A 72,089-nucleotide genomic window follows, 5' to 3' on the forward strand; every position below is an offset into this window, starting at 1 on the left:
TAATGAACAAACCTGAACATTAATGAAAAATACAAGACAGGCACACTGTAGCGCAATAGTGGAGAAAAAAAACAAACACACTTAAAATACATTAAAAGCCCTACATATCTTTTTATAAATGTATTTTTTCTAAATACATACCTTCATTATCTCAATAAAATCACTCAGTATTAGCTCTGTTCAACTTTACACAGAAAACAGAATTTTTTTCTTGTGAAGAATTTTATCCCAGAAAAACAATTTTGGAAATGACAGGTTTTGGGCATCTGCAACCTCCCTGGGGAACCTGTTCCAGAATCTTACCACCCCTACAGGAATTTCTTCCATATTCCTAATCAAAATCTCCTCTCTTTTGATTTTTATGCCTTACTCTTTGTCCCATCACAGTTCCTGGTGAAGAATTATTCTCTGGCTCCCCTGCAGGCTCCCTTCAGATATTGGAGGATTGCTGTGATGTCTCCATGAAACCTGCTCCTGGATGTCTCTGTCCTCCAAACTACCCAAAATTCACATGAAGAATGGAAGTACTGTTCTTCCTATGAGCTGACTGGAAAATCCATTCCTAATTAGTGCTGCTAGTCCTGTCTGAGCAGGACTCAAATTGGTGTGGATATTGTCAGCATGGCACCATGCTCAGGGCAATTAATGCTTCCTCAGTAGTGTAGAGCCACCCAGGCTCAGTGCCAGGCTTATCAAACCATGCATCTTTTGTTCTTCTGGTACTGCTGTACCTTTATTGTTACAAGTCTAAAACAATTTTAAAATAAATAAAAAATGCGTGTTCTGGGATTGTTGGCAAATCTCTAAGAATTTGACAGTACATAAAAGTCATATTAAACAGTAAATAAAGTACTAGTGATATGGAGAAAAAAGCTCCAAAAATATCTGAATTCCATTGAATCAATATTTCTATAGAATGTGCAAATCCATAGATTTTTTTTTTCAAGATAGCCACTTTTTATGAAAATAATCCAATATCCTTATAGTCTAGAAGAAAAACAAGAAATATGCATATTGAGCTGTGTTAAGTGATGTTCAAACCAGTGACAGCAGTAGCTTCCTACTATCTTTCTTCACAGGATGTTTCAGTTTTCATTAAAATACAGTATTATCTGACTTAGATGAGTAAAATAAACAACTTATTTTCTCATAATTTTAGATTAAAAAAAGCAAACACATTAAAAAACAAATAATTTGGTCTGGGTTTCCTCTACAAATCTTATTTATTTTAGGTACTTGATTTTAGATAATTTTTTCAAACATGGTTTTACAGAATCAGCACTTGCCCTGGAAATTGTACTCTTTCAAAATGGTGCAAATAGGATGCTGAAAACCACCACCAGTGTTGAAAATCTTAATTTTATACATATTTCAAAATATTAAAGAAGACAAACACCTTTCTATTTTTTTCCTATCCCATTGATTTACAATAGAATTATATTTTTCTTCTTAAATATTTTATCAAACCTGCTTAATAAATAGGGTCTAGAATTTATATAGGACATAATATAAAGTTTATCCACTCCTGATTTTTATCTAACTTCAGGCTAAACCAATCCTTAAACAAATTTTAGGTAATGTACTTGTGCCTAAATAAATTATTAACTCTAAAAAGAATGGATTAAAAAAAAAAAAGTTTCAAGAAATTAAGAACTGTTTTTAAACTCCATTGAAAATGACGGACATAATCTTTAGCTTGTGCCTATCAGTGGAATAATAAAACACATATTTGAACAAAAATACAACAAAAAAATATATATAAAGCCCCCAAGACAGGAAATTCTCTCCCTCCTTCAATAACAAATTGACAAATGTCAACACAAACAACTTTTACAATATTTATCAAATATAAACGTTTAAAGAAGCTCTGACTCCTTCCCTAGGTCATACATGGTTGTCCTGCAAAGATGTAATGATTTCCAAAAATTGCATTACAGAGCACAGACCCCAGTCACTTTAGGTGGAAGAGTACCCGGAAATCACATTAATAGCAAGAGTAAAATCATTCTATATAGTACATCCACTTCATTTATCTTTGTGTGTAGATACATATGTGCACAATATTGATTAACCATTACAAATGGTCTGGAAGATCAGAATGAGTCTACATAAATATATGTACATATATGTGTGTGTATATCTATTCCATTCATTTAATCTATATAAATAATTCACATAGGTATATGTGTGCTAATGTATGTATTGCATGTAAATAAACTATGAGTGTACGAATTCAAATTAAATACTGTACTGACTTTTTGATAAATGTTAACTTGCCTGAAAGCAATATGAAAAAATTCTTGACTGAAAACAGAGAGATAGTATAGATAGAATAGATAGTATTTAGAAACTTAAAGCTCATATCTTGGTACTGTATTTCTTTTAGCATTCCACATTTCACATTCCAAAGATATTGACTTTTTCCTCCTCATAGTTTCAGAGTGAGGGTAGATGAATGTCATTTGAGCAAGGCTGTGTATTTACTCAGAATACACATTTTTTCTTTAAAGCTGAACATTAATAATTTACCCTCTAAGATATTAGAATAGCATCAAATTCCACTTACATTTTTACAAGATTTGTGTGTGACAGCTATTCGTCCAGGTTCTTTTTGTGAGCAAAGTTCTTTGAATGTGGTCTATACATAGAAAACTGTGCTTGCTAAAGTTATTAATAATAAGTGATTTTAATACTATATTTGAGTTTCCAGTAACATTTTTATTTATGAAAATTAGTACCTGACAAAGACCTATGAATGGGAATTCACACCAAAAGTCAAACATTAAAAAAAAAAAAGAGAGAGAGATGTTGAGAGAATGTGATGTGACTGCTTGATTACCTTTAATTTTTTTTCCCCTACGCTTATGATCTATTCTGCAGTCTCCATTTTAAAGTCAAGATGAAATTCAATTCAGACTGAAGTCAGGAAGATAAAAAGGCAGCTTTTTATCAGAGGACTGATTCTGATCTTGTGTAGGACCAACTTCACAGAGGCATAATTCTCCAGCTTTCCCATAAGACACTGTGTCTTCTCCAGGAACAGCTGGCAGAAGTTGAAGTCCCACTGATCTATAATGGTCAGTCATAGTCTTAAGGTAGTTTTCCCTGTATAAATTTATTGTCTTTCTAATTTAGAGTCATGTTTTTGTAATACCAAGTGCAAGAGATCTAGTTTTTCCCATTTGCCCTAGATAACGTGCATCAGCATATGTTTTCCTTAGCAAGGCAGCCATTGGAGGCATAAATGTCAGACATGAAGAAGGTGCTAGGTCATACCTTCTCTTTAACAGCAATGTGCACACCCATCTGTCCCTTAAATCTCTCTGTCAACCTGTTACTGTGCTTTTGAGAAGGAAACTGGACTGCTTTGATATTGAAGTACTGCTGTACTGGGCTGTGAAGTTCCATATGTCTATATGTTTAATGAAAAATGTATAGATTGGAAGCATATGAAGAATTTTGGTGCATGTGTAAACTTTCATATAAACCTTTCAAAAAATGTCTTTGGTTTGGGAGCAGAGATTCCACTGATGTCTAAGGAGATGTTCTTCTATGCCATGTGTGCTCTGCAATATACACATCTTCAACTAATTACTAAATGGAGATTAAATTTGAATGCTGACCACGGTACTTGATCTTTCAAAAAGATTTTCTTCTATGTGAATAATTCAAATAGCAAATTTTAAAATCTTTTTTTAAAATATCTGTAGGAGCAAGAAAACATAAGTAAATGCTTACCTCCTTATCCATGAGAGTCAGAAAGCACAGCTGCCTCCAGCCACACTAATTCAGATAAAAGCAAGCAGATTTTAGTGAACAACGGCCTTTACTGACAATTCTAACTTTTCACTGGAAGTGTATGTGTGTGTTTAGATGGGGTAGATTCTCCTGACCCAACATAATTTCTAAAAGTTGGATGAGATCACAACCCCAGGCTTTAAGTAATTCAATATGCTAGAGTTAAAATCACTAGATCTGTGTCTGCCTTGACCATACTTATTCTTTAACTTTGTTTCTCAGTTTTTTTCCATACTCTTTAATCTAATAGGCATCTTCATTTCAAAAAAAAAAAAAAAATCCAAAAATATTTAACCAGAGACTCTTCTTAAAAAAGCATGAAAACTTGTTCTTAGAACAGAAATATGGAAGTCCTGGTTTTGGGACTTATGGTATGAAGCCCATCAAACCTATTACCACAGTCCAAAAACCAGCAGTAGAATATTTAATACATTGAGAATTTCACATATTAGGAAGGGTCAGCTTGGCATATTATTGTAACCTGAGCTGCATCACTGCAATGCAAACAAAAGGTAATTTCATATTCAACATCATTTCTGCACTCAAACAGCTCCAAATATGCCCAGCACCAAAGGATGCCCATAGTGTGTTATATAATTGCTGGGCATTTTAGATCTTTATACAGCAAAATATTTTTGTGGACTTCCTTTTGTTTAAACAAGACAGCATTCCCATTGTCTTCAATGGGTGAGAGGAGTATCAATAGGAAGCATAACTGAGCTGGTGTAAATAGTTCTGGGTCAGAGGAAAGAGGCAGCTACAGGATAGTTAGTGAGGTGCTAATTGGATAATGTAGTGAGAAACAGCTAAGGACAGAGGAAGGGCAGGAGGCTTAGATAACTAGAGCCAATGTAAGTGTTGAGCTCTAGGAACAGATATGAGAGGGGAAAAAAAAATGGACTCAAACTTTGTTTGATGTAGTAAATCATTACACAGGAAGAATCAAAGGAAACAGAAAAGACTGAGTGCTGCAGACTAGTACAGAAACTGCCAGGCTGGACCCAGCTGATGACTCCTTTGCTAAAACACAGAGAAAAACAACTACATGATCTTTCAGAAAACAAGCCAAGAAAAGCAATGGTAAGTTTTTTGTTGCCTAAATGCACATGAGTTGTACATGAACTGCTTGATGCTTCTTGCTAAGTAATGCCCTCTTGTGGGGTCACTGATACTGATAATTGCTGTTATAAAGGTGGCAGAGACGTTGCAGCCCCTGCTGTTTAAACAAGATGCTTTGCTCCCTGGTTGGGCTTCAGGTTCCCCTTGATCAGGGACCTGGGCAGTCAGGGTGCTGCCAATGCAGAGTATAAAGCCATTCCTTGTGAGCCCATGGCACACAGCACAGCAGGTGGGAGTAAATTGGGGTAAAATTTTCAGAAATGGTTCGTGGTGTGGCTCGAACTCCCACTCATGCAGACATTTCTTTATTTTATCCTTAAAACACAAATCCAAATCACGGTCAAAAGACTTAAAATATATATCTATTTATTTATTTATTTATTTATTTATATAATGTAAATGCTTGCTTTCTATTATTTCCTGAGAGTTGAGCAAGAACTTTGGGAAAATGATGAATCTTAATGATGTTTTCCAATTTTTATGATTCTGTGATTTTAAAACTGGATTGTGTCAAGAGAGCAAACATGGGGACTTCACCAGTCTGAGACACTTCAAACAGGGCTGGTAAGGCATCACCAGGAGTGTTCCCTTAGCCCCAGGACAAGCACTGGATGAATAAGTAGGTACTGCTAATCTCTAGTTCCTGTAATTTTATTAGAAAATATCTGTTCACAGAGATTTATACCCTGTTGCTAAGCAGCAAATCTGTGCGTTCCTGATTCACTCTGGTCTTAGAAAAGACTGGAGTGATGTCTGCCATCCAGGAACTCCAGAGATCAATTAGCTTTCTGGGCTGCCCTAGGTATAGCTTTACAATACTCAGATTTACAAGCACATTCATGAAATCAGACACTTGTCCCTGTTTGTTTCTACTTGGCAGATAGAGCTCAGGAGAAAGGACGGAAAATCTAATTAGAGACATGTTGACAGAAGAGGGTTCTTATTCTTAAGAATGTCACTGTATCTGTCCCTCAGACTATTTTTTCCCCTGTGAACTGCAAGGGGATGTTGTTGAAAGCTGTCTTCTGCATTTGAATAAGTCTGCTGTTGGATACACTATGTAATAGGAGTACAGGCAGTGTAATGTTGAAAATTTCTTTCTGGCAAGGAGGTAGAAGGAGCAGCCAGGATCCTATCCCATTTCCACAGCAAACAGAAAATAAATGCCAGCTCTGCCCAGGCTCTCATGTTTCAGGTCCTTAACATTCCACCTCAGATCAAAACTGCTTTTCCAAGGTAGAAGTTTCAAGACTTTTACTAAAAAACTGCATAGAAAATCTACAGTGCTTTGTCATATTTTTCCAGAGGCATGGTCAAAAGATGCATCCTTCTGCTTTCTATTTTATGTTTGTCTTTTGCTGAGAAATATTGTAAAGAAATGCAAGCATACCCCACAAGTAAGTATTTGTGACTCATTTCAAATTCATCTCTATATCATCAGGATTCATTGCCTGCATGGCATTTCATAAAAATGAAAGAAAGGTTTTTAAAGGTCTTCTGCTAACAATAAAAAGCACCAACAAGAGCTCACTGCATTTGTCCAAGAAAAAAAAAAAAAAAAAAAAAAAAAGACAGAAATATGAAAACAAGGAGAATTTCAGAAGAAAATAACCCCATAAATTTCCTAACGTTGCCAGTATGGTCTGAAAATCCCAGAAAATACTCTCAGGTCAGTGATCACAAACAGCAGCATTTGCATCCATAAAAACTGACATCAAGAAAGAGAAATATAACTTCAGTTTGGTTTGTTTTTTCCATAACAATGGGAACTAATGAATTCTGATTTTCCACAACTTGTAGACACAAGTGATCAATTTCTGGACCTGAATGGATGGTATTTTCCAGAGCTGGTAATTTACAGAGGTTCTTGCTCATTTTGATATCTGCTGTTTGATATCATACGAGCTGATGTCTTCCCTCACATCAGTGTGTATTGGGAGCATTTGTAAGATTTCTGTTCTCTACTCACATACCCATCTTTAAAGAACTTGTAATGTCATCACTATCTTTGAATCTTTGACCTCTTCTAAACTATTATCAAATATGACTAAAAATTAATCAAAGAATTTACAAATCACAACAAACACAGATATCTGTACATGTGCACTAGGTAAAGAATAACTAAATTTTAAGGGAACATAAAAAAGAGGAGACATTAAGAAGAGGAAGTGACAAAGACTGTATGTCCTCATTTACCCATGAAATCGAAGATCAGATCTGAGACTGATCACCTGAAAGGCTAAAGATTCATCAGACTATTCACAACAGAAGATACTAATTTCAGAAATAGTGGTGGAAATAATTATATGATCCTATGCTTCTATGATTTGTGTTTATATGATTCCATGGTTCACCATTTATATGATTCTGTGGTTCTATGATTCCATGTTTCTATAATTCTATGATGCTGTTGCAAAGTACAACAGTTTCCATCAAATGAGACAGATATGAGGTGTATGTGTCCATAATTTTGGAAAATAAAAAGTAAATATTTTAAACACACACATAAATTTCATAGTATCTACTTCAGGAGATGTAGAGTTCCTATTTGTCTTATAACAAAGTATGTGTATGATGATTTCAAAGTCTTTTTTCATTTTTCTTCTAGAAAACAGCCTCCAAATAATAAAAAATCCTGTGCTTGAGCCAGTGGAAACTTAGCACCCAAGATACCAGTCAGATCTGAGAAAACTATGCAGCCATGCACTCCAAGGATTCTGGGTCATTGCTAATTGCTGCTTATCTCTGAGCCAAAAGTACTGGGAGAAGGGGAAAACAGGCAATCTCCCAGACAGAAGTATAAATCCAATAAGCAGGGTTTGCCTTGGTGGACTCCAAATGTAGGAAGGAACATGAAGTAATGTAAGAGTTTCCACACTGGGAAAGGCAGAAGCCCTCCTTGGGCCTGAAAATGATGTAATAAAAACAATATTGGACAAGAAGGAGATGTGTTACACTCAGATTACTAGGAATTAAAATTTGACTGCTTTACTCTGAGAAGAATGCACAGCAAATGCTGTATATCACAGTGCCCTGCCTGTCTGCAGTTATGTGCAGGGCTGAGGTTCTGACTGATCATTGGAGCAGGCTGCCCAGGGAAGCAGTGAAGTCACCATCCATGGAAGTGTTCAGAAAAGGAGCTGATATTGCCCTTCATGATATGGTTTAGTAATTGTGGTTGTATTCAGCTGAGGGTTAGACTTGAATCTTCACGATTCTATGACACCAAGTCCTTCAAGCCCATGTTTGCCTGGCTATGCAGGGAGATTATTTACTATAGAAGACCTTGAAAATATGGTTCATTGAAAGCATAGCTTATCTTGGGAGGAACGAGAATTGTCCATCTATATCCTGCATTGTAGCACCATTTCCTTCTTACACAGGATTTGTTACACTCTGATGCCAGTGCCAGATCTGGCACTCCCTACAGCTGGTTACCTGGAGCCCTGTACGTTTCCACAGCATCTCTATTTGTGTTGCCACATCCTTTCTGACACACACAGGTAATTGGCACCCTGCTGAGTGGAAACCATTCCTGGACTCCCCTCTTGAGCAGATGGGAGGGAAATTGCACCTTCCTGTTTGCCCTGCTGTGAGAACTGCCATGCAAACCTGCATGCTCACACCACCCTGACTGATGCTCCTGAGTATGGGAATCCCCTGTACAGCCTGAGCTGAAACCCACCCTGGACTTACCTCAAATGTGGGTGCTGCCACCTCACTGAGCAACCATTCACAGTCAATAACCCACATGTTCGTCAGGACCTTAGGTGGAGTGCTCTGAATCCTTCCCTGATACAAAAGAAGCTTCTGAAAATTTGGAGTCCTGTCAGAAGACATGGGGAAGGACTCAAAATGCCACTGCCTGGCTGAGATGGTTGGATAAAAAAAATAAAAAAACCTCCCAAAATACATAAAAGAAAATAAAGGGAAAAAAAAACTAACAAAAACTGCCCCCAGAAAACACTTTCCACAAGCACAGAATTTCAATGGCAAATATCATACCATTTCTTCTCAACCCCCTAAATGTTTTCACTCCAAACAGACATATTCAGTTCCAAAATATATATTTGAAGTGTCTTGTGGTGGTTCAGGCACTTCACATCCCTAATTTCATTTTTGGGATTAATTCCCTGACATAATGCATCAAAGTTCTCAGTCATGATAGGAGGAGGTAATGCATCAAATATGAGCTGAACATCTGTCATGCATTAGGGGAGATGAAGTCCTGGAGATCTCCCTTGCTGTTTGTCTTTGCCATGGTTTCACCACAGCCATCACCCAAGCACCAGGCTGCTCACTCACTCTCCTGCCAGAAGGGTCAGGGAGAGAACTAGAAGGGCAAAAACTGGAAAACATGTGGATTGAGATACAAAAGAAAAACAATTCATGGATTCTCATGACCAGGCAGGTGTTCAGCCATCTCTAGGAGAGCAGGACCCCATCACTCATAACAGTTATTTGTGAAGACATACACCAAATATCACTCCAAATATCCTTCCTCTTCCTCCTTTTCTCCCCTGCTTTATACACTGAGCATGACGTCACACAGTTTGGGATATCCCTTTGGTCAGTTTGGGTCACCTGTGCTGTCTGTGTCTCCTCCCAGCCTCCCGTGCACCCCCAAGTTCCTCACCAGTGTGGCAGTATGAAAAACAGAGAAAGCCTTGGCTCTGTGTGAGCCCTGCTCAGCAATAGCACAAACATCTCATATTATCAGCCCTGTGTTCAGCACAAATCCAAACCATCCTCAGACCAGCCCCTGTGAAGAGAATTAACTGTATCCCAGCCTAAATCAGCTCACTGTTTACTAGAAAGAGAGCAAAAGTCACAGGAGCTAATGTTCCCAGGGCAGCCAGGGCTGGACTCATTTAACCTGATTTGAGAGATCTGCATTGTAGATGGCCACATTTGAACCAGGCAGCTAGGCTTTATTTGTAGCCAAAGGAACAGAAATGAGCACTTTTAGAGAGAGATCCATTTCATTGTAAACCTCTATGACATGGTTCCTCTGATTCTTATTGATTCTGGGGAAAGGCTAGAGCAGACTAAATTCCTGTACTAAATGGCTGTATCCCTAAAGGCAGGGATATATTTAGGTGAGGAGAACCTCATTCATTGGGACAACATTCACAGGGAAATACTTATTTTTCAGAATTTTTTCGTCTGGGAGTAATTTTGTACAGGAAAACCAAAAACTTTATCTCAAAATAGCGCTCCTTTCATTAATAAAATATCGCATTAAAGATCAATTTTTCTATCAGAAAGTTTTAAAAAAAATTACAGCAAGTCCTTTTTCTTAGTTTTAGACAACTACAACTAAAAAAAAAAAAAATTAAAAAAAGTAAAAAACTCCCTAACTACCAATCATACAGACATATCCTTGGATATGAAAGTCATGCTATTTTCTTTCCAGACTGTACATTATGATCAAGAGGTAAGTGGGAGTCTATCTATTTTGTAATTTTATAGATACCTTTACCTTTAATAATATTGCATAGTATGTCAACTATTCTTAAAGTAGGACTGAACTATCTGATCTGTGCTAGTTGTTTTGCCAATTCACTTACGTCTATTTATCCCCAAACCATGGAAAGGACAATTGGAAAGGTCCTTTTCCATCATATAGGTAACCACCCCCACATGGCTATTCTTAATATGTCCCTAATTTCTGGGATAGCAGGTACTTGGCAAGTCATTAAGAGATTCTGTGTACCTAAATACACCATTCATTTTCATTGTAGTGTGTCTGAAGAGAACTAGCTGTTTGAAGGCAAATTTGAGGATAAATCTAGCAATATTTATTCTACAATTTTTTAGATCTATACTTGAAGAAAGACCCTGGATTTTATAAGAAAATGTTTCCTATATCATAATACTAATCCAAAATAAAATTTCCCCAGATTTAGTGCCATTTTTTTCTCAGAAATATTAAATTTCTAAATTCTCCATATTAAATGTCCTCTTAAAATTCCAGGTTATGTGAATTCAAATGAAACAAGTTCTGCAGAGATGTTCATTGCAATTCAAGAGAAGAGGTCTCTGTCCTACATACTTTTGTTGTTTCTTGCATCTATATTTATCTGATTTCAATAGTCCAGGCCCTTTTCAGGGAAAATTAATTTCTTCTGCATCAGGGCAAATACAATCTATTATTGCAGCTTTTCCTAAGACTTTTAGAGTTCCCTAAGGAATTTTAGAGTTCTAGCATGTGATGAAAAACAGAAGGAAAAATTATCTCTGGAACTTGAGTGACAAGGTGTGATCCCCTCAACCTTTGGTATCAGATGTAGTTCCCTTTTAAAAATAATTACAAATTCATATAGTCACATTTATACCGATCTGATTTGCAGTCCTCAAGCCAAACATCTCATGACACCCAACCTCTCTGCCTCGGCAGTGTTTTTTTCCAAACATTGATTTTACTTTAAAGCACTAAACTAATCCTGAAAGAATCAGTAAACAAAACTGACGCTAGACTTTTCTTTATTAATATATAAATCAATAAGCATAGAGGAACACATTCATTAAGGACTGGAAAAGCTGTTATAAAGCAGATATTTTAATTACAACCTCAATTAAAATTATCCTTCAGCTCTGGATGACCTCTTGCATGTAAATCACTAGGTAAACTCTATCCTTCTATGACCCAGAAGAGTGTAAGTTCCTATAATTACCCATAATGAAACTGGTATTGCCCATAATCTCTCTGGCATACTATATAGGAGGGAAGGGCATGCAACTGGAAGGGACATCCCAGCCATTAAATTCAGCATCATGATATTGCAGAAAAGACTCTACAAACCTTTCAGTAAGCTGTTAAGATGAGCCATAAAACTAGCTAGATTTTACCTACATTAAAAAGCTTTTCAGGCTCTAACTGCTGTTTCATGTCAGGTTATGTCTATCTTTTTATGTTTCAGACCAATATTGGGACCTTGGTCTTAAATAATTTTGCTTTCCTTTGTTCTTATTCCTCTGATATATTAAAATGATTTTCCCAACCTGAAATTGGTCGATACAGCTGTTATCAAATACCTATGTCTTCCTTCTGTCCTATTATTTTCATCACCACAGGGACTTGTAAGAACCTTCCCATGGAGTTTTCTTTCATTCTATGAGGTTTGTTATTATCCTTCCTTCATTTGGTCACAGTCACACATAAAGAAAGTCTAGTCAAGACTTGGACTCTTTTATATCCTCTCTTTCATTAATCTTTGCTAGGAGATTTCTTTGGACGTGTTGATCTAGTTGCAGTGAATAATTGAAAAGACTGTGGTGGCTGCAGCTATTGTAGCACAGTATTAATCCTGCAGGCTTAGAATACCACACAGCCAGCTGTGAAGGCATCTTGCTCTTTCCAGAAATCAAAAATATTCAGTGCACCTACAGAGTGCCAGGTTAAAGGTAGTATGCTGCTGATTCATGCCCTTAAACTTTATTTCAGCTTTGGTAATGAACTGTATGTGCATGTGTATAGGAGATAAGCTGAGCTTCAGAACAAAAATTTATATTATGTATGCATTTATATGCAGGACTAACTCAGAACTCCAGTGTTTTAGGAACTATATGAACTATGAAAAAATAGAAAGCCAAAAATATAAGAACCTCAGATAGAAATGTTTTTATATATCTAAGTATAGCAATCACAAGGAAATGGTCAAGTAAATTTAAGTAATACATCAGTCTGTGGTCTCCCCTCACTTCTTTTTTTTAAGATCTTAGATTATAGATATACACATCATTCTAAAAATAAATACTGAAGGACCATGATAAAATTGATTCCATGAGGATAATGAGAGATACTCCCCAGGGATGTGGTCACAGTCCCAAGTCTGACAGAGTTCAAGAAACATTTGGACAACTCTCAGGCACAAGATGTGACTCTTGGTGCTGTCTTGTGCAAGGATAAATGCTGGATGTGATGATCATTGTGTATTCCTTCCAGTTCAAGATGGTCTGTGATTTTGTCATTCTACAGTACAGCAGGAAGCACAAGAGCATGTTTGATGAGCCAGAGTCACTTTTTTTCTTCTTAGATTTACAGGTCCAGTGACAAACTTTTATTCAATTGCATCCCTCCACAGTGCTTGCTGCTACATGAAAATCAACCACAGACTTATGTAGTACATACAGTTGTTTAATTATTTGAACTGAGAATGTAACTGTACACATTTTGCAGCCCATAGTCATTTATTATGATTATGTCTAATTCTCTGGGAACTCTTAACATGAAGTGTCTGTATTATTATGTAACCTTTATAGAACTACTTCTTACCTTGCTGCTTGACTTTTCTCATCATTCTTGTAATTAAAATATCTTTTGATCCCATTTGGCATTTCACCATCTGCACACAAGGAAATACTTTGGAACTGGCCTGCCTATGACTTTACACAGCCCACTAATTAAACTGGGTTTTAATCGAAAATTCTTAATCACCCTTAATTTTCTGACTAGAAGGTGGTTGTGTCTGCGCTCATTTCCCCAGTGACATCTTAAAGGATGGATATATAAATGAAAACTGACTGTACAAATGAGACTGCATGGTTCCATATTTGTTCCTTCACAATTATTTGTGGTCAGATTTACACCACTTACAGACATAGTCATTGTTTTTCTAGGTGCTATTTGGGCAGATTTTTATCTGGAATCTAGAATTCAGGCTGTTATCTTTCACAGGTGAATCTTCACCTTCAGCACAGAAAGGCAAGAAGAAAGACAAAAAAAATCAAAACAATAATGGAAAACAAAACAAATCCCAAAGCAGACTTCAAGAGAGATTGTGATGAAAAAAACCTCACTTTGTTCCAGTTTTTGTGTCAACATCGAAGTTTTTAACAAAAATATTCTTGATTTGATTTGAAACCATCTGAAAATTTTTTATTGGTCTATATGAGACTGAAAATTTTAAAACAGCAAGTTGAAAAGTGGCCCTGTAAAATGTTGTCATAAAATTTTTTTTTATCACATTGTCACCTGAAAAGATGTTTCTCACAAGTACCTCCATTTACTTACAAGATTTAGAGTTTAATCCACTGAAGTGAGAGCAACTTTACATTGTATTAAGAAGGCTCCTTGATGGATGATTTGGTCAGAGTGGAATATTACAGAAGCACTGGTAATGTTACTTACAAAGGAATACTGTTAAAGGAATAGTAAAGGTTGAGAGGAAACTGCCAGCTTGGGCTGTCTTCTCAACTCTGTTATGTTGCATAAATAATTTCCATCCTTCTCCCATTCTTTTTCCCTCTTTCTGCTCTGCCTTCATCTTGTATTTTGGACTGTGAGCTCCTCCACCTAAGTTTCATAGAATCATCATAGAACCACAGAAGGGTTTGGCTTGGAAGTGATCTTGAAGATCATCCAGTTCCAGCCCCCTGTCATGGGCAGGGACATTTTCCACTAGACCAGGTTGCTCAAAGCCCCATCCAGTCCAGCCTCAAACACTTCCAGGGATGGGGCATCCACAACTTCCCTGGGCAACCTGTGCCAGTAAAGAATTTCTTCCTTGTATCTGATTCAAATCAACCCTTTTTAACTTCCTTACACTTCACATTTTTATAATGAGGCACAATTCATTATTCAAGCTTTTAATAGCTGCTCTGTGATAAATCTTTATTATTTTCTGTTTCCATTTCTTTCTAGAACTGTATCTTAAAGGGCTGTAAATAAAAAAAATGCTAAGAGTATCTTAAATGCTCTATAATTTATTATATTGTCCATCCATAGTCTTGTGGCTCATTTGTCCATGTAAGAACTCTTGATATATGTAAAAGTTGCTTGACATCTCCTTCCAGCTGTGGTGGGTTGGCCCTGGCTGCATGCCAGGTGCCCATGAAGGCACTCTGTTGCTCCCTTTCCAGCTGGATGGTGGATAGAAAAGAAGGTGGAAAACAACTTGCTGGTTGAGACAATGCAGTTTATTAAATCAGAAGCAAAAGTTTGCACTTGCACAAGCAAAGGAAAAAAACACCAAAATCAGTATATTTTCTACTTCCAATCCTCAAACAATGTACAGACACTTCCCTGGAAGCAGGGTTCAGCACACATAGTGGTTGCTCTGGAAGGCAAACGTTGTAAATACTGAATGCCTCCCTTCCTCCTCCTTCCCTTAGCACTTATACCTGGGCTGGCATCATATGGTATGGAATATCCTTGGGTCAGTTTGGGTCAGCTGGCCTAGTTGTGTCCTCTCCCAAGATTCTGCCCAGCCCTTGATAGTGGGGGGATTATTGAGAGACAGGAGTGATGCTGTGCCAGTGCTGCTCAGCAGCAGCCAAAGCACTGGTGAGTTATCAGCACATTTCTAGATTTTGATGCAAAGCACAGACCTGTGAGAGCTGCAATGGGAAAATGAACTCCATCTCAGCCAGACCCGCAACAAGCACATTGCATGATCAATGTATACACAAATCATATCCAACAGCCACTATTTTCTTGAATGGTATGTTAAAATCTTATTGAGAGTTTTGGAAATTCTGTGCTGAAAGGGCATTATTCAACCTTTCCCACCTCTTCTTTGCAATTGAACCTTGTCTGATGTCAGTGGATGAGAGAAGTGCATTCCCCTTTCCTGAACCTTACTTAATAAGTATACTGACTGTTATATTCCAGTTAATTCTTGTTTTCATTCCAGTTATGAGGAGGAAAATGCTGAAATTCACCCCTTCTACATTAAATATAATATAATATAATATAATATAATATAATATAATATAATATAATATAATATAATATAATATAATATAATATAATATAATATAATATAATATAATATAATATAATATAATATAATATACACAGTAGATGTTGGTTATATAACTACTATCAGCTTCCCTCTTTCAGTTCCAAAAATACTGCATTTGAAACTATGGTAGTGATAATATAACTTCCTCAAGTAATAAATTTGATCAAGTCAGGCCTGAGAATAGAGGAGATAATTTTCTTAGGATTTCTGACTTGGATTCGGTCTCTTGCCGTGACCAGAACTTCATTTGTGCGACTGTGAGACCCAGGAAGGAGCCAGGGCAGATTGTTTGCTGGTTAAGTAAATAATTATTGATCATAAAATCATAAAATAGCCCAGAAAGGAAGAGACCTTGAAATCTCATTTGGTCCAAACTTTCATGGTAAAGGTCGCAAAGATGAGATTTCAGATGAGATTACCACCCTTTCCAACCACATCTTGAAACCCTGCAACCACGCCTTAAAACCCTTCAGTTATGGGAACATCATCACATCCCTATGGAGTTATTCCAGTGAATGATTGTGTTTACTGTCTAAAATGTCTTTCTAATGTCAAGGTGAAGCTTTCCCTGGTGCAACTTGTACTCTTTGCCTCTCATCTTCTCTGTGTGGCTCTTTGTGGAGTGATTCTATCCTCTCTGTAGCTGCCCTTTTAATACTGGAATGCTGCCATGAGGTTCCCCTTGAGCCCTCTGCTCCAGAGAGAAAGGACCTATCTCCTCCAGTTTTTCCTCATAGTCTGGGAGTAAATGCATTTCTAATTGCAAAGTGCTTGAAAACCACTCTAGAAAGTTGAGATGAAAGAGTTCATTTGAACTTTGGTCCTAGCTGCTGTGTCTGGCAAGACACTTGCTCTGTCCAGCAACCTTGTCCTTCGACTATATTAGAGATACCTCCACTTTAATCTCCCTCCATTCTGGTGTGCCCCTCAGGGTTATCAGTTATTGACTATGGATTTGCAGCTGGAGGTCAGAAGCCTTATTTTGTGGGGCATGAGCTTGAAGAGCTGTGTTGTCTGGTGCTGTGAAAAATCAGGGGATAGGAAGGTGTTTAAGGGTTACTCATTTCATTATCACATTGCTGTAGATGATAGAGTAAAATATGTGCCTTGATACAGCCTTGTATCAGCACATTGAATGGAGCTCAGCTGGGAAAAAAAAAGAAACCGAGTTCAAAAAACAGTGGGTATTATACAGATGTCAGAAAAATTCTGCCCTCACGCTGTTCTTAGAGAGGAGGGCATGGGAAATGCATGCAACACAGTTTATAGCATATGTCAGTGGCAGAATTAACACTGGACTGCACATCTTAAAGGTATGGACCATCTTAAAGGCAGGACACTGAAAGAATACTGGAGGCTGTATTGATGCCATTGTTCTCCTCCTCCTGTTTCCCCATTGTCTAAGCCCAGGAATATCTCATTAAAACAGGTCTTTTCAGGGAACACCGGGGAGTATGGGACTACAAAAAATTGATAGCAAAACAAGAACTGTGAACTGAAACCATCAAAATCATTATCAGGAAAAGGCTTCAAACACTGCATGTATAACAGGGATGGTTCTGAGTGCTAATGAGCATCCAGATAGGACAGGCATTTTCTCACCCCCTGAGGAAGGGTCAAAACTAATCTGACAAATTCACTGTGCCTGAGCACTGGAGGAAGAATAGTCATGAAAAGGTCCACAGGTGTCAGAGAAAGAAAATCTTTCAAAGAATGTTTAGAATAGAGAACTCAGATACAGACAGGTTTGGGGCAAGGATACATATACACAGAGGCACATAGATTTGTATGTATGTATGTATGTATGTATATATATATATATATATATATATATATATATATATATGATGCATTATAATTTTTTTTGCAGATTGTTTTGTGTAACACACATGAAAAAAAGACCAAATTCAATAATCTGACATTTCAAGGGTATGAAAAAATAAAAAAATTAAAAATACCTTCTTTTCCACTGATGACAACCTACAGTACTTCTACTAACTTCCACTTCCATGTTTTCAACACCAGACAATTGAATTATCACAGCATGGGAATCATCTAAACATCTAAAACATCTAAATGTTGCTATTCCCTGTATTTCTGCCACTTTAGCAGTCCCAGTCATTGGACTTCAATTTCTTTTTCAAGATCTTCCAGCTCTCTTACTGCAGTGATTTAACCATGTCAGGACTTTACAAACCATTGACCCATAACTTCTGCCAGGAGCATGTGCCATTACCCAAATGTACTGGCAGTGACACATAGGTTTCTAATGATCAAATAGACCTGCTCAAATCAAAAATTATTAGACACATTTTGGACTTAGAAAGTTTCTTATATATTGTTACACATTAGAGTAATGTTTCTGACTCTTGTGATTTAAAATGCAGCTTATGCCCGAAATTATGGCAGGCTAAAATTATTTGCTAAGGCAGAAGAGGTGAACAAAATAGAACAAAAGAAAAGGAAAAAAAATCAAACAAGATTTGGGACCTGAATACAGTGATTATGTTCTTGAATACATTTATTCATTATTCATGCAGTTCTCATACCAACAGGCAAAAATATTTTTTTCCACTAAAAAATGTAGTATGTAAACACCAGCTCTCCTAGTACTTGAAAAACAGATTTTATTTGAGGATAAAGAAGCAGCTAGGTTAGAACTATTAGCTACAACTGAGACTACTTTTCTCAAACACTCCTATAGATCCTAGGACCACAATACTGGTTGGAATGGACCTTGAAGATAATCTAGTTCCAATCCCCCTGCCATGGGCAGGGATCACTTTTCACTAGACCAGGTTACTCAGAGCCCCATCTAACCTGGCCTTGAGCACTTCCAGGGATGGGGCATTCACAACTTCTCTGGGCAACCTGTGCCAGTGTTTCACCACCCTCACAGCAAAGAATTTCTTAATATATAAACCAAACCTGCCCTCTGACAGTTAAAAAAAAAATAGCTTCCAAATTCTTCTCATGCCAGTATCTTCCAAGCTGATATTACACACAAATCTGCTTATCGAAACGACCTTAACTTTGTTTTGTCTAAAGAGCCTGGTGTAAACCCCAGAAACTTACCCCTAAAAACCTTTGCTTTTACCTTCCCTTTTATAAGCCATTATCATCATCTGTAATTAATAAGTGCTATTCATGTAATTCCTTGTTAAATAGCTATCCCATTTGCAGGAAAATGTATGATGTCTCTGAAAAATTTTTACTTTATGTTCTTGTCTTAATATTAAATTGGTTTGGAAATTAGGCTTTTTATATTGGTCCAATGTGTTTGGCAATTATAATACAGGTGCTTTCTACATTTTTCTCATTGAAGTGTAAGATCTGGCTGAATAATAATTATCAGTATTTCCTTGCTCTTTTATTAAGTCTGAATTATTCCTATTGTAAAATAGAAGTTGATTCATGCTTTTATAACAAATTTTGAGCTGAAATCAGAGAATATTTTCCCAAAGAGTGAAGGATCACTTTAATCTTACATCTGATGAATTTGGGTCTCAAAGAAGACAGAAAAATGCATTTTCTTTCAATTTTATGATGAAATCACAGACGGAAAGGAGTTACCCAGGTGCTTTTGACAGACAATATCTAGGTTCCACGAATAACAGGGAGCCTTGCAGATTTGCACAATATGGGCATGGAAAACGTGTTGACAGAGCAATGCTTTTCAATTTTTGACTTGAACACTGCACTGCAACAGCTGCAGCTGCCAGCCAGGGAACTTGTGCAACCCACTCTAAGTGTTCATGTATTATTTGTCCCTGTCATGTTCCATCAGACATTTCATCTGATGTTGTTGATGCACCAAATGCTGGGTACCAAAGATGGGGCTTGTGCCTTCAAGTGTCTCCTGTTTTCTTTATTAGAACATCTTAACACACACAGATCTCCATGAGTCTCTGTTTTGTCATGCAATTGCTTGATTTTTTTACTAAACTTGTCTTCCCATGCAGAAATTTTTGAACATGTATCTTTCCTGGCATTAGGGTTACTGTTTTTCTGACTTGGGATATTGTTGGTAATACTGTTTCAAGCATGTGCCTTGTTTCAGGCAAAAAATTTTGACCTATGTATTTTGACAGCCCATCTAAGAACAGGAAAATACTGAAAGGGTATTCTTGCCAGCAAAAGAAAATCAGAACATAACCTTCTAAATGTTAAAAAATACTAAAAATGCCTAAAAGGGTAGAAGCAAGCCCCCATGCCATCTTCAAGAGCAGACTTCACTGGTATCAGTCAGAATTCTTCCAACCCACAGAGCTAACAGTGTTCAACAAATATTTGTCATTGTGCCTTGAGATTCAGAAGAAGCTGCACAGGAACTCATTTTTGGTGTTAAAAATTGAAGCTGTGCTTTCCACAGGATCATCAGTGGCTTCAGACGTCCAGGACTGTTCTCTCCTTTACAGTAGGATAAAGTGCTTTGGCTGATATTGGTCTGAAAGGTGAACACTGTGTAGAAATAAAAATATTGTTAGTGAGGTAAAAAATCCCTATACCAGAAACCCAGAGCACTTCCACACAGTTTTTAGGAGCAGAGGAAATAAGGAATAACTGGGAGTTTTAATAGATGATATTGAGATATCCTGCCAAAAGTGGAAAGGATGCTCTGAATTTGGATGTCACTCAAGACTGAAGCAGACTCAGTACCAAGTGACAGACAGGCTGGAGTGGTGCAAATGTGCCACACTAAGGCAAAGCTGCTTACTGGTGAGTTTCTCACCAGGAGACACAGTTATGCTGTGACAAAAATAAAAGCTGGGATGTCTTGTTTGTCTTTCTTCTTTATCCCTCATCTCCTTTCACCTCAAAGCCCTTTTTGGCTTTTCTTTTCTTCCTCCCCTGAGGAAAAACTCACCGAAATGCCAAGGGTGTAATAAAGGAAAATTCTGAATCTTGACAATTTCTCTAAAGTATTTGCCTTCCAATCAGATCTTCAAATTAAAAAAAAAAAAAAAAAAAAAAAAAAAAAAAAAAACAATAGAAGCACCATTATTCACCCAGAAGAAATTATGAGAAATATGAAATAAGAACAAAAAATCTGCTTGAGCTGAATTTTGCTGTGGGAAAAATTGCAGGTACTCCAGTCAACTGGATAACACAAACAGGAAAACAGACTTCTCACAGCTTTAATCATCACAATATGCTATTATGATACCAAAGCAGATTCCCAACTCATAGGAGACAGCAAACCTTCCCCAGCTCCTTCCTAAAGACAGGAGAAACACCAGGGGCAATAAAGCATCATTTAGCCAGGACTGCACAAACACAGCACAGTGTAAGATGTGTTCAAACAACACAGCAGTCCAAGCAAATTTCACAAAATTAAGAAACTACCTGCCTGATCCAAACTGGTTTGAAGTCAGTACAAATGTCTGCAGTGACTTGAAAGCTCTGAGGGCAAAGCCCTCAGTGTACAGCTTCTGTGGACATATCTGATGTTTTTTGATCTCTGTCATGAAGACAAGGCTGAAAAGGATCTCTTAGGTCATCAAGTCCAGTCACACATTATTTCTGATATTTCATCTCATGCTGTCTTTCCTTACTGTATCAATCTCTACCTGTGAATGACAGAACAAAGATGCAACAGCCCAGTATCTCTTTGATGAATACAAAAGGGCTCGAGAGCTAAGAGAATTGGTTTCTTTAAAACCTGAAGTTAAATATTTAACCTACATGAAGCTGAAAATGAGATGCTTAAGATCACTTCTATGAGTTTAATTGTGTTCCTATTATGTCCCTAGTGACAGGTGAGAAACCTGGAAAAAGAAGGCATTTGCACTGCATTTATTGATTGAAATTTAGTAAATAATTGCAAAACGCGGGATGTAAAAAACTGGTGAGAGAAAAAATTAATCTCTCTTAGGTATATCAGTGTTGTACAGTTAAAATACATGAAAAGTAAGGGAAAATGTTTTCAAAGTCAGCTAATTTGATTCTGAACCCAGAAAAGGGACTGCTGAGTAAGAAGGAAATATTTTTAAAGTCTTTCTTTTTTTTTTTCCTCACTCTAGAACCATAAGTTAAAGCTCTTGAGCAATGGTTAGAAATACATAAGTAATATTTTCTGCTTGGTGTCTTCTCATTTAAAAAAATCAAAGCAATAGCTAACTGGCATTATTTGATGTATTTGTTACTTCAGAAATTTAATCCTTATTCTAAGAGCAAATGCATAATTCATCATTACTTCTAAAAGAATGCATTCTGCATGGAGTTGTTTTTTGGGGTTTTTAACCCCTCTTTTTTCTCCAGTAGGTTTCTTTTTCTTGTAACTCTCATCTGTTCTTTGGGTAGATATTACTGTCCTGAAAGAAGGTAAATGAAAGATTCATAACGGGTCATTTCTGGAACCACAGTTGCTTCTCTTTGCAGTTACACATGAAACTTTATTTTCTGTTTTCATGGAAAGTTCTTGGGAAGATATTTGTTTTGTTTGTCAGCTTTATCATGCAGAATGTGCTTAAAAATCATAGTCTGATGGTGAGGTACAAAAGTTTATCCTGTCACTGAAGCAATGAATTTCTGATAGTTCTATAACTATTTGCATAACTATTAATGCAAAACTTTCCTATTGCCAATACATTTATTTTATCCAGGCATTTTGGTAAATGTTCTTGTAACATTTTGGGGAGTCACCAGATGGCACTAAAACATTGCAAGGTGCCAAAAATCTTTGCATTTCTTGCCAAGAAATGCATTACTTTGCAATAGTATTATCTTCTCTCTATTTCTGCTACAGGCTGGATAATATCTCTTTAAATTCCACTGAACAAGAGGCACTGGCACATGCTCATTGGATCAAAGAGGACCAGGATGAACTTGAAGATGTAGGCATATCATCCATAGACATTACAGCACCAAAAATATTATTATCACGATTTCAACTTCCGGATTACATTCCTTTTCTGAAAATCTGATTCTGTCAAAGAAAATTTTGCCAGTCCTGCTTCCTACATGAGTCAGATTATACCTGTCACTAAGGCTCTAGTTCTTTCCTTGTGCAATATCAGTTTCAAGTCTGTCTTTCCTTCTCATCTCCACTGTGCAAGAGAAGTATTGAGTGTTATTGTATTTAATGAATTTATTTATTTATTTATTTATTTAATGTATTTAATGAAAATCTGTATCATGCCTTAGACATATAGGTCTCAATAACTGACCAAATGTTTTTACTTTCCATTTTCTGTATTCAACAGTGGAAAAAGTCCCATAGTTGAAGATGAATAAAACAAAAGCTGAAACATTTTGAGTTCTATTTAGAGATCTTAGAATATTCTGAAGCCTATAGAAAAAAATTAAATTTTGGATTTAATTTATGTAACTTGGTATGTATATCCAATGCTTTAATTCTCTTACTGTTTTGCAAACCCTTTCAGTGACATATCTCTTTAATTTTTTTCCTATCTGAACTCATGTTCTACCCTCCTAATGCTAAGAAAACTGAATATTTATATAATTTTCTTATTCTCTTAATTGTTTTAAGTTGTCAGTGTCTTTTTATAACTAATGACTGCAATATTTACAAACGCATTTTACAAATATTGAAAGAATCTCTTCATTTTTCAGAAGAAAAGGAAGGTTGAGGATCTATACTGTGTATATAATCTGGTAAGGTCAGTTGGAGAACAAATCACAAAACCACAGAATGGTTTGAGCTGAAAGGGACTTGGAAAGGTCTTTTAGTTCCAACTCCCCTGCCATGGGCAGAGACACCTTCCACTAGATCAAAGCCCCATCCAGCCTGGTCCTGAGCACTGCCAGGGATGGGGCATCCACAGCTTCTCTGGCCAGCCTGTGGCAGTGCCTCACCACCCTCACAGGAAAGGATTTCTTCCTAAAACCCAATCTAAACCTGCCTTCTTTCAGCTTAAATTCCTTTCATCCTTGTCCTATCACTGCATGCCCTTGTGAAAAGTCCCTCTCCAGCTCTTGTCTTACAACAAATACAGTAGCATAAGTCATATTAAAATTAAGCAAAAAATCAGAAAGCCTAAAACCCTTTACTAAATTACACAGACAACCAAATTATCATGATGTTTAGAAGGAAGAATGTTCTATCCATCTATTCAGTTTTAAAAATACAGACAATTAAAATCATGCAGAGCTTTCATGGAAATTTTTTAAAAAAGGTGGATTTCTTTGTAAGCTGCAGGTAGACTGGATCAGTTTAACTTGGCATGCTGAAGTCTCCCAGAAAAGTAACATTCATTTTGATAAAAAATTTGCTTCACCTTATTTCCTTCTGAGTATGGAAAGAGAGCAGAGAATGGAACAAGCACAGTAGTTGTTGCTGAGAGCCTAAAGTAAGGAGAAAACAATTTTATGCTTTAATAACATTATTCCACAGGAACCTGCCTAAACCCAGTTTTGGTGTGGGGATTTGTCCAAAAGGCAAAAACAGTAGTCAGAATAGTATTGCTGCAATCACTGCTCTTTGACTTTGTGTGAGTCAAAGTACTCAAAAGGTTCAAGGGACACACTTGAAATAATAGCCCAGGGATAGTTACAGAGCCCCTGAAACAAGTGACTGTAGCAGGTAATGCTTGGCTACCTACAGAGAAATTTCATCTCATGATTCATGTCAGGATGGATCCTGCCCTGGAGCTCACAGCTGCACTTGCTCAGAAACTCTCTCATAAAGCCAAAGTGTCCCAGAGCCATTCCCTGCTCCCCTGTTCTCATCTCAGGGTGAATGCAAGGCCACACTTTGATATCCATCCATCAAGTTCTGAGTTTCTGCATTACCTTATGAGCAAAGTAAGAAGGCAAAGTATTTTTCTCTGGAGAAAATCCACTGAGTGATAGATGAAGCTTCACAAATACACGCTCCAGAAAGCATCCAATCATTTAAAGAACTCCCACGACCAACCAGAGTAACCTTGAAATATTTTGGAATATTTGATAAATCTCTTTCCCATCTTAAGCTTATTTCTTTTTACATGAAAAATCATTACTAAAAACTTTGGTTAAAGTTGGCTAAATTACTTGCAGACCTTCCATCACATACTTCAAAATTTTATTAGCCTGGATTTCTCTGGAGCTGAGATTGGCTTTTGGAGGGCTATCAACTCCACTGAGTTTTTTGTAGTGTGGAAAAGCATCTCTTGGGGGGAAAACACTTTAGGGTCTGTTGGTTCATCTTCCCACTTCTACTTTCTTTTTCAGGTGGAATTCCTGATTGCTGTTGTCCTCCTACAGATGCAACAGTCTAAATATGTCAGCAGTGAAGCAGTTCATAAACATTAATTAATGTATCCTCATTACATCCCTCAGAGGAGAGTGATGATAGAGTGATGAAGGTGCCTTGGTATGGATCCAGAGGTGTGAGTTCATACCTCTCTGGACTCATTCCAAACATCACTCCCAGTCAGCTCAGCTATAAATGTGTACTACAGCACTGGGGCTGAGGAAATCAAAGGCATCTGGATGGATATTAGCCACATCACTCCCCTGTGGGAGCTTAGCAGCACAAACTGTTGTCCTTGCCCAGGCGTGCACGATTAGCCCTTGTGCTGATTTGTTCTATGTACAGAGGTGCTGCTATCCCCCCTCTGATAGGAGTAACTGGGGCAGAGAGGGATGGAGACACAGATTTCCAAAGACATTTGAAGCTCTAAATCTTTGTAAACTCAGAGGGCATTAGTCACATGAACACTTGGACTATTTCAGTCTAAGAGACTTGTCTCTGTTCTGCAGCAGAACAGAAAATTCACCCTGACTCATAAGTCCAGTCATCTGGGATATTTGTTTTCTCTTCTGCAAGTCTTTGATGGTAAAAATAATAATTACTCAAGAGATTCATCCCACTGTGCTAAAGAAAAATATCTTGAAACTGCGAATGCATGATCACAAAACCAGGAATAGAGATTGTTTAGTCACATGAGATGAAAGCTGGTAAATACTACTTTGCATTCACTGCTTGTCCCGTTCATTATTCCTATTAAAAGATCCAAAATTGTTTTCATCATTGGAGACAACCACTGCCTTGCAGGGTTTGTACAAGACTTTTCATTCGAAAAATTTAGAAGGTGTTTATAAACAGCAATTAATGAAGTCATTGGAAATTACAATATGTCTTTATTAATGGGAAACTGAGGTACAGAACTCACTGTACCACTCAGAGCATCACTTAACGGATGCCAAAATGGAAATAAAATGCAGTATTATTGATTTCTTGTCCTCTACCCTAATCACCAAATCCCTTTCCTCCTAATAAATAATTTCAATTGTTTTGACTTTAATGAACATATAGACATAAAAACTTGTTTAAATTGCCCTGAGGTGAATGAAGATCAAAAGGTATGGCAGGTGCATGGCCTCCTTTCTTCTAAGCACTTCATTGCAGTGTACAAACAAACCAATGAAAATGTTGGAAATTAAATGCTCCATCATTAGCTAAATAGGAAGAAGTGATAAATAACAGGTTCTTGCAGCACCATTTAAAGACTACACTATGCTGTAAAGCATCCTCTATCATCAGATTTTTTTTTTTTTTGGACTCTGCTAGAGTCACTGGAACCAGTGAAGCAATAAATATATCAAAATATGTAGGTAAACAAAACAATAAAATACCCAATGTAACAACTGAAACACCCACAAATACATAAATATTTATGAAGCAAGGGGTACTTCTGAAACACCCAGCAGGTTTGATTGGATTGAACAGTCCAATCAAAGGATTGTACACTCACGATTGAGGAAACAGGAATTGCATGACAAGGAAAAGAAGCAGTGGATATGCAATGGATTTCAAATCACTGTTTTTAAACTTCCCAAAGCACAGAAAAGATGATCTTTGGTGTGATTTGAATGTGGCAGTATCTGTTTCCTGATACAGAGTATTCCAAATGTAATAATCCCATTTTAGTTTTGGCTCAAAAAAAGAGGGCCATCAACAGCAATCATTTGCCTCTTATATATCTTTCCATCTGTCCATCTGGATGGAGACCCTCATCCTTGCTCTCTACTCCATCCAAAAATATGGATCTGAGAATTCTTGTGCTTTTTTATGCATAAAAGCCACAATTATATGATCTAATTCCTATGGGACTACCTTAAAAGCTGAAGGTAAAACAATAGACATTTTTAGCATCTTTGAGCATTTGCAATTTTTCCTAATTTAAAGACCATAAGGGTCACTAAATCAGACTATTTTTTTGAATCTTGTATGCATCAAACACACAAGATATTATACATCTTCTCTCTCATAGGCAGCAATGGGACACAAAGAAATGGCATAAAGCTGCATCAGGGAGATTCAGACTGAACATCAGAATAAAGTTCTTCACTGAGAGGCTGGTCACTGGAACAGGCTCCCCAGGGACATGGTCACAGCAGCAAGACTGGCAGAGTTCAAGGAGAACCTGAAAAATGTCTAATAATTTAGTTCTAGGCAAATCTAGGTAAAAAATTCCTGAGAAGAATGAGAAATTAGGCTTGATGATCTTAATGGGCTCCATACAGCCGGAGATATTCTATCATTCTATTCTATATTCTATAGTTCTATATTCTATAATTCTAATTCATAGAATTATAACTTTCAGAAGGTTAGGTGGACTTATTTGAAGATACTAAAGGTTGAAAAATTCAGTAATTTCCCTTGTAGTTTGCTGTCATCAAACTAATATTAGTAATTTCTTTCAAGACCCTTCAGAAGAAGGAACAAAACCATTAAGACCTGATTAAGAAACTGAACAAAGCAGACTAAAACAACAAAAAACAGATGTGAATCTTGTATTTCTGTACTTTTGACTTAGACTTTCTGAAAATCTACTGCTTAGTGATACAAATAACACTCCTACTTCAGAACTAAACTTTTTACAAAGAATATGAACTCAGATATTTTGGTGTGGATCTGTAGCTTCAGGACTGAAGCATTTTTTCATGCAATAAGTGATACAGTAAAACCATGAAAATCTATTCAAACTACACAGGCTGAGATTTACTGATCTTTCCCTCTCCTCAAAATCACCATGTCTGGCATTATGTTTCAAGATTTCTAAATCATATATCTATGTGTGCAACAGAGCTACTTTATAGGTATCTTGTTCCAGCCAACAATCTCCAAGAAAGACTAATTCTTAAAATTAACTGCAATCAATACACATCAGGGCATTGTGCAAATATCTAATGCTTTCCTGCCAATGGGGAATATATTTAAAGTTAAACATAGAATTTTCTTTCAGAATTTGAAATACAGCAGGAGGTTTTCTTGTGTAAAATGACAACTTTATTTTTATGAATGTTAATTCTATTCCTAGGTAAAGCACACAAGAGATAACTGGTCTTACTATTTTTCTCCTGAATGAACATACTATCTGAGATACATGTAACTGCAAAATTTGTGACTTAATTTTCTCTGGTACTCAACAAGCTCCTTTGTATGACATCTAAATATAAATATAGGGGGAGGTTCTGCAACCCTTATTTGTGCCACATAACCTTTGCGGAATTTATATTGGCATAGTGTCTTTCTATGGTGCCCCAGTGACCTTATCTGAACACTAATTACAGTACAATTTGAGCATAATTTCAGTTAAATCAAGGGAGGGAACCTATTGTTGTCAGCTCTCCAGTAAGCAGATCATGGATGAAAGTTTGCAGATTTTAATAGATTTTAGAATTTGAATGAAAATTATGAACCAAATTGAGCTATCACATTAAATTAACCATTCTACGGGCCTTATTGTCTCAGTGGGTTGTTTCTCAACCTTTACTCTCTCCACACACTCTGCAAGATGTCTCACCTTGGGTTATTTTGCTTTGAAGGGTTCTAGTCACTGTATCATCATGGGTTTAGTTAAACACTGTCTTTAGCCCTATAGATCACTTGAGGCAGCAGGATGCCTTCCCACTCCCCAGCCTGGCTGAATATAGTAATTTTAACATTTCAGGGAGCACTTCAAGGAGACTTCCAAAGGCAAACACACTAGTGTGGGGTAAATGAGAGCACTAAATGCACACATTTGTTGTAAAACACTATGTTTTCATGGAACTGGTCCTGCCTGGCACTGAGTGATTGAAAATAAATTTTGGGATGTTCAGACAAGCCTTAGTGTGTCTCTGTACAGAAGCAAAGAAGCAAACTATTGTTTCCCATGATAATTATCCCTGTTATTATTGTCCAGGTCAGCTCCTGTGGTCTCCTCTTGTCAAAGGACTGCAGAAGAAGGCAGGATTCCAGACCTCCACATGTAAATTTAATGTTGGATAAATTATATGGCCAAATGTTGCCAGTCCCTTTCTAGGGTGTGTAATTATCAATGAACAAAAAACAAACAAACAAACCAACATGGAACAAAACACAAACAAACAAACAAACAAAAACAAAAACAAAAACAAAAACAAAAACAAACCCCACAATCTTATCTCTGTAGCCCCAAGTGTGTAGATCAGCAGAGCTGCAGGTTCCATTGACCTGACCTTGGCTGGCACATTGGAAGGCACCAAATTCCATGACCAGGCTTGTGCACAGAGGACACAGGGGACAGACACCATCCCACATTTCTGCATTGCACAGCATCTTGGCCAGAGCCTGCAGGGAGAAGGGTTCTGCACACCAGGGACTGCTCATGGTCTGTACTTCCCAAAAAGAGTATCAGTGGAGACAAATCTCTGGAAGCAAGAAAATGAATAGAGTAGAGCAGGATAGAATAGAATAGAATAGAATAGAATAGAATAGAATAGAATAGAATAGAATAGAATAGAATAGAATAGAATAGAATAGAATAGAATAGAATAGAATAGAATATCAAGGTTCTTCACCAGCCTAGGAATATCTTCTTTAAAAAATCTTTTTGGAAGAGTATATTAATAAACTTTTTTTTTTTTTTTCCTGGAGAGAACCACCAGAAAGTCCTCTTTCTTTTCAGACAGAAGAATCAAATTTGTCAATCTACTAAATCTGTCTGTCCTATCACAGTTCCTCTTACACATTTACAGCTCTGATAAGCTCCTCTGAAAAACAACCCTTCTGTATGAAGCTCAGGATGCTTGGTTTAAGAGAGGGGCAACAAAAAAGTTCTTTATTACTACTGCCTTTTTTTTTAATTATGCAGTGATGGGGATGAAATTTAGCCAAATATCAAATAAAACATCCAGGAATACAAATTGTTTAAAAGAGACTTGCCTATTTTTATAAGCAATGACTCCTCTCAGTGTCATCTCAACCATGGAATTTAAAATGAAAGTGAAGCTTCATGGCTGTATATACTGTTTAAATGTCACCTTTTATTGATCATGCTTATTTTGCATCTAAACTAGTACTAGGTCTTTTATATAAAGGAGAAATAAAAAGTTTATAAAAGGAATGTTTGGAGCTACATGGAGAATGAGTAAATATTTTTTTACCAGCGCATGTACTTGATCTAACTAGAAACTTATAGTAACAAAGTACTTCTGTTCTGGGAACTCCTTAAACATCCTTTATCCAGAAAAAAAGGTTAAATTATAGTGCACTGAAGCTGTCTCTGAGGAGGTAAGATGAATGTACAGTTGCTTCAGGATTAATGTGGTTTTTAAAATAAGCTACAGTCCAAGAAATTATTAGCACACATGGAAGATTATATTAATAACTAAAAAAGAGAGTGATAACATACAGAGTGCAAAAGAAAACAAAACCTTTGAAGAAAAAAAGGTTTTGTATTTTCATAAAAATTTCTTTTATGTTTTGAGGCAGTGATTTCCAGATTGTTGAAATTTTTCAAGATCTCAGTAGTTTATACAGTCATGTTTAGGACTTTCTTGGTTTCCTAGGCCATCCATATGCCAACAATGTTTAATGCAGTGACCTTCCTCATACCAGCTGGGCTCTCTGCTGGGCTGTGGAAAACCTCAAACTGTCTACTTTGGTCCAGGTGAAACTTAGGAGTAGTTGTCTGTTGACCTCAAAAGAAATTTAAAAATCATTACCCTTGATGACAGCATAAAAATAAAGAAACTGTTACAAAATATGATTTTTTGTTTGTTTGTTTCTTAATAGGCATATTCTGTCGAGCATTTGAAGAGGGGAGAACTTACAGGGGGGTCCATAACACTTAAATATGAGATTTGTGCAATGTCAACAACCAGGTGTGAGTGAGTCTTATCAACCTTTGCATTCAGAGAAACAAAACATGCAAAATGAAATGTCTCTGGGTGCCAGATTTAGGACAGATAAAAAGCATTTTAGAGGTTCTCCATGAACTGTATTGGGAATCTACAACAGCTTCTGTAGATATGGCTTCCAACCCAAGAGTATTTGCAATGAATCTAAAGAAATTTTTTTCTGAACTCTCTACAGTCAATCTAGAAAACATATCTGTTATTTATATCTGACTTCAACACATAAAGGTCTTTTACAGTATAGGAAGTAAGACAGCTCAGTCTGTATCCACTTCTATCACCTATGATGTTATAATTTCTTCAAACACCTAATTCACAATGTTCCAATTAGTCATTTCAGATAAAATTAAATACAGGGGGAATTTTATGAATCTGCTAGGGTTCTACAAAAATATTGCATAATAGAAAATATTTTCTGTTCTGATAGATAAGAATTTTATCTGTACTTGCACAAAAATAAGTAATTTTCTAATTTTTAATTAAATAATTCACTGATCACTTCTTCATACAAGTCAGAATTCACTGGTCATATTTTTCAATTATAAATTGGTTTATACTAGTCAATCTGTAATAGTTAGCACTTCAAAGTCAAGAAAAATCAAACTTAGGGCTAAACAGCCAAAATGTGCAATGGTGCTACTGCTGCTATAGATTTAGGTGATATTACAAAGGTCATTAATTGGCTAAGGAGTAGGGAACAGAATGGGAGTGAGCAAATGCTTTTCTCCATGGTTCACACTCCCACCTGAGTAAGGCTGCTGTGGATGTACTGATTGATCTAGGACATCTCACTGCAAGAATCCACACAACTGAAGGGCTTTCCTTCCACCCACTGATTTCATTTCCCCCTCCAGGCAGTTGGGTCAAGGCCAGCACAACTCAGAAGTGCTCCACAGCTGGTATCTCTGCCTGGTACTGGTGACATGATGGGATAGTACAGGGACAGATGGGTTATACCACCACTGCAGAGCTGGTCATGCCATGCCTGTCCTTGTTGCTGTGATGAATCCTCACTCTGCTTTTGTACGGATCCAGACTCTTTCTGTTGGAGTACTAGCAAGATAATCTCAAGGTTGCACTCAGTATGACCTTGTGTTCACAGTGTGCACTTCTGAAAGGAGTTTGAGGTGCAGAAAAGACCCAACAAACATTTTCAGAATGCATACATATCTATTGAAAATGCCAACCAACTACAGTAGCATTAGCTAGGGTCAGAAATTAAGATCAGTAATCATCTTGTGATTTTGGTGATGGAGATTGAAAGATATTTCACTTGTGGGACAGTAAATCCATGAGGAAATGGTTTTCAATTTCCTCAAAACCATATATTGCTAACAGTGAGTGAGAGGAGATACTGAGGCAGAATCTGATATAACAGAGTATGATACAGCACCTCCAATAGTATTGATGTGCAGAATATGACTGTATTATTTCTCAAAGGAAGACTGCACCAAATTGTTCACACCTGCTGATAAGGCTGGTCTACATTGTTAACATTTTTACATGGCAGATCAGAATTCTCCAACCACAATTGCATTGTAGGGTCTACAACCATTTGTCTGTACCTCATTTAGTTCAGGTAAATTTAGTACATGTTTCACATTGCTTCTGCTTTTTTTGTTAAACATACAAAACATTGTGCTCAATGTGTACATCTCCTCCCTTAGGTGTGTACTTCTGTGAGTTTCCCTGTAACCACAGTCCAGTAGATGAGAATTGGGTCAGATGTTTATTTTATAAAGTCTTTTATCTCCAAGGTATTTAATTCAATAATTTTATTGGCCTCTTTCATGCTACGTGTTTATTGGGATTTAATTCCCCCCAAGAACACGGTCTGTTGGCTAAGCAGTAATTTGTTGTTATAGTAGTTTATCAGACAGGTATGCCTAAAGATTTCTGTTAAGAGTGCATATTTTGTATGGCAGGTCCATGCACTAACAAGAATTGAGGAGAAAGCAAGGAGATTTTACTCAGCTATACATGAGCAAAGTAAGTGGATTAGTAGAAAATAATTTCAACTGCTGGATTTCATGCTTTGTAGCTTAATGGAAGGTTAAATAAAGAACTTTCACCCTGTCTAATATTTCATTTGGCCTGACTCATGATTCCAAATGGAGCTTGGAGTTAATGGTTAATAGTTAATGATTACCAGAATGCGCCAATGCTTATGTAGCTTACAGATATGGTGCTCTTCAACAACAAAGCTCTCCAGAATCTGACAGCAATCACAGGCTCTAGCTACTTCTGAGAGTCCTTACTATAGGTGTTTTCTCTATATGAATCCCTCTCCTTGTCTGTATCTCTGTGGATTTTTGTTTCAAAATTTTATGTGATAGTTTTACAACTTTGCAAGCTTAACCAACATGCTGTAACAAGGATTTCCACAGCTTGCTTCCAAGCTGCTTTTACTAATTGTAAACCTGCCACTTGCTACCTTATTTGATGATTCAAGCTCTTAAAGAGTAACAGACAATGAGCAGTCATTTTCCTGATAGCTCATCTTGATTTTGTAGACCTCTGTCATACCCTCTTGTCAAATATCCCTTTCCCAAGGCTGAAGAGGCCAAGTGTACTTAGCCATCCCTCACATAGAAGTTGCTTCACTTTGGTAATATGGGAAAGAAATAATTTTTCAGCTTTATCAAATCCTTGGGAAAAAAAACTGCTTTTTGGGAAAATGAAGTGGAAGAAAGCAAGAATTACCTGGTGGTGCTAAAATGTACAAATGCATCATTGTATTTCCATCCCTCCTTTGCTTTATCCTGACCCATAAGCCTTCCATCATAATTTCTCTTCTCTGTCCATTGAGAAGAGGCGAAATAGAACAGCTTGGGTGGGCACATGGGGTCCAGCCAGGGTCAGCACACCACACAACAACTCCACTACTTTTGCAACACTTAACAGTTGGCCCTGAATAATTTAGGACTCTCAGCAACCTTTGTCTCTGCACTCCACGTTTTCTCAAAATCCCTCACTAATTTGTTGAAAAGTGCAGTCTTGCACAGCTTCTTTTGGTCATGCAAACACCCAATCTATATTTTTTGTCCTTTTGAAACTTTCTTTACTGATTTAAAAGCTTTCTCTCTCTGCTGATTATCTCTGAACACCTTTGGTAAGGGATACTGTTGACAAGGCTTCTGGAAATCCACCTAAGTGTCAGAGAGCTACTGCTGCATATGAAGCCTATTAGCAGGATTTAATAGATGTGTAGGACTGCAAAAAAGTCCTGTTTCCAGACGATGCTGAGCTCACTGCTACTGCACATGGATTAAGGAATCATAGCACACTGTGCCATGAGAACACTTAGTGCCTTGCAATTTTGTTTATGTTCAGGAAGACAGAACAGTTATTGCAATGAAATAATTCCTGACAAGTCCTGATCCTGAACAGATACTCACAAGAAAGTCGTTCTTTCCTTTCTACAGCCTCCATAAATTCCAGAATTATATAAAATTCATGTACATAACAGTTTGACTAAAGCTTATCTTAAGTGAAATCAACCCCTGCTCTGATTTTGCCCAGTAGGACTGTCAGAGCATCGTGCTTCCAAGGGTAAAAAGTGAGGTTCCTGGTCTCAGGGACTGAAAGCAGAAATAGAAAGGGGGAAAGCCAAGATTTTTAACATAGTGCTGCTGAGATCTTCTTGTCTTCACATACTGACTTTTGAGCAAGGGGCTGATGCATCTGCTAGGATAGGTCCTGGTCTGTCCATATGATCTTTGGATTATCTGGCTCCTCATCACTGCCAGCTGGGAAGTAAAAAGGCACTGGCCTCATGGCACCCACCAGGATATCTACCTGGCTCTGAAGTTCCTTCGTTTTCATACAAGACCAAAATTACATTACAAGGGTAAGATGAGACACGCTGTAGTTCTGAGCATCTAACCCACTCCTCTCTGACTGCTAAAAAATGGAATAAATAGTTTCAGTACCATGGAAAACCAGGGTTCTGTAGTTTGTACTCCTGTGACAGAAGTATGTTTTGATCAACAAATTTTATTTCAGATCTCATACTTACAAATCTCATTGGTTTCATAAGGGCAGAATGTACAGGACAGCAATCAGTAAACTTAACTGCAATAAACATACAATAAATAGAACATCAGCATCCCTGCAAGTGTGTTGGTTTTACAGTAACAGAAAAAAGGTGCAGCATTTTCTGGAGCTAGATTCAGAATACTAGAGCCAGAAAATCCTCATCTCTCTCCTTTTCCAATTTTATCTAATTCTGTGTCAACCATCACTATGAACTTTTGACTGTAGCCTCTCTGTCTTATCCAGATGATCCACATGTGTTCTGTTCTTTCACAGACAAAAGATCTTCACAAGAAAAGCAAACACTCACTGTTGTGAAGAAGATAAGAACAACTTATCTATTTCAAGCTTCTCCCACTATTCAAAGAAACACTTAGGGTAGCTAATATATATGTATCCTTTGAGGTTGAGGGGTTTTATATTACTGTCCATCTGTAATGCAAGAGTGATACATATTCTTGATATACATTTTTTTAGTCTATTTTTCTGTTTCATTGTAAAGAGAAATTGCCAATGGTTCAAACTGGGGTGCAGACAAGTTTGGATTAGGATTCCAACCTTAGAGAAGTGAATTAGAAATTAAAATTACTTAGAGGTAAGATAACATATGTTATTCTCATGCTTTGATTAAAAACGGTGAAAAAATCTCTTCTGATTTCTTTAGAGGTGCAATTTTGACATTCACGTCTGGTTTCAGCGCACTGTAACTGGATTATGAAATCACCCCTGACTGATACAGATTTATAAAAAGGATCTATTGCAGTTTGGTGGGGCTTGATTGACTTTTTGGGAGCTCGTGAATAAGGATTAGCCCTAAACCCTCTAGAATCTTTGGGGTTAGGTGGATTTTTTTGTCCACCATGTTAAACAATAAATTAAGAGCCTTCATATGAGAAGATAGATATTAAGCAGGGATTTGATGGCAACCTCACAAGAAAAGGATAGAATCTAAAGAGGAAGGAACAGAGTAAAAGAACATTTGGAGGGTAAATGCTAACTGGGTGGAATTTCAGAAGAAGACATTATGAGATGAACAGAAGGTCTACAATCCTCTTGGTGCACATTATCCGAAAAACTTGGAGTTATGCCCAGGAATCCTGAATCTTTCCCACTTTTTCATTAAAAAAAGGACCTGTTGAAGAAGATAATATGTGATCAGGAAATTAAAACTACATCAGAACATATATATATACTCACATATACATTTTAGAAACGTATTTATGGATTTTTCTTGTATTTCATCTTTCTCCAGATAAAGTGAGGAAAGAAAAGAAAAATATAAGAAATAAATTACCTAAAGAAGTTTCTGTTCTTTGAGATCAATACGAGAATAAGAAGATATCTGATTATACTATCTTGAAGAAATGCCTATTCAACATGGTTTAAAATTGCTGAAATTGTTTCTGACAATGATATTGTTGAGGCCAAGACCTTAGCAAATCCCAAAAAGGGCTGCATTTTTCAATAGATTTTGGAATTATACTCAAACACTACAAGAATACACAAGAAATAAATGAGTATTCTTCAAGAATACATTTTTGATAACAAATTAAGAAAATCTTAAAGGGAAAGTATCAAGAAAAAAAGGATTTGATTCTTACTCCAAATTTTACCTTTTTAAACTATGAAAAGCAAAAAATGTAGTTTTTTTACTACTATGTCATTGCATGTTTCTCATAACTGGATATCACATTTTATATCTGCTTTCCTACTCTAATTGGTAATTCATTTTGAAATTCATATTCTAGAGGATGAATTGGTGATCTGCCCATCTTTCATTGGTTTTAGTACCAAATGGTTCCTTATGCCAAACATAATTAAACACACACCACAAGAAAATAACATTCTTAAAATAATCACAATGAAACCTTTTTACTTACTTGTCACAAGTAATATATTAAAAATAAAATTTTGGAAAAATTGATATGCTAGTGTTAATGAACCAACAATTTCTATTTAGAGTATTACTCTATAGCTCAGTTCAGCTTCATTTGCTGAGTTACAAGTATAATATACTCAAATATTTTCTACTATTGACAAAACAGCATCGAAGATAAATTTTGATTGAAAGTTGTCAATGAATAGGATTAATAAAAATCCACATTCTCAATAAAATCATATAACATATACATGTAAATCCAAGATAATTTTGCAGATTTTCTCCCAACACTTTTTGTTCTCTAAGCATTTTATTTGCTTTATGTGAACTGATAGATACCAGAATACAAATTGCAGTATCTCAGTTAAAAATTTAGTAGGACTATATACATTTATTAGTGAAGACTTTCTTGTAACTGTCATTGTAATCTTCAGCTCAGAACATTTTTGTACAAATGAGGAGCAGCCAACATGTCAAAGGAGAGATAACCAAATAAACCCTTTTAAAACATTTTTCAACTGTAGCTTTGAATATTGCCTATTTATTTGAGAAGTTGAAGGAGAAAAAATGTGATATGAAAAACGTGAGAGATACTGAATTATCCCAGCAAAAAGAGATAACTGTGGTTGCAATGGTGCTCACTGATTAAAATGATCTCATTTAGGTGGCAAAGCACTTAATATAGGAATAGATATATGATGAAGTATAACAAGGAAATGTTTCCATATTGTTTTGCACAGGGTATCACAGACATCTTTCATCAGAACAAATGGGGGTTGGTAGCAACATGGTAATCTGGGAAAGAAAATTTCTGAAAGTAGTACCAATTCATGCTGTCTCAACTACTCTCATCTTCCCAAAAGAGCTCATGTAAGAAGTTTGGATTTTCTTTAGTTTCTCTGCCTTTTGTCAGATCAAGATTTTTGCTGTTTCTCATGCCTTTGAAATTTAAATAGAAATTACGTACTATCAAGGGGTTTATTGATGTAACAGCATCTATTACAAACCATAAGAAGAAGGCTGCACTTAGCAGACCACAATTTATTAATTCCAGCATGCTGCCTGGTTAATGTCTGTCAGATTAAACCGAGAAAACACTTTTTTTCTCTTACTACAATGGCATCATTATGGCTTATAAAGAACAATAATATTCTTCCCAGTTCAGTAAGGTACAATCCACTTATAAAGATATTGAAAAGATATATACTATATACTAGCAATTAATTCTTTAATCCTCCACCACCCAAAATAAATAGAAAAGAAATTCTCTCACACCAACATTCAATAATACAAATCCTCAGATGTGTATATCATCTCATCAGAGATTCATCCAGTTATTACCTGTCAGGAATACATTCATTCTGTATTATCTGCTAGCATTAACATAAGTAGAGCTTCTTCTGATACATATGAAAGCCAGGCTATCTCCACAGCCCTTTAATTCTTGTTAACCCACTTGTTGTACTAAACTTTTTCTGGAGATTCAAGGTCATGTCTCAAAGTTGCCAATAATCAGCATTGACTAGAGAACCCATACAACCATCCAAAATACCCTAATCTTGTTCAGTAAATTCTACCTTCCATTTCCCATTGCAGTATTTGAATCACCATTCTTTTTCTCAACCATGGGGCAATAGACTTGGGTTGCAGCAATGTCCTCCCTCTCCCTGATGCTTTTCTATAATTACCTAAATATTTCCATTCAAAATAATCCCTTATAACTTTGTAACTTACAAGCACAATGGTCAGGGTTCTGTCTAAGAGGAACAACAACAGGTAAGATCCTAAGCATCTTATTTCTGTAATAAGTTCTGTTTATGTTTAGCATTATTATTCCAGAACTATATCCAGATTTTCTTCTAACTAATAGAAAATAGAGGATCTACATACAGCAACTACAAGGTCTAATGCTGTGTTATGCCTTGTGAAAACTTGGGACACATAAAACCACACTTGCACAAAAGTTAAATAGAGTCTTGTAGCTGGTGCATTTGGCAGATACAGCTAACATTGTCTCAGTGTGTCCTCAGAGCCAAACAGTGAGAGCTCACAACCCAAAATGAGCAAAATGAAACCTAGTAGTGCTGCTCATGTCCTACATAATTCAGTGTAACTTTCAGCTTCATCACAAAGCACAGTCTTGCTCTGTTCTGTCCCCAGCTGCAGGTGTGTGGGATTTAACAGCTGTACAGCTGCTAGGTGAGTCAGTTGGGCTTGATGCTCAAACACAAAACCTATTTTTGGTTGGGGTTTTTTCATCACATCAATGAGTTGAAGAAATTCATTGCATGATTCGCCTTTCAAAACTCAAAGAAAGATGGGAACAAACTTTCTAACAGTGCCTGCTATTATAGGGCAAAGGAAAATGGTTTTAAACTAAAAGAGAGTAGATTTAGACTAGATATAAGAAAGAAAAAAAAATTGCAATGAGAGTGGTGAAATATTGGCACAGGTTGTCCCAAGAAATAGTAGATGTGCCATCCTTGGAAGCATTCAAGGTCAGGTTGGATGGGGCTCTGAACCATCTGCTGTGGTTGAAGATCCCTATTCACTGAAGGGGAGTAAGGCTAGATGCCTTTCAAGCCCTTCCATGACTGCTAAATACTGTGCCAGAAAAGGGGCTAACACATGACCACAGGAGTGAGATGTTGGAAGGGCCTGACTTTGGCAATGGGAAGGTTAAAAGAAGCCTGACTTTGAACTGCAGCTGATTTCTGCAACACAAACCTACCCACTGAGTGATGTTCATCAGTTGCTAAACTGTGCAGTGCAGAGCCAAAGCCCTGAAGCACTTTCTACCTACTTGTCCTCTTAGTCCCTGTATTTCCCATGATTTCTCTGGACATCCATCTTTTCTTTCCATTTTAGTTATTCCCAGTTTCTCAAGAAGAATTCAGCCACCAGCTCAGATCATCCACTGGCACTCAAAATCTGCATTCATGGCAGCTTATGGTATGTCATGATACATTATTCACCCATAAACTCAATCTTGAGTCACTGTTTAGAACCTGGCCCGTTGGCTGTTAAACAATTTCCTTTCTGTATAATCACAGTTGTCAAACACCTGAAAAAAAAGTTTGCCCTTTTTTTGCATTGCTAAAACTTGAAGTTGTGGTATTAAAAAAAAAAGAGGAGGAATCATGACAGCTAAGACTGAAAGAGATTTCTAATACCAGGCTTTCCAAACTACTTTCCATTTTATATTTTATGCCTTTGCTATTTAATTCATCAATTAATTAATGTTAATGAAAAGGGGATACTTTGCTAAAGATGCACATGCCTTACTATTGCAAATAATGTGAGCAATTAGATACAGTGCTTTGCTATCTATGAAATATATTGAACAAGGAATAAGGTCCAATTTTTAGAGGCACTTAGGCAAATAGACATGCTAAATTGTCACTCAGTATAGTTTGTAGGTGCTGAGGCAGTTAAATTTCTTTGTGTTTAAGTGCCTGTTAAGCATTGGGCTGTCTGAATTCTTTGTTTCCAGTTCTGCAATGTGCTGGTTTGGTATTTAACATAACTCAAGGAAGTGACTTTTTCTGAAAGGACCAGCTAGGCTTCCTCTATGTGATTGGTTTTGAGAATTGACAACTGATTAAATCATTGAATGAAAATATTTACAAGAAAACAGGATCAAATAAAACAATTTTAGGAAAAAGAAATTCAATAAATATTTTTAAAGCACCTTTGCATATTAGTACTGGATGTAAGGGAATAAGAGAAAACTGGAGACATCTATTTCTATGTAAAAACCCAACGCTGAACATTATTCAGAGTGTGAAAGGCTTAACCTCTGTTACCACATCTGTGTTTTTACACACACCTCCCCAGCTGTCTGCAATTCTCTTCACTCTAAATCTTTCCATAATGGTTTCCCTCAATCTCTTCTTTTGGATCATTTACAGTTTATGTGGAAGATGTTAAATTACCAGAGACAACAATTAAGATAATTCGCCAGCTCAGACATGAAGTCTCTCAGCTAGTGAGAGAAATGCCTGGATTCTCACGCCTTCTTGATGACAATTTGTGCAAAGAACTGCATTAACCAGAGGCTAAAATCGTTCACACTCTTCTTCATTCAAATACTAGCCTGTTCCTCCAGACCCACCTTCTGGGATGCTGGGGATAGAGATTCCTGCATACAGAAGTGGAATTTGAGGTTTTAAACAGTCCAAGCCATTACTTTAATCATTAAATGTCTGTCAGACTGGAATGCTAGTACCTCAGCTACTGCATTTTAAAAAAAGATCTAGCTCTCAATTAAAAAAACCCAAACTAATATCACATAAAATAAAATAAAATATAAAATAAAATCTATCCAATTAAGAAGAGTGCTAAAACAGCCCTAAGAAGTGGGTCTGACTGATAGAAAAACATTAAATCTGGAGGTAATGCAGAGGTCTTTATTTCTCTGTCCCTCAACACAGAAGGATCACAATGCTGACACATCTTAAATGTCACTGCAAAGCAAAAATCAAGTTGGTACAAAATTTGAAAGCACTGCATTTCATTTCAGCTACTTTGCCTGCAGCTCAGGACGTCTCCTACTGCAGACTGAGGAGCAAAGCAAGCCCAGAGGAGACCTGTCACCTTGCAAAATCTGTCCTTTGACTGTTTGGCTTCAAAGTCTAGGTTTTGGTTTCAATAATCATAAGAAAAAAATTTCTTCTGAACTAATTGCTATTACATAACCATGGATTTTCCCCCAAATTCCATAAAAATATGAGAAAGACCATTTTCACCTGAGAATCATTTTTGAGAATTCCCTTTCTTGAATTTTGTGAATTGTCTGAATAACCTGCATCTCACTGTATTCTCATGGGCTCTAGTAACTCTGCAGGAGGACAGAGTAAAACACGATCCTAACACATGATCTCTGTTCTATTCATGACATTGTAAAGCTTAATGGAGCTCTCCAAATAATGTCCATTTCATGAAAAAGTGAGTCAGATAGCTCAGGTATTTCTTGAAAGAACACAAACCCCTTAATCATCCTTGCTTACCTTCTCTGCATCTTTTTCAGTTCTAATATATAATTTTTTTACATGAAGGAACCATAATAGCTAGACAAGGTTCAGTGCAGGGCAAGTAATAGGTTTATGTAAATAGATTCTGTTTTATTCTCTATTACTTTTTCTCTAAGCCTTTTTTTGTTGTTTACTTTTACTGATGTTGAATGGGTGTATCAAAGGAATCATTCATCTCAGCCCCAAGGTTTCATTCTCCAGTGGCTGGAGTGAGTGTGTATGGAGCTTCACATATATAATTTTGTATTTGAAGCTATAATAATTTCACATGTATCTTCTTTTATATGTATCTATTTCCATCTGCCATTTTTTACCCAACCACTTGTAAGGACTTTCTGCAATTTGATGCAATGGATTTCATCCTTTTCACCTTGAAGAACCCTGTGTCATCAGCAAACTGTCACAACACATCCCCTTTTCCTGCTCATTTATGTTTCTGTTAAACAGCAAGTCTGAGGACAGCACCCTGTGTGACCTCACTGCTGACCTTCCTCCATGGAAAAGCCTGATCCTTACTTACCCTTATTCAGTCTCCCTGAGCTTAGGATACTTTCTATTTTCTTCATTTGGGTGCAACTTGCAGGGATTTTAATTAATACCTGGTGAATTCTAAAAATATTTCCTTTAACTTTGATGCTGTCATTCCTATTTTGTCTCAAGTTCATTGCAATAGGTTATGTTCACTGGCACTGCACTTCCCATGTAGTGTCTCTCAAAAGTCTCTGTGTTACCTGATAGGTTTAAATTGTCTTACCTGCCTTTTTTTGCTTCTTTTTTTTTTTTTTTTAATCCTCATTTTTATATAGAGCCTTTTATTTAAATTTAGCACAGCTGTAGTGTATTTTCTTGTTTGTTTTGTTTATTTATCTGGAGAGTTCTAACTGCAGTGACATATATTTTCAGCCTTTGTTTCAAAAATATTCAGATTGTTATGGAAAACAACAGAAGAGTTTTCATGATCTGTCTGAAAGGTCTAGATTACAGAACAGCAGAATATTCCAAGTTGGAAAGGACCCATAAGGATCATCAAGTTCAGCTCCTGGCCCTGCACAGGGCATACCCAGAGTCCCACTATGTGCCTGAGAGCCTTGTCCAAACCCTTCTAGAACTCTGTCAGGTTCCTTGGCCATTCCCCTGGGGAGGCTGCTCTAGTGCCCAGCCACCATCTGGGTTAATAACTCTTTTCCAGTATCCAACATCATCCTCCCCTGACACAGCTTCAGGCCATTCCCTCAAGTCCTGTCACTGTCACCACAGAGAGGACATCAGTGTCTGCCTCTCCTCCCCTCAAAAGGAAGTTGCAGGCTGCAGTGAGGATTCCCCTCAGTCTCCTCCAGACTGAACAGACCCAGTGACCTCAGCTGCTCCTCACATGGCTCCCCCTCAAGGACCTTCACCACCCTTGTTGCCCCGCTTTGGACATTGTCCAGTGGAGAAAAACTGGATAGCAGTGGTGAGGATAGACCTCACCAATCTAACTAGAGAAGGGGAGAAATGAAGGAGGGGTAAATAATACAAAAGTACACGCAGCAGAAAAAGACAATAACAGGTGGATTTTTGCAAAACTCTGTGGACCAGAGGATGACCGAAACAGGACTTCTGACCCCTCAAATATCAAGCCTGGAAGCAAAACTATTATGTGATTATTGTTTGTAAAAAAGAGATAGAAGAGTTCTGCTGAGCCCCCAAGATATCTGTTGTCCAACAGAAACCACCCTTTCTTCATTCAATCTTTCCTTTTGCCACAGACAAGCAACCTATTTCTCTTCATGCCAAGTCATCAGTTTTGATCAATATATCTATTTTGTGTCTTATCCATAGGTTATCAAACATTTAATCAGGTATTGCTATTTTGATTTTTTAAAAAATATTTTAAGATGTATATTTCTATTGTAAGTATCCAGTTGATGACTGATGTCAGCAGGCACTGTAGTAATAGAAAAAATACTCCTAGAATGAGACAGAGATGTGGATGTCCTGAGGTGCATGTGCCAAATGTTCTCTGGGAGAGCTACCCTCCTTGAAATATACATTTTTACTTTCATTCTTTCTTAAAAAAACAAAGATACATACATAACATAAGTCAATTTTTACTTACGTAAAAACTTACGTAGGAAAATCTTGACTCCATAAATTCTGTATCACCCCAAGAAGTGCTGGTGAGAGATTTCACTTGAACAAAAGGGGAATGAATGTTATTAAACATGTCATTTAATATTATTCCTTCCACTTGTGATATGCCAATATAATATGTTCCAGATTAATTCCCTTTCAGAAAAACATAACAGGCTCCAATTCCATCTCTTCCTGATAGTCTGGATGTAAAACCCATTTTAGTGCTGAAGACAGCCAAAACATAAAAAGCAAAATACAGAGTACAAAAAAATTTGTTTGGCCTTAAAGGGAACATCTCCTTTTTGAAAACCTCATACTGAGCAAACAAAAGCAAAAGTATCTGTTGATGCAATATTTATCACCAAAATCAGCAATGTTGCAATGATCAAAGAAAATATATTTACCAGTAGAGTGCTGGGTACAGATGTGTTAGAGTTTGAAAACATTTTTGGAACCTTAAAAAATTGAATCTTGAATGCAATTTTAATACATTAGACTCCTGACAAGACCTCTGTCCTGTTATAGTTCTAGTAAAAAAAGAAAAAACTATTGTAAAAAGCAAAATAATAACTTTTGAAAAAATATTCTCTTTTTAAAATAAAAAAAAAAAGAGGTGATAAGGCTTTCATAAAAATTCAGCAATGTGCTATGACAAAACAACTAAAAAGAAAATATTTTCTTAGAACTTTTGCTTTCTTTCTATTCAATCAAAGGGAATTCATTCTGAAGGACACATTCAGTTTCTGCCTCACCATGACATATAAACCTCAAACAATGCTTGATTTAGTTTCTTCTCTCTTCAAACACTTTTTCCAGAGAGGATAAGTAAACATTCATTTACAGCAGAATTTGTATTGTTGGATATGAGGCCTCAATGGTAAAGAAAACTTGAGGAGTCGAGGGGAAAAAACAGGTTTTCCCCTTTATTTTCAAGTGTATTTGGTAAATGTTTTTTAAAAGATGGCTTTAAACTTAAAGAAGACATGTTTAGATTGGATATTAGGAAGAAGTTCTTTAATGTGAAGAAGATCTTTAATGTAAAGAAGTTATTTAATGCCAGTGTTATCCACTGGCACGTTGCCCAGAAAAGCCACTGATGTCCCATCCCTGGAAGTGCTCAAGGTCTGGTTGGATGGGGCTCTGAACACTCTGGTCCAGTGGAAGGCATTCCTGCCCATGGCAAGAGTGTTGGAGCTAGATGATTTTTAAGGTCCGTTTCATCTCAAGCCATCCTATGAATCTATGATGATTTTTTCAAACCTATAGTTATTCTTTTATTTTTAGCTAAATTGTTTATAATCTTAAAGGTGTTACTCAGTGAGAGGTAGAAACAGTGGATGAGAATGTGAACTTGCACTGAATAATATCTATTGGGTTTTTTTTTCCTCACTAATAAATAGATTTTGTAGGGAATTCTGCTATTTTGACTGCCTTCACCTCTACTTACACTCAAATAATAAACTGAGAATGTCTTCTGTGAGTCACTATCTCCCAGTTTTCCAGCTTCAAGTCATGCAGGTATTGACCCTTTAACTTGTCAGAAGTTATAACTTCCTAAACATAGTGGGAGATTCTTGTTTCAGCCTTAAATTTTGTATTCTGTTTCTCTGGCTTTGATCACTGAATGGAATGAGTATTGCCTTTGTTCTATAAAGATCAGGTAAATTTTTTTCACAGTACATTGATATACTAAAACAATAACTTTACAGAGAAAATTGGAAGGATTGTATTTTCTGCAGTTCCAGCAGGAATTAGAAGTGCTTACCAGTTGCAAGACTGAATACCCAACATCTCCTCTTTACACTTCCATTTACACAGGTTTTAGTGAGGTTAGTTGCTGGTTCAGTGCTGCAAAGAACTCTAGATCTTCAGAGGTTTGAATCAGAGAGGAACTTATAATCACTACACATCACTTTTTATTTCCTAGGTCCACTAAGACAACAATAATTTATTCTTGAATTTTCATAGAAGCAAATGATGGTCTAGTTTTATTGCCATTTTTGCCATTTTTGCCAAGACAGCTGGAGTCAGGAATTTGATGGTATTTTTGTTTTATTCTTATTTCAGGGAAACAGTAAGCAAGTAAAGATGCTGGGTATGCTTGTCAGACAAGGACACCAATATATGTAAAGGATCTTACAAAAACCTCTTGTTCCCTCTGGTTTGCTTGACAGAGTTAACTTCTCCAGTTAAAAACAAGCCTTGGATTTGGAGTATCCAAATTTTGGTGAAACTTTCCAATAGTCTGTTGATTTCTTCTTTACTTAGAAAGTTATATGACTTCAATTCAAAATGCCATCACATTCCAGATGATTTGAAAAAAATTCATCTTCCTCTAGAATAGAAATTTAATTAATTTATCTTAATTTTGCAGGTTTTATGTAACTCACTTCTTTACCCTAGTTATTCTATCTAGATGTTTATATCTGTTTTTAGACGAATCGGAGCCTTGTTTTCAAGTTCTTGAAAACACTACTGCAATTGTTCCTAACTCTTAATCCTTCTACTCTTCTTCTGTCTTCTAGAAAGTTATTCAGAAAATAATGTTTTCTAAGCCATGGTTGGACAAAGAAGGCTCATTTCTTTACAGAGGAAGAATAAAATATTCTGGTTTCACTTTCATTGTTCTTTGTGCAGAAAATTGTCATCAACATAATTCACTATAATAACAGGAAAATAACACTAAGAGCAATAGTACCACACCCAAGTTATCTTCTGATTTGTCTTTACAATGCTCCTGAAGAGCAGAATTGCCTTTAGCTTATTGAAAACACCACCCCTGAAAATCAAACTGCTCCCCCAACATTACACAGGAAGCCTGTGGCACAGCACATATTTTATCCCTTAAAGCCCAGTCTCACACTGTCTACTCATCACAGCAAACAAGGCATTTTTTCCACAATGCACAGTAGATGCTGCCTTGCCCAGCACTGGATGCTGTGATTGCTGTTTCATGTGGCAGCCTACTGTGGACCACTCCCACAGCTGCCCTGACTAAAGTCTGTGAAGGATGCATTTTGCCACAGCTGAAGAAAGAGGCAATCTCAGCCTCACAGGCAGGGCTCTGTTATCATCAATCTCTATCACAGCAGTTAACCTAACCATCTTATTTCTATTTTTTCCTAAGGAAAAAAAAAATAAATATTCAGAATCTCCTGCTGTTAGACTGAAACAGAAGTTCAATGAATTGTTCAAAGGCAGAGCACACAATTTGCTCTTCCAGCTCTTGCTGTTTCAAAAATAAAATATATTTTTAAGTTTAACTTTTATTTAATGGCATGTTAGACCTGACACTGCTTCTAAGTGTTGGCTTGGTAAAAGTTTTAAAATAAACTAAAAGTGTAAATGAGAAGGATTATAGTGAAAAAGCTTAACTGAAACAGCAATTTCAGTCATCAAGATAGAACAGTGCCTGTTACTGTTTTGCTCTTGTCTCCTGTTATTCTTCAATGCTGCAAATCTAATAAAGGGTCCTGACCATCCTTGAGCCTATTGGTTTCCATGTTCCCACATGGTGTCTCCCAGCAGCTCTTCAAAAGCTCTTGGCCATGGCTGGCTTTTCTACAGCTCCTATTGTTGTTACTGCTCACACAACTGGTGCCACAGCACCGGGGAGAAGCTGCAGCAAAACAAATCCAGTGCAGGCTTTGAGTGGAGGTTCCCTGAAGTGTGTTATTGCCTGATGTAGTACTGTTTCACATTGTTTGCTGTGGCACCAGAGAAGAGCTCTCTGAATATACCCAGCATGCAGGAGCACAGTATGGGCAGCATGATACTAAGTGCATGTATACTGTTATGCAGCTGCCTTTTTCAAAAACACAGCCATACTCATGGAGATTTTAAGACTTGCTTTCGTTATTATTATTGTTTCTTCTTTCTGTTACAATGAATTTATCAAAAGTTGGTTTCTTGTCTGCAAAATGCATTTTTATTTATTATATGAATTTTCAGTGCTTTAAGATAACTGCCACAAGAGCATCCAGGCAGGTTCTGAAGCAAAATCTACTTACAGAGTTTTTTGCTTATTCATGTGGTTATTGCTGGTTTCAATTTATTAATTTCTTCTCAAACACCATGTTTAAAAAGTAAAATTCCATTTTTAAAATGTTGCTAAGCTAAAGAACTGGCAGTCTAAGAAGTCTGAGAATCTGAAAAATGCAAGCACAGCGAGTAGCATTTAGCTAATGTCTTCAAAAGGGAAGCACAAGGCAATAAGAAGCTACTTACTGCTCTCTTATTTGAAAGGGACCTCAGTAACCTCTTTCTCAGCCAGCAAACTCTGTCTATGCATGGAAAAGGTTTAAGAATATGTCATCATGCATATTTACAAAGGTATAAGGGCTCTTTTAATGACCTATGGTAATGACAAATTATTTCATGTGCCTGTTGAAGCTCCAACTCAGCTTTGACAGCCACTGCATTGGAGAATATCATCAAAGCTTCAGGCATCTCATGATGCACACTTCATTGTTGAGGAAATAGGGGTCTTTTGAAAACCATATTCCCCTTGATCTCTGATTTCCAATAGGAAGTATTCTATAAATCCTTAAACAGGGATTAGAATAAATCATGCCATAAAAGTAAAAAATATCTTTTGTATTTTCATAGTCCAAAAATGCAGTTTGATTGAATAGGACTTGTCACAAATCACAAACTTTAGTAATGCAATGTGAAATTTTGCAAATGAGACACTTGAATTTTCTTCACTTTTAAGGGGAAATTTTATTTTTAGACTGAATAAATTCACTCCAAATGATGCAAAGAGCATTAAAAAAATTACATGGGTTCTTTGTGTTTTGAAGGGTCAAACTGGAAACAAAATCATTTGGGATCAACTGAAAATAAGTTTGAGTATTTTGATGTGTTTCTACCCGTCTCTAATAAACACAAAAGACAGTGTTAAATAAATTTTATTTTGTATAGGTATACCCCCAAGTTTTTTAATTTTCCTTGTTTTCCTACATTCTTCTAGATTTATGCCTTTCCCTCCTTTTTCTGCCTCCACACACTCTTTCTGGGGTTTTTAATATGTGAACAGAAAATAAACAGTACCACAGTTCAACTTTTTAAAACTCTCAGCTCAAACTAGACTAGATAGCTGGAAAAATAAGTTGTCCACACCATCCCTCTTCAAGCACTGCTGCAGGACAATTACATTAAGGAACTGAGGTTGGTAAAAAACAGTTCACACTGTAATTGAAGTTTCTGAATAATAACAGACATAATAACATAGTACTGACAGATCCTGACTGACAGAAAGAGACAGGTCTTCCCATTAAAAGAAAACATGAAAGTTAGTGAGGATGACAGTGGTAATAATACTGCAAAGCTCAGCTTCTGGCCCTTTGCATTTTAGAGATGATAAAATTCTGTGACATTTTATATATAAGCATATATTCTCATATAAATTTAAGAGTTGAAACACTTAATCGAATTAACTGCTTACCCTCAAAGTTACTCACTTAGCATTTGTATTAAGGCTTTTTCATTCCATTTTCACCTGCTTTTCTGGAGTATCAGAAGCTTATGGAGAGAGGCAAGGGACAAGAAAGCCAGTTAATCCCTTCATGGTCTTTCAGCATCAAAGCAAAAGAAACTGAACAGGACAAATACCAACAGACTCAAACCTAGGCCTGTGCAAAACACTTTAAGTAGACACAAAAGGTTGTATATATACATATAGATAAATGAGCATTATGGCTCTGATCTGCTGTATGCTGACATTTTCTTGTCAATTGTTGTCTACTTCATCTACTGACTATTGGTGGAAATGGGTAGTTGCTGGGAAAAAAAGTCATATTTCGACCTTCTAAATGAAACATTTGCTTTGGGGATTTTCATGTATGGGTTGAAGTGACACTTCAAACTAATTTAAGCAATTGGAAATTGGAATAAGCAATTTAGAAACTGGATGCTCTTTGCACTCTATTGACACACTTCATTCACACCTGCCCCCATTTTATACTAGAATTATTTTTATCAAGACATGAAGGCATTGTATTATATTAAATAATGTCTTTAGGCTGATGGTAGGCACACTGAGATCCACTCCTGACTTTATCCAAAGCAGAAAAAACTATTATTCTTTATTATCTTAGTTTCCCTTTTTTCAATAGAGTATGCTCCTGCAAGAACAGATTAACTCTCAGTATGCATTCAAATCAGATCTGCCCCCCTTATTTTAACTCAAATTAGATTTCCTAGTATCCTCAGAATATTCTGGAATGTTCTGAATATCCTTGAATATTTGGAATCTCCAAAGTAGATCTATTGTCAACTGGGGTTCAAATACTTATCCCATAATGTACAGCATAAACAAAGGGCTTGCCATAAATACACTCCTCTTTGCTTCCTCCTTCCTCAAGAAAAGATGAGGGGAGAAAAGATTGTCTTTGCAGTATGCTCTGAGTTCCAATAAATTTGGGTTTTGAAGTTCCAGCTGTGTCTGAATTACAAACCTAAAAATTCTCTTCCAACCTCTGCAGTTTGTTAGTCTTGACAGAGCACAACACTTAGTAGACCTCCCATGCAACAGCAGCAGATCATCTTTCCTGCTGTGATATTGAATTGCAGAACTGACTTAAGCAAGGTACAGGCCTCCATTTTCTCTGCAGAGGATCTAAAGAATAAGGATTAATTTGAAATCTCGATTTCAGAGTGGAATCTGGCAGTCTGTCTTAGTACTTGATAATTCTCACCACCCTAGTTTTGCCCTCAGATTGTTTCTGAACCATATTTTAAGCTTAGACTCTCTGCTGGCAGATTTCTTAGCACCTCTAAAGGCTGAATTCAGGAATTCCTCTCTCCAGTCATACTGTAGGTTACCCAGGTGCACCAATTTGAAGGTTTTGTGGCAGTCCCACCCCTGGAAGGAGGGGAGTCTGGCCCTGAACTATCCAACATCTCATGGAAAGGCCTAAGGAGGGAACACATGGGGTAATACAGACTTTCAAAGCTTTTTTCACACTTTTCATTAGCAAGTCTCTACGCATTTTTATTTTTCATAAGATTGAATCTGTAGAGAACTAAGCCAGAAGCAGAACAGTTTGGTTTCTGCATAAAGAGTCATCCAGACTCCAAGACTAGAGTTATCTCCTGTCTTTCTGCATTCCAGTGTATCTCACTCCTAGCTGTAATTCTGCAATGCAGAATATTATAAAATTTGTCTAAAATAAAACCTCATGATTGGGAAACTCTCTTAGAATATGGAGTTCTTCATCCAAATTCTCCTCACTGTCAAGGGCCATCTTCTTTCTAGGAAAGAGTACAGGAGCACTGGCACAATGTGAGAGGCAAATGGCCCACTAGGCATTTGGATAATTTCAGCATACCCTGGCAAGAAATAAGCAGAGAGACCACAGAAGACTTCAAATGTTTTTTTCCAAGTGCTGAGTGAAGTTCAAGTGCACTTCAAGACAGAGGAGTTATGACACTGTTTAAGGCTTATTCCAAGCAGAAAATTTATTTGTCACTAAAGGACTGATATTTAAAGTGTTTTCTGAGACATAAATATATCACAGCCTTTTCTCTGAAAGCAAAAAGGGCTCACATTTGCTTTAAAAGTATGTCTAGTATCCTCAGAGCCATAAGACCTCCATAGTTCATACTGACCTGAAGATAAAATGTGATTCTCCAGACACCAAGAAGAGCTTAGACCTGCCATTGCATGACTGAATGAACAGCAAACAAGGATAAAGGCAAAGCAAGAGAAGAGAACATGGCACAGCCATATATGTCTGCAGTGAGATACCTGAGGTACTCCCCTTGAGATAAGGCAGCAATGCTGTCAAATAATTCATTTATTTTCCCTAAATATCATCAAAGCTTACATCTCAGATCTTCACTTCAGAGTGGAAAGTACTTTCCACTCACAAAGACCTTTCAAGTCTGACCTACTAGTTGTTTTTTCCCCATCTCTTTTGATTTGGCCAATATCAACTTAAATAAGGAAAAAAACAGCAAAGAAAGAGAAAACCCACAGTACCTGAATTATAACCCCTTCCTGTTGTAACAGAAGCCACAAAACCTAAACAATACATTTTGGCTACCTCCCTTGTGGATATTTCAAGGTTGAATTGGCAGCAAATAATTAATAGCTACTGGCATGAGTAGAGCTGCTGCTTCTAATCAGGAACTTGAAGTTTCTCCAGAAACTTGTACTGCATCCCTGGCAATGAGTTTGTTACTGAGTGACAAATTCAGGATAAAGGAAAAATGGGCATACAAAATGTCATTGAAATTTACCTCATTGTGCTCTTTTGATTGTCATCAAAATATTACTTCATCTGTTCAGGATCATATACTTATTTTGGGGAGTTGAAGGACTGCAGATTTAAAGGATTAAATGTAACAGAATCTTTCACATCTTGACTATGAAACATAGTTCATCATATTTAACAAGAATAATGTGAGTTTAATTGAACCACCAGAAGATATATCACAAGAATAATGTACATAATGGCACAGTTTTAATTCTTCCTCTTCTATGTCTGATCCAATTCTCACTCAAAAGGATTCATTCCAATTAGTTTAACAGAAGATGGATTGGACTCACAGTGTGGATCCAAATTACAATGAAGGGTCCAGGAAACCTTTGCTAATTTCTGTAAACAGTAAATAGGCTTCTTATTAGTATAAATGAAATTGGTGCTGAAATGGATTCAAGTGGTGTAAAGGATTTCTGTTTGTCTTTGCAGAAAAATTATTTATTTTCTAGATTCCTTTTTTCTTTCTAGATTGATCAGTTTTATGTATACAAACAGTGTTATTCAGAGGTCAACGCATTTTATACCAAAGACTAGAAAATATTCCATCTTTGTCAGAAAGAAAATCCATTTTCCAAGTTTGATAGAGCAAAATGTTCCAGTAATAACACAGATTGGTAAAAATATAAATACAAAAAATCTCAACTAAATTTCCTTTACATGTCCATCAGTCTAAAATCATTACTTAAACTTTTTTTTGCCTCTTTTTGCCTACTTTTTACCTTGGATAACCTAGAATAATAATCCTTAATGGAAGCATTAAAGAGAATGATGCCAGCTGGAAGGATCAGTGGATGGAAAGTTGAACTATGATTTTATCTGTGACTTTGATTAATAAAGGCTTGAACAGGAATCAGTATGTTACAGACTTAGATGTCTACAGATGCCTATGTTTGTCTTCATAAATTTATTTATCTAGATTCTTTTTATTGGCAGTGGAAAGAGAGGATTTTGTGGAGCATTGCTCATTCGAGCTATTTTTTACATTTACCCTAGAAAGAGCTGAGTCATATATCCAAGGTGCCTAATTCTCTCTAATGACTATAAAGACTTTCTAGACAAGCAGCTTAGATTTAGACATCCATATCTGCATGTATAAATCCTACTAAGGATTGCCCTCTACTTTTTTTTTGTCTTTTTATTCTTCCCGGTGCTCAGACATTCAGCTGTTCTAGACAAGAATATATTTAGCTGCAGAAAAACTTTGTCTCGTTGAATATTAAAGAGACAGTACTTATATACTCCATGCTTTGAAATAGCTGCAGAGAGATTTAGTGAAAGTGATATTTCTTTATGCAAAGGACATTCTACAGTTTCTGCAGTTGTGTCACATGGATACAACTATGGGTAGATTTCAGGCTTTCCCCTAACATAACTATGATCTGAAAATTATGTTGCTTTTCTTCAGGATTCAAGTACATTGGGATTGTTCCTCTTTGCTCTATTGCCCCCCTGGGATTCTACAGCTGAGCTGCACCCCAAATTGTCTACCAGCTGTGCAGAAGTGGGTGAGTGCCTTTTGCTCCTGCTTCCCTTTCCAGAGTACTCACATCAGCTCGGATTTTCTGCTGGAGGAAGGAGAGATACTGTGCTATTCAACTTCTCAGCTACCTCTGCCTCCCTTTATTGCACCTGCTTTTGCTTTCCCAAACCTTTATTAACGTAGTTCCAGCATTAGTCCCAAAGGAAAAAAGTTTTAATACACATGAAGGATACCTTACTAAAGATGCATCATGCCACTAAATGTGAGCACGTAGCTCTTTCCTTGCTCTGGATGGCTGCAGCATGCTAAGTACCCTATATTGTGGCATAAAATGTTATAGATCACCTCTCCAGCATTAAGGTTTGTTTGTTTCCTTACAGCAAAAGCAGCTAAACCCCTGCTCTCTCTGGATTTTTACCCATATTCATAATAACTATTACAGCAAAAGTCTTCTTCATTGATCATTAAGGCTGAACCAGTGATGTTGCCTACAAGTTTAGAGAAAACAAAAATGTGTGTCTGCTTGTGTTGCATATGTGATTAACTTTTATGGTGAGGAGGAAGTTGATCTTATATCTTATTCCCTATCAAACCTTTTTTTAAGAAGAGAATCTATTTATTCATCCTCTACCACATCAACTTAAGCATCTCTGAACACACAGTAGATCTTTTCCACCTCTAATTTCTGAGATTTATTGACTGATGCCTATGGCAAGGGAGGAACAAAGCAGTAAGTACAATATATGACTGTTAATAGCTGCATTTCAATGCTGGTCATGTTTGAGCCTTTTACTACTGGGTAATAATAACTTCTTTATGAATGTTTGGAGATAACATACGTCTCATCACCTTGCTCCTTATGGGGTGGAACTGTAAACAAAATATTTTATATGAGTACTTGCTATAAAATTTAAAATAAATCAAGTTACTTTCTTTGCCTGGTTAAAAATACTCTTTCCACAGGTTGGTTTCACCCTCTTTCTCCTGGGTAAAGATCCCAGATCAACTGTCAGTTGCATAGACATGACACCTAGTATTACCTCTCGTATTTTAAAAATTGTTTGGAGTCCAAAATACTTAGAGTCATCTGGGGAAGTAGGGCTTATTAATGCAGACCCAGAAATATACTGACATATAGCTCTTGCACTGTAGATAGCTTACAGTATGGCAAAGGAGCTCTTAACTCTTTGCACCCTCCTGAGGAACCACCTTGATTGTCTGGCCTGGCCATCAGGTGGTGAAGCAAAGCAGATTCCATCTCAAGCCTAATACAAGATGCCACAGTAGCCAAAAGATCTTGATTCAAAAATCTCTGAAGTTCCAATTGAGCCTCCTGTGGCTTTGATGGCTTCTTACTTAAAGATCTATTGCACTGCTTTTTCTTATCCCAAGTTCTTTTGGATTCAGAATTTAACTCGGTGAAAATGCAGATATGGATAAAAATATGGTTCACCTGTATCTATGCAAACCATTTTCTTTCTATTTAGAAGCCCATCTAAATGATTTTGGCTGAAATTTTTCAGTAAAAGTAGGAAAAGTAGGAGCTGAATTTGAAGGCTGACACCTTGGTCCCAAGTCCAAGAGGGACACATGTATCTTGATCTAATTTATGCAAAGTCAGAACCTTAAAGTTCCAAAAGTTTTTGCTTGCGCAGATTTGATCTATTTAGCTTTAAGTCACATATCTAAGGAGAATAATTGCTACAGGTTCCATTCATAAGCAATTGATAAATACAGGTTTCTCTAGAGGGCAATGAAATCTGTTAGGATAATAATTGCCTGATGAAGGTACCTATCCATACACATTAACAATAAAAATTTAGTAGAGTGCTAAAAGTTTGTCATCTAAGCAACTCAAGGTGACACCCAGCTTTTTGTGGAACAATTCTGGATGTGTTTTTAGACTTAACATCAACAGACACTAGAATAATAGAATAGAATCATTAAGGTTTAAGATCTTAAGAGGTCTTAATAATTTTTACCCAAATTCCTCTTTGTTGGTACACATTTTGCTAGGAGAAAGCTATTCTTGAACATTAAATAGATTTCTTTTCCACCTAGGGCTTTATTCCATGTAGTCTACCAAGCAGATCCCTAAAGAGGTCAAATTCTGCTCTCCAGAAGTTTCATGCTATGCACCCTCCTCACTGCCACAAGGATTTTAAACTCCACCATTTCCTGACTGCTACAGCCCAGGCTGCCCTTGAGCTCCTCATTCCCCACCAGACCCTCCTTGTTGGTGACAACAAGGGCATAGCACCTCTCCTCATTGGGCTCTCTCTCATTTGCAAAAGGGAATCATCATCAACACATTTCAGGATTTTTCTGTTTTGCTTGTGCCCTGTGTGATCCCTGTAGCCGATATCGAGTTGGCTGAAGTCCTGCACGAGGACCAGCAGGATTTGTGAATGTGAGGCTGTTTACTCTCTGTAGAAAGAGTCATCTGCTCATTCTTCCTAGTTGGGCAGCCCGTAGCAGACCCCACTCTAATGCAGCCTATCCCAGCTCTCCCTACAATCCTGACCTATAAACTCTCAATGGCTCATCATCTGAGAGCTCCATGAAGAGCTCCATGCACTTCACAGTTACTCACTGACATAGGGTGACATTCCCTCTTCTCCCTCATCTCCCCTTCCTACTCTTGCTAAAGAGCCTGTGTCCTTTCATTCCAATACTCCATTCACAGACACCATTCCAATACACCTCTGTGATGCCAGTAAGATCACAGCCCTGCAGACATACACAGGTCCAAACAGTTCTTGTTGATTCCCATGCTCATGAATCTCCTTAGAGGAGTGTAAGTTGGGTCCCCAATGAAGTTGACTCGCTGCTGGAGAGGCTGGAATGCCTTGTACTGTTCTTCAGGTGCTCTCTTTCATATCTGCTATCCTAAAACAACCTCCCAGGATCTTCAGGGCCAGAGACTGTCATGCAGAATGCTCAGCTGTCAAGAGTGAAAGGGAAGGCAGAGTTTTATTGCCTACATACCATCTGAGAATAAGGTCTGCAGAGAGGAGGGTGAGACACCCTGGCTGCAATTCACAAGAAGCTCAGTAGGATGATTTCACATTGACTTTCTTTTTTGAATTTTTATATCTTGTATTTCTCTGTTTCTCTAACCCATGAAATATTCTGCTGCATTTTCACTTTGTTTTCATTCTTGCTGTGAGCTGTATGTCTATACTGAGAGAATTCTTGCTGTAGATTTTGTCAAAAGGATTTCTGTAGGAAAAGAAACATTTCTGTTGTTCCTTACTCCCACTCAGAACACTAACAAGAGCAGGATAATGGATTCCTATCTACGTGCCGTGACATTCTTCCAATAAGAATGCATATACAGTTCAGTACTTCTAGCTTCCTAACAGCTACAAACTGTTTCTGTATTGATACCATAATATACCCTCAGCATTTAGCATCAATTCTCAACAACAAACTATGTCCTACACTGAGGGTGTTATGTTTTTATCTCCACTGGGAGCAGAGAAATGTGAGGTGTAAAGGAGATGTAAGGGCTCTTCTACATCCATTTTTTACATTAAAATCCCATTGAAATGCTGCTAAAGTCTAAGAAAAACATGAGAAGCTACATATTGCAAGGCTGAACATTCTAAGACAATGAAGGTGGAGGTACATAAACTATGTATTTTCTGAACTTTTTGCAAAGCTTTTTTCCTTGATCATACCATATTTTATGTGATGTTTTGATGATGCATGTAGATAAACTGTAGGAAATTCAAGATCAAACATAACAGGTTAAGAACGTGTTTGATGCTAGTTTTTAAACCTTGGCAGTGAAATTTGATAACAGTAAAACATTCAAGAATAACCACCAAAATTAACATCAGTGAGTGTTTACTAATGGGAAGATGGCAAAATCTACTTTTTTTTTTTCTCTGCTCTCTACATGCAGAATTACAAAACCAAGGAACTTAGAGTGAGGAAACATCAGATTGGTATTCCTAGTAATTGCATATGAAATCCCACACTCAGTTTGTTAAAGATTTCTGGAGCTACTAAGTTACTATGCTCTATACATCTGCAAAAATAAATTTGAACCCTTTAAATACATTGATGTGCTGGAAAACAAAACCTCTCCCTGTGTCTTGGAACGTTGTCTTACACAACATCTGGGTTACTAGGAAAAGCTTTTCATTTTCCCCACTAAATTCTTCCCCACAGCTTCTTAAATAATAAGATGGTTTTAACCCCATCTAGATATTATAACAAACTACTTGAAGGGGAAAGAAGAACAGCACTGTAATTGTATATGTTTATCTAAGATATATGCTTGATTTTTTTTCTCCAAAGTTGAAAGACAGTGAGCATCAGCATCTTTTCATTTTAAGAATATACATTAAAAGATATTAAATACATGAAAATACATTAAAACACACTCAATTAGGAAACTTGTGATAATGTGATGATAGAAAATATTTTCAAGAAGGGTAAGTTAGTCTACCTTAACTGACATGAGTGCAACTACTCTGATTTATATCAGCTAAGGGCCTGGACCAACATGGTAAGTCCAAAAATAACACTAAACATATATCTGGTCAAAACATCACCCCATACCACAATAGTGCTTGTACTTCAGTGTATAAATTTGCAGCTCTTGATTTCATAGTCGTACAAGCACAGAATATTTCAGCAGGCTTTATTTGTTGACTAGCATGAATGTGAAACTATATGTAGTATGTTTGAGTTACAAGTTGCTGAGGATTCAGCTCAGGTTTTCTACTTCTATTGTCATTGCAAGAGCAATGAAAGGAAAAACCAAGAGAATTCATTTCCAAAGGAAACAAATATCTTTACTGCTCTAAAATGTGCTCATATGGCTGGGAAGATTTTAACCGAGAGAAAGCCACCTTTGTTTCTAGAATTTCACATTAAAAGTCAAAGCATAGGATTCATGAAGCTAAGAATTTGCAGATCACTTCATCCCCGCTTGGATAAATGTTATAAATGACCTTTCAGGGAGACTCCTGTGACTCTGTGACAGTCACACCAGCCAGGGAACTTTTCTCCTGTATTTGAGCTGAGTAATGTCAGGTTACTGCCTAATCCTGACCTATCATTAATCACCACAGAGCCAGACACACACAAAAAAAATGTTAGCAATCAGATAGAAAAGTCTGGAAGGAAAGAGACTCCCTTGCCTGACAGATGCAGAAGTGAGTGCTCTGGCAGGCTGTTCAGATTTGGAAGGCCCTCTCTGGAAGGCTGCTTTCTCAGCAAAGAGGATCAATAGAAAAAATCAAATGCATTATATTTGTTTACAACCTAGGCACAACAGTGTAAAAATCCTCACCAGGCTAAAGGAGCCTGACAGGGTGTGATGAATGCCCTGTTTAAATGATGCCTTTGAAAGCTTTCACAATGCTCTGACAGAGGACTCACTGGAGAATAATGACTTCCCCTTAAATTACAAGAGCCTGGGATGAGAAGGCAGACACTGTGAATGTTGCACTATAAATTCAATATATTCAACTGCTTCTGGTGCTAAAGAGCAATTGTTAGTGGTGAAAACATATCCAAGATTTGTCTTTGACCCAAGGATGTTTTGGTTATCAGTAATGAGAAACCTACGACATTTTATTTTGAATTATTTTTTTCTATTTACAGAATATGCTTGTAATCAACAATAGAAATGCGCTTCAGGCTTGTATTTGCTACACTGGCAATCCATATAAAAATAATATATAAAAATTCAGTGGAGGTGCTCAAGTGTGCATTGTGTATTATTCTTAAGTGTGTACTGAGAGTGTACCAGTATAGCTTTTTGGTATATTAAATCTGTTATGAAGCTTTGGAATAATAGATGAAATATATAGAGATGGAAATATTACCAGAAAATAGACTTGACTTAGATAAAAGAAATATTTCATGCAAAGCATGTCAGGTTATTGGTAAGGAAAATTTTGATCTTTCTGTAAAATGTGCACATTCATGATCTTCTCCTATATTTCTAAGCTAAAAGGAAAGGAAACCTCTTTGGAATAAAATTGATGGGCTGCCAGAAACATTTGCTTTTGTTGGTTTCTGGTCAATAAGTAAACCTATGCTAAGCAAGCAAAGCTCTTTGACCACCAGACTGCCTCTAGTTACACCTGCATTCAGATTAACAGGTATCACAGCTGGAAAACAAACTTCAAGTTATTTCAGCCACCACATGCAGACCAAAATAAAAATCCTGTTTAGGAGCTGAGCCCTACATATAAAACTTTTGACAATATATTTCCCTTTCCTTCTAAGGTGGCTACATATTTCTCAAGGACACTATCCTGAACAATCACAGTGGAAAAATTCCTCACACTACAGTGGCCTTCCAAAAACCAGATTCAGTAAAGGGCTGTGAAGGATCTTATTAGGAGAAGACAGCAAGTCAGGTGGAAATTATTTAATTCTAGGATACACTAAACTCTCTAGGAGATCTAACTTTTTTTTTCTTTTGCCATTAAAACAATCCATATTTTCAAATTTCTGTTACTTGCTAAAAGTAACTACTGATAGGTTGCCTAACTGAGAGATTTCCAAGTTCCTCCAGAACAGCACAATATGTGCTGCAAATACCCACATGCTATATCTGTCATGCATGACTCTGATGGCCATTTTGTATTAGAAAAATGGAGATAAAAAGAGACTGAAAACTTGTGTTTGACAAAATCAGAAAATACTAGTTCAAAACATAAAATAAAAATTAATTACTCCCATGGATATACCAGTAATCACTAATATCTATAGCTTTCGTAATCTGGCAAAAGGAACAAACTACAGTAACCTGGGGTTTCCTTAGTCCAAATTTCAATATGCAAAACCAGGTTTCAGTGTTCACTTCTTGCTGGATTTTCATTGATTGGCCAAATAGATAGGTCACCACAGGAAAATAACAAAAAGGAACCCCAAAAGATTGGGGGAATATATTTTGTTCCTTTTGTTCCTTTTTTTTTCTTCTCCCTGCCTCACCCCCAAGGTTCATGGACTTTGGTAGAAATATATTTTCTTCAAAATTTGGCTAAAGAATACCAAGGTGTTCTATAGAAATGGAATACTGGGTACCTAAAAAAGATGGAGATTTGGCCTGTAGTCTGATCTGTTTTTTACTTTTCTCTTACTCTTTGTCAGACTTTCAGGTGTCTAACACTCTGTGCAATCTCATTCTCTGTACAGAGAAGAGATGCTCTAAGTAGACTAGTGACATGCAAGAGATCCTACTGCTCTATTGCATTTCATGATCTGTAACTTTTAAATAATTACTGTATAAACAAGCTGACTTTAATTCAGTTTAAATATTCTTCACCTAGCAATCAATTTTGTTTTGAGAAAAAGTCAGTAAATAACTTTTTTTTTTTTTTTAATCTAATTGCTTTGCACTTTTCCTGAAACTACCCAATAATGAATAAAAAAAATTAGTGGATTTTGGAGACACCACGCACAAGAAACTCTTGTTTTTGATTTATGAAATTATCAATCCTAAGTGGGCAAACCTCAGTTCATCATAAAGTTTACAAGCAAAGGTCAGTCATTAAATTTTAATAGCAATAGTAGTAATAGCAACAATGGCAACAATAGTAATAATAGTCATCATCATCATCATCATGATCTTATTTTTATTCAATTTTGTACATCAGCATGTAATTTAATTAATTTCAGATATCCACTTCAGTTAAACATATGATCCAAACATTTTCCTGGAATATGATTTGCACTTAAGTCACAGGGTGGACCTAAACCCCAATCCCAAACTTTGAATTTGGTATTTGACCTCACAGCTCACTTAAGAGTTGACATCAGCATTCTCTGCCTAGATATGAGTAAGCCAAGCTACATGATGTGCTGACTCTGACAGCCCTTTATACCTTGCTGTTCCAATAGAGTTATTGAAAATGGAATTGGGTTGTCTCTGCTTTAATCAAGGGTGAAAGCAAGACAAGTTGCAAAGGAGAGGGAATGAGCAGTGCAATTTGTTGACTACTACAAATCCTGCTCCATAATTACATTTTGTTCTATGGTAGTTATTTGAATTCACTTAGTACTCAGAGCACATAATTAAAAAAAAAAAAAAAAAATTACAATTGAAGCTAATGGGGTGTTAATAAAATATAAATCTGATGGCTGTTGAGGCTCCTGGAGAGTGAAACAGAAAATTACTGCTCTGAATGTTCCACTAAAAAATAAAAAGTTGGTTTTTGAAGCATTTGCATAAACCATATTATTTGATTTGCTAAAAATTGGCAGAGATGTATTGTTGGAAAACCTTTATTTTCAGGGGAAAATTGCAAAGGTGTGAGTCCTGAATTATGGGAGCAGGGAAAAAAAGATCTCCATTGAGCAATGCAGTTTAATGATTTAAATTATGATCTCCTTAGAGGACATATTTTTTCTTGCCGTCTGTGCTGTGTTTGCAGGTAGGCGCCTTTGAAAATTGATTTGTAAAAATTAAGAGTAGGATTAAAGAGATAGAGAGGAAATTAAGATTACTGAGAAAGTTTTTGGTCTCAATCTGTTTTTTTCATCAAATGGCCAGAACAATGTCAGCAAGGTGTGAGATGCTTAGGAGTGAGAAAGTGAATTATGTTTGGACCTGAGAATGATTTTTCTCTCCCAGTCATCAAGTGGCTCTTTTATGATCTTAAGTAATTTTTCAGCCACTCATCCTATTTGTACCACATTGGTAACTTGAATTTTCAAAGTATTAAAGCCACCACAAACTGAAAAATCTGATGCATCTTTTCATACGTAATTGGTAGCTCTAGTTTGCTTAAAATAATCTCTAAAATTAAATTTTTGAACTCAGTACTTGGGAATGGAAGGCCATGCCACAGATATTTCCCTGTGTACTGATGTTTCTGTGTATATTAATAAAAGGAGGATGTATCATAAGAGTGTGTAAAAATGTTACACTGTCAAATGTTTTATGGAGTATGAAATTGTAAGTGTCAACACTATAATTGTAAGATGGGGGTTGTAGTAGTTAAGAGTGATCAAAATCAATAAATTCAGAGAACTATCTGGATGCATCATAAAAGCAGAGCGTTCATAATGGTTGCCCCTCTGTGACAAAATGAAGATAAACCAGAGAACAGAAAATGAACAATTATGATATTTTAGGATCTAGCACCAACCTCCTTGTGTGCTTTGGTGTTGGGCAGATGTCTGCAGCAAAGCAAAGGATGAAAGCTCGTTAAAGGAAATGGGATTCCTTCTTTTGGCCTAGATTGAAAAGATAAAGGAAATGTGAGACTGCCTATTCATTCACCAATTTCACTCTCAAGTCGGCCATAAAATTCAGTCTCACTGTAATGATGAATTTGCCATTCCATAGAAACAGTGAAGCCAAAACCAGTCCTTGTTTTCCTCCCAGTTAAACACTGTTTCTGTCTGTGGCATCCAGTTCCTTGTCATGGCACAGAGTATTAATAAAGCACAGTGCTGAGGAACTATTCAAAACCTTTTCTGATTAGCTTTTATTAATTGCATGATGAGGGACTTTAAGAAAAGTAATTTAGAATCCCATTAAGGTAAATTTGCAGAATTTTGAGTTTAGTTGTCTAAAATTGGGAAGTAACTGTCAAAGGATGCCCACAAGCATATGACTGTGCATCTAAAATTTTTAAAATATATATTATTTCTGTCCATGCAATATAGGTTTTTATATATATTCCTAGTATGTGTAATACATAATATTTTGAGGGGGAAAAGCGACATCCTAAGCTTCTGGTTTCATATGCCCAGGTTCAGATTCTGGAAATAATGGTCCTGATGTGTAATGACTTCTTCTGAAATGTTGATTGTTAGAACTCCTACTAGCAACACTTTTTAGAAGAAATTTAATTCAAATTCAAGAGCAATGCAAATATTTGCTGACTCAAAGTTGGATATAAGCAAAACCATTTTGCTGAATGTGTGCCACAACTCTGAGCTCTCCACCAGGGAAATAACACACATTCAAAGACAGAACATCCTAAGGTGCAGCAATCCAAACTAATTTTTATTTTACCATTGTATATTGATGAACAAAATGTAAACATACTCCACAGTGAGGTATTGTAGAAAAAGTACTTTATTGGGTTAATTTTGGAATCAAAAGAGCTACAGATACCCTTAGTGTGAAGGGGTTCATTTCTTAATATGGTATAGTTATAACTGGATTTCCATAGGCAATTGTTTCATTTTGTTTGCTCCATGTCACTACCGCCTTTAGATAAATTGAATGTCTCTTTGTGCATGAGTTTAGAATTCAAACATGGTATAAAATGAGAAATATTCTTCCCCCTCTGGTGTATAAAAATGAAGGGATGATATTTTTCCATTGCCTTCAACAGGATTAATTTTTGGATGAATTTAAAACACAGAAACCAAGAACTGTTTTTCCATATATGCTACATTCTTTCCTTTGGATTCCTAAAACCTGTGCAGAAGAAAACTTATACAGAACTGCTGAAAAAAATCACATTCATAGTTGTTCCACTTATAGTGCCAAAATACATAGAAAATATTTTTGTTCACTGAAGAACTCACAGCAGAAACGAAAATATTCTGTACAGAACTATACAAATGAAACTGCTCAGTTCAGAGGCTACCACTGGTGATTTCTGCCTTTGCATATGGGAAGGAGCTGTTAAGATTGGTTTAATTATTACTTACACCATAATATAGCCCACAGAGAAAAATTAATTGCAAAATGTATCCATCTTAGAGAGAAAGTAATATCAGCTAGGATAAGAGCTGAAGCTTTTCCAATTAAAGCTGCTGTCAGAAAAATGCAGAATGTGATTGCAAATGCAAAAAAGCAGTTTAACTTTAGCTCTCCTGCAAATACACCATGGACAGGGGATGTGAACACCATCTGTCCAAATACTGGCCAAACTGATCTTTTTAATAATTATATAGATTCAAACACAATCACCATGACATGCAGTGTAATCTTGCTCCAAGGTTATTTAAGACAAGCAAAATCTCTGTTTATCCATGAAGGACTCAGTGATGAGTCACTTTCTGGGTATTTATTTAACCCACTTCCATTACATTCATTTGTTGCATCTCTAAATATAAGTTCAATAGAGCTTGAGATCAGAAGAGGAGCAGTTATATCTGCAATCCTGTTAAATGGTAATCCCATTTTAGTCTGAAGAGAGAACGGCTCAACCTTCCACTGGTATTGATTGCCCTAGTTACCACATTGCCACTTTGAAATAATAAATATGGAATGACTAATTAATTAGAAGTTTTATTGCTTTTTAATCTATTGTCTCCTTAAGAAAGCAGTTTAATAGACCAAATAAAAATTGTTGGCTTTTTTAATTTAAAAATTATTCACAACAATGGTATAAAGCAGCACTTTGCTCTGAAAAGTAACAAGCTGATCACTCCTATTACTTTTTAAATCCGTCTGATGCTGACTAAGAGTTTTCTCTTCTGGAGACAACAGAGAAATGTGTTGGCTTGCTTTCCTAAATACAGGCTTTGCCTAAATATGGATGCTAGATGATACTGTGGTTACCACACCTGAAGGATGAGATGCCATTCAGATGGACTTGGACAAGCTCAAGTGAGAACCTCATGCAGTTCAACAAGGCCAACTGGAAGGGCCTGCACATGGGTCAGGGCAATCCCCAGTATCAATACTGGCTGGGGAAAAAAGGGTTTGCAAGTAGTCCTGAGAAAATAGGCTTCAGGGTGCTGGTGGATGAAAAGCCAGACATAAGTCAGTAGCATGTACTCACAGCCCAGAAAGTCAACCATGTCCTTGATTGCATCACAAAAAACACAAGCAGCAGGTTGAGGGAAGTGACTCTTTCTCTCCTTCCTTTGCACTGATAGCATCCTATCTGGAGTATTGCATCCATCTCTGGGACCCCCAACATCAGAAGGACATGGACCTGTTGGAAAGGGTCCAGAGAAGGCTCAGTGGGCTGTTTCCTCTGCTATGAAAGCAGACTGAGAGAGCTGGGGTTGCTCACCCTGGAAAAGAGAAGGCTATGGCAAGACCTTATAGCATGTTCCAGTATATAATGGTGGCCTCTAAGAGAGATAGGGACAAATATTTTAGCAGTTTCTTCAGTGATGTGACATGGGATAATGGTTTTAAACTAAGAGAATGTAGACTTTACTAGATACAGGAGAGTTTTTACAATAATTGTGGTGAAACACTGGAAAGAACAGGCTGCCCAGAGAGAAACCACATCCCTGGAAGCATTCAAGATCGGGTTCAACAGGGCCCTGAGCAACCTGGTCTAGTAGAATATTTTCCTGCTCATTGCAGGGAATTTGGACTGGATGACCTCCTTTCCAACCCAAACAATTCTATGAATCTGTGATTCCACTGTCATGACTTTTGGTCATATAGGAGTCCGATGTAATTAGTGGGTGTTATCTGTCATAAGAATTTATAGAGGGGAAGTCTTGAAATCTTAGTCCTATGTAAGTTTTACTGACCAAGCATTTCATCCAATATTTTGAAGTGAGGAGCTAGGAATGAATAAGACATGCAACACAATACTTCAAGTCATAGTTGGAAGATTAATAAAAAAGATGGAACATTCCCACCTTGAATACACTCCTCCAAACTTCTTTCTACAAGTAAGCAAATATTATCAAGGACAGATCAGGAAGAACAGATACTAATGTGTCAGCAGAGTTAATATATCAATTCATCTTTTAAGCAGAGTTCTAACTTTTGCAGAATATATGTTCAAGTTTAGTTCTATTGCATTTAAACCATAGCAGTACCTATAAAGTCTAAAGTTCCTCTGTAGCAGCATCAGACCACCAAGCTGTTAATAATTCTAGTTTGTGGAAACAAATCATAGTTTACAAAAAGGCATCCTTCCAACAACAGCCAAAAGAAGTAATTGTTATGGAGAGGATGCAATAAAAAAAAGGGAAATCCTTCCCTAAAACAGTCTTCCAAATCCAAGAAACTTTCTCAACAAAGTCATGAGATGGGAGCTATATCTCTCTACTCAATACCTTGTGACAGATTTTTTTCCATGAGTTTTTCCAGTAACTTTTTCAATTCATCTAAGCTTAATAATCATAGATGTGAATTGCACACCATATTTACATGCTGTATAAATATTATTTTATGAGCTTGCCAGCTACTCTTCATAACAGATGCTGAAAGCTCAATACAATAACTTCCTTTATAAAGGAAACCTATAGGGTTTTTTCAGAAGTCTGTACTTAAGAGAAGTAGAAGTAGCTCTTCTTGAAGCTACTTTAGTAAGTAACAACTGTATTCATGTTCCACATTTCAGTTGAAAGATACATGCACAGTACTCCAGTCTTCCTTATAAACTCAAACTATATTCCTTTTAATGAAAGGAAGACATTTCATTACTTTGGGTTTATGTACAATTGTAAATGGTCAGCTGGGAGAAAAATTGTTGGTATTACTCTAAGAGGGGAACAGTAATTCTGTATTAAGAAAGTCCGTATTCAAGGGGTTATTCTTAAATAGAAAAGCAAGAAAAAAAAAAGATAGTGAAAATGTGAAGTTGTTAGTAACCTGTCTTCTGACTTCATATAATCTTTAATGAGAAAGCTATAAAGCTGCTGCTGTAAGAAACTTTCTTTTGCTAATGCTGTAAATCCAGAAAATGTACCTGTCAAAATATTATTCCTTTATATAAAGTCAAGGAAATGTAAATAAATAGGCCATTATCCAGCTGCAAAAAGCAGCTGTGTTATCCCTTAGTCATACAGTGGAATAAAAAAAAAGTTTTCTGAGAGACACCATTTGCTACTTGGTGAACACTTGTTCTCTTGATCATATTACTAAAATGTTCATAATATGATGGGTAAATTAATTTTTGTTCACCAGCAGTCTAAGACATAAAATGTATACACTAGGTTTTGTTACCATGACATTTAAGTTGTATTGCACATCTTCTGTCCCAGTAATTTTTGTTTTTAACTGAAATTAAATTAACAAAAATGACCAGGGCATAACCTTTCTTCTTATGCATAATTTGTATGGCTTTGCAATTAATAGATGTGTCTGAGGCACAAATTAGGCATTATAACTAATGAGACTTTCCTTAAGAAAAATGTCTCTGATCTCACACCCACGTACTTAATGGAGGTATTTATTCCTTCTAAAAGACCAGTATGTAAAAATATTTCATAAGCATCATCATTTTTTTATCCTTTAGAGATTATTTTTATATACTTGTTTTCATGTGTAATGGTTCCATTTTTCTTTTGTTGGTTACTGTCTCTTTTATTGCAAATAAAAATATGTTAGGATAAATTGCACATAAAATTGTTTATTGCTGCTTAAATCTACCAGAGGTTTTAAAAAACACACCATGTAGCAACTCCCATTCAAAGTGGGTAAAGAGTCCACCTCCTGTTAAATTCTATGCCTTATTTTTTCTACACCAGAATTTAGCCAGAAGATAATTAACAGAAGAAGTTGGAGAGGTCTGGTTGTTTTTTAGCTGGTGTTCACTGACATAGATCCAGCAAGCATGAAGCTAAGTTTGTTTACAGGTTGCAAAGGCTGAAAATACTAATGAATTCTTTATTTTCAGCTCCTTCCTTCATTTAGCGTCCTTAATATGAAAATGCCCATGGAATGGCACATGCCTGCACAGGGTCAAAGTACAGACTAGTAAATAAAGCAAACTGCAGACAGTGCTTCAACCTGAGCCACTTGGTGTGGTATTACATATATTACTCTAAAAACAGGAAGGCTTCTTTCTTCTCTTATGGGAAAATTGGCCCTGCATTGTACTTTAATGTGGTGAAAGACCATTATCCATCATCAGCTAAAACCATGCCAGGGAGCACAGGAAAATACAGGACAGTATGGGACAATCACAGGCCAGAGCTCAACCCAACCAGTGTTTTATTAATTAGTTTAGGAATTAGTCAAAGGTTTTGGGATAGGAACCTGAGGGACAAACCCGGGTGGTGAGAACAATCAGCTCCAGACCCAAAGAGAGCACAAAGCTGAATGTGAATGCAGTTGACTCCTCAGTGCAGGAGATGCAGATTCTTCTTTGTTTGCAGAAGTGAGAAAAGGAAGGAGTGCATAAGCTCTTTACTGAGGAAATTTAACTCCCATGTCTTCAGGTGACTATAATTACATATAGTCTTGAACAGATCTGTTTAGTTAGCACAGATTTTGGGGTTTGAGAGGTGAAATACACACGTGCTCTATATTTTCAAAGTCACATCTGAAAAAACCTTCCTGAAAATACACATAACTGCAGTTAGGATGGATGAATTTATGGCCTCTGTCATAGCCTACAAAATACTGTTTCAGCTTATATGAAATGGCAAAATTTTATGAGGAGCAATTTGGGTTAATTTTTGGGTGTGTACTACAAACACAGAAACATATTAAGCACATTTCTGAAAAGTAGCTCATGTCCATGGGATGTGACTGAGCTGGATCACTAAAATCAGCAGTCTCTTTCAAAAACATCAGACAGTAAGTAGAGCTTACTAATATTAAATATTGACACATAACCATTTGGTGACTCATCACCTTCAAAACATCTCACTCTGCAACTGCTGACTAGTAAAACATCAGCAATGTCAAGCAAAAAAATAATTTCCTTCAAGAGGTTTTTCACGTTGCCTGATTTTTTGCCTACTGAAGTCAATGGCAAAATTATCTAGGATTTAAAGGGCACAGGATTAGGTCATTAGTGTCTCCTAACCCATTTGTCCTAAATCTCCTGAAGAGAGACAAGTGCTGTAAGTGTAGAAGGGAAGACATTTGTTTTAATTTTGCTTATTTGAGGTAACAAAATCTGGCACCAAATGCATTTGTGTGTCTGGGTGTAATTATTCTCCTTTCAAAGAACTGCTGTTTCTCTCTCGCCTCAGGACCATTAAGGTGTTAAGTACAAAGACACTGCCTGATGGAAGTAGGCTCCAGACAGTCTGAGATGTGAAGAATCAGCCTGGTGAGAGTTCCCACATCAGACTGTTGATTAAACAAAGGTAACAGGGAGTGGGGGAAGGGGGGAGGGGGCGGAAATTACAAGAATGAAAAGAGACAGAATACCCTAACCCTCATATCCTTCACAAAATTATTTCCTTTTTTTCTCCCTTAATGTCTCTCAAGTTTTAACTTTAGTATTTCTGTGGAGTATAATTACAGCTTTGTTGGCTGCAACAATTTATAAGGTAAAGGGACACAAAACCAGAAGCTGGCAGCAAAGGTTTCCTTATCAATAGCTGCTCTGTAAGTGTGATCATGGGTTTACAGAGCTGCCTCCCACTGCCTCCACCTACTATCCCATTAGTCAACAAGGAAAATCACTCATCACAGAAACAGGCTCAAGAAAGATGCCTCATTCTTACAATAAATTTACCTGGATATTAAAATGCAAATCTGTCATCATAAACCACTGCAAATTCATGTGGATAATGACAACAGTGACAACAAATATGAAGTTAGCTTAAAGTTTTGAATAATGACATTGAAAATAATTTAAAAAAAAAAAAGGCTTTCCCCACCATGTTTATCTGTTACTGATTGATTTCATGAACCCAAATTTTTTGTGTTCTCCAAACAATATCTGCAGACTAACCTGTGACAGGTGGGAAGAAATAAAAGAAACAGTTATGTTCTGGAGTTCTGGAGCATTTGACCAGATAGTTGCAATTGGAGCAGTCTTGTCTGATCATACAGGATATTTGCACTGTCACCTCCAGTGGTATCTTCCACTGGGTATTTTTCTGGTTTGAACGTGGAAGTATTCACACCTGGATATGTATTATGCATAATGCAGATCACCTATCAGCTCTGGAAGATCTCAGTCAGTCTGTGCAGAAGGTCAAAAAAGCAGTGTTTGAGATATATTGAATGGAAAATTTAAAATTTCCCCATGGACTTTAGAAAGAAAATCAATTTTTTTTCACAATTTGAAAAGACAGGCTCTTTACTTCTGTGTAGGGAGATGATACCAGGTTTGATTTTATTGTGTTAAGACTAATAAATCTTCGTCTCAAAAACACATTGGGAGAGGATTCAATGATTTTTTGTTCCAGAATTTGTTTGCTATTTTTTGTGTGTGTTGTCACAAAAGGTGAGTTTTGGCTGTTTGTGAGATGTTGGGGGTACACAGCCGTATCTCTTATTTCACAGGAAAGAATTAATGGAGGTCACAAGGATATTGCCAATATCATGTTAGAGCTTCTGTTGAAGAGGTTATAACCCAGATAAAATCTTTTTATAATGCTAGAACCCAGCTAGACAGAACTCATACCCAGAGCTCCTTCCTGATAAGTGTTGGAAACAGCTGTCTGTCTGGAATAATTCTAGCAGGCATGGAATACTGCAAGAATCTGTATGCATAGAGTGGATTTCAGGATCTCTCTCTAAATAAATCAAGCCTTTTTGATTCTTTCTTTCTGTTGCTGGAGAATGCATTACAGGAAACAACACAATAAATTCTGAAGTAGCAGAGATAAGTTACCACTTTCTGGTTTCTTCTTAAATCAACATAGCATATCTGCAATTTCTCATTAATCATGGAATATAGAAGATCCATCAATAATGGTTAAAGGCATGATGCAAACAAAAATTCTCCATTCTCACAGTAAAATAATATAATATAATTTTATACTGATAGAGTGGTTTGGGTTGTAAGGGACTTTAAAGATCATCTAATTCTAGCGCCCTCCTGCCATGGGAAGGGACATCTTCCACTAGACTGGTTTGCTGAGAACCCCTATCCAAACTGAACACTGCCAGGGATGGCATCACCAGCTTCTTTGGGCAATCTGTGCCAGTGCCTCACCACCTTCACAGTGAAGGACTTCCTCCTAACATCTAATCTAATGTAATTAACTCTAGCAACTCCTACTTTTACTCATTTTTTCTTAATTTGGGACTCTCTTAGAAGCACACAAATAAGAGAGTAGCACAGACATAATAAAGAATATGTATGAAGCCTTCACAGTTATAATGGAAGCAAGAAGCAACCTTCTTTTACAACTGACCCCACCCAGCTTCTAAAAAATATTAAGGAATTCCTTGAAGTTGTAAAGTTTGTATGCCAAATGAAGTGAAATAGGGATCTATGGAAAAAAATATGCATCTGAGAAAACATGAGATGGCAGGGAGAGAGTAAGTGAAGGATAAGGCAAGGAGCAAGTTCCAGAAGGCTAATGTAATTTCAGGAATTTGGGCCTTAACTGTGATTGACAGCATTGAATATTATTATTCACAAACATCTCCCAATCCTTTTTAACAGCAAGTTCTGAATAAGAAAAGAAATAAATACTTTACTTACAAAATAGGAAAGGAAATTTGCAAGTAATTTCCTATCTCCCAGATGAAAATAAGTCTCTGCAGGTTTTTATCAACTAAAAGTCATCTTTTCCTCTTAGCTCACTACATCATTAAATCATCAGACTATCATAACAAGGACAATACGAAGTGCTGAAATGATGGAATGCAGGCTTGGATGCCACAAACAAGAAGTGTATTCTCAATGTGCCATTGATTGAGCCAGTGGAGCAGACTGGCAGCATACTTGT

Source organism: Erithacus rubecula (assembly GCF_903797595.1).
Source record: "Erithacus rubecula genome assembly, chromosome: 1".
NCBI lineage: Eukaryota > Metazoa > Chordata > Aves > Passeriformes > Muscicapidae > Erithacus > Erithacus rubecula.